Raw genomic sequence first — 64,790 nt, 5'->3', positions numbered from 1 at the left:
CATCAACTGGGAGTCGTGCTTAACATCAGCTGATCACAGCAGCAACGGCTAATTCCATGGCGAGTCAACAACGGCCTCCTACTTCACAGGTTTTCTTCTCTCCCATATTGACCTTTATTTACTACTTCCTTGGAACCATCTCCAAATTCTGAATAGCCTACAACCCCCAACATTATATACTCTGCTGCTTTTGTCTGGAAAACTCTACAGTGTCTGTGGGATGTCCCCAAAGGAAAGCTGTGTTCTAATTTTATCATTTCCATCTGTCTGGTTATGTCAAGTTAACTCAGAAAAAGAAGAGACACTGACCAACCCTGAGAGGCCCAACAGGGCAGAGATGGAGGCCTGCCCAGATGGAGAGGCAGAGGGATGGGCAGGGATGGGTGCCAAAGACCCCACATTGGCTTGGAGGAGGACGACTGGGTACGCTGGACTTGGAGAAGTGATGAGAGTTTCATGGAGAGAAAAAGGAAACTTTTGGGGGGTGCCTTCCCCCACCTAATTACCCAGCAGGAGTCATGGGAAGGGTGGAGTCTGACCTGCACAATGACACCACTGAATGTTTGGCTGGGTGAGCATGAGGGGCCCTCCTTGGCCACTTTTCAGTCCTGAGATGAGGCCTGAGCCAGTCTTCTCTGGGGGAGGGAGAGACTACTCACGAGGATCAAGGGACAGAGCCCAGAGAAATGGCAGCCAGAACATTAGTTCTGATTCATCCCTGAGGGAAGAGAGGTGCCCATGGCCTCCGTGAGTGCATGCCAAGGCCAGGATTCCAGCTGGCACCTCTGTAGTCTCCCCACCAACTGCACAGAACCAGCTCCACCCACTCCTAAGAACAGAGGCCAACTCTACATAAAGGTCTCAGGTTACACAGCCCCCCCTCCCCGATTTATGTTTTCAGGGGATGCCCATTTTCCCTAAGCTCATCCTGTAATTCTAGAACCACTTGGTGGCCTGATGCACTTCACACCCGAGGCTGCCTAGCAGCATGTGTTAGCCAAAGTCTTCCTCCTTGTTTTGAGAAGACTCCAGGACAGGAAAGGCAAATTCATAGTGTGTATGCAGTTGCTGTTCCTGCTTCACCTGTGGCAGACATCACTAATCCATCACAGCACTCTATCTCTTGGAGTCTGGATAAGGTTTCAGAATTTCCATGCTTGAAGTTGGGCTGAGACCAACTGTGCTGTTGCTACAGGGACCTGGAGGAGGGTTAGGCATGGGGGACACCCTAGAAGGGAACTTATGTCTTTTCCCTTCCAAAAATTGTCAACTGACTGAGGACAAAGAGAAAGCACCTCCCAGAGTGCTGGGGGTGCGGTTCGGCTCAGAGCTTCAGCACCCGGTGCCGGGCACCAACTCAAGCAAGAGGAACCTGGCCCGGTCCCTGGCTTTGGGGAACCCAGATCTTTCCTTTGATTTTTGCTCCTAATGATCAAACCCCCAATTGCAACCACGTGGCAAGTGGCCAGCTGAGCCCGGTTACTTGGTACCCACTCTGCCTTGAGCCTTCCCCCCAGGGTCTGTTTCTGTGTGGATCACGTGGCAGTAGCATGTTGCAGTTCAGACGTCTCCACTACCCTGTTCAGAACAGCCTGGGAATGTACAGGCCATCGAGGCTATTTATTTAAATACACACACACACACACACACACACACACACACACAAAGGGGGGAACACACACAAATGGAAAAAAATGTAAGCACTTTTTTTTGTAAAACCAATGTCTGTTTTGTTACATACCTTTCATGTTGTGCTTTGTAAATGTCTTATTTGTGTAATAAATAAAGTTAATGCGAGTAGAAGTGCCGGCACTTAAACCCAGAATGCCATGGGACTCTGTTTTTCTCTTGCTAAACCCTTGTCGGTCAAAGGCTTAGGATCCTGGCTTTGGCGTGAGCGGTTGACTGGTAATCCCAGAGAACTGGTACCACAGGCAGTGGACTAAGACACAGTGATGGGGTTCTACCTGATACTGTGCTATCCCTGGGTGTTGACTACTTTGTGGAAGCCAGGCCCCCATGCTGACCTCTGTTCTGCTTTCTGAACACCAACCATCTGCTGTGTCCTGTGCTGCTCTGCAAACTCAGAGTCCAGTCCTGCCCTGCCTCAGAGGATCTGCCTGCCTGGCCAGGGCTGGAAACAGACATTCCTCTAGTATGTTGGGGGCCTGAGGAGCTGGATCCAATCCAGTAAGATTTGCAGACTAGGCATGAAGGCGAGGGTGTGGGGGAGGGCAGGAAAGAAGGCACACAGGGATCTGCTGGGGAAAACCCAACACGATGGCTTCAGCTTTAGCTCCAGACTGGCTCTCACGGTGGCTTTGTCAGGTTCCAGGGAAACACGAATGCTGGACAGTGGTCTGGTGGCTGTCTGATTGGTTCCTCTGTAAAATCCCTTGTTCAACTCAAAGCCTTGGGTATGGAGGGAGAGCTGCCCGAGGGCCGTGGAGGCACTCACCTACTGCAGTCCCAGGCACATGGCTTAGAAGTCTTGCATGAAAGCTCACGGTGTGTGTGTGTCTTGTGCCAGTGCACCACATAGAGGCCCTAGGTATATTCGTTATTTTCCTCAGTAGCTCTCTACCTTAGTTTTTGAGACAGAGTCTCTCTTTCTCTCTCTCTCTCTCTCTCTCTCTCTCTCTCTCTCTCAACATGGAGCTTGCCTGTGTTGCAGGAACCCGGCCTGCAGTACTTGGATTTTTTAGCCTGGGCGCTAGGGAACGGAGAGTACGATCCTCAGGCTTGCGCAGCGAGGGCTGTAGCAACGGAGCCATCTTTACAGCTCCTGCTTTCTTTTTTGTATCCTCCACCTCTAATGTTTTTCTGCCTCTCCCTCTAGTCTATATTTCAGATATGTATATGATAGCGAAATATTTGTATATGATAGAGGATGTACACTTAGTTGTATGTGCACACAAGTGTGTATGTGGCTTTTTGCTAATGTGCCTTCTGTTTCTGAAAGCCCAGTTTGAGAACCAGCAGTGGCGCTCTTTCCTATCAGTCTCCTAGGGTAAGTAAAGCCTTGCCCTAGGAAAGAGGAGATGACCTCCTCAGGTCTACTCCATGGTGCGGCAGCTGAGGGACCTAAACCTCCCTCCCTTGGCTGATGTCTCTCTGCACATCCGATCTGAATTCCTAGCTTGAGGTTGGTTGGTTGGTTGGTTGGTTGGTTGGTTGGTTTTTTTCCCCTGTAGATTTCAGTTGATCTCTCCTTAGCCTGACCCCTCTTCTCTCTCCACAGGGCAGCTCCAGTGACCTGGTGTCTAAAGTGGGGTAGCCTCCACCGACAAATAGTCATGCAAAGATACAGGATGCTTAGGGCCCAAGAGTAGCCCCGGGACATTTTACCATCCTTTCTCTCCAGGGTGGTTATATGCATAACAAACAGATTTTTTTTTTTTCTATTTCTGATGTGTAGCCTTGGCTGTCTCTGGAGCTTGGGATCTGCCTGCCTTACTCTTCCAAGTGCTAACGGAATAGTGACACACACTGATCTTTAAGGTTGATGTTGATCACCTGCCAGGTGCCGTCTTCTCCAACTATGTCATTTGACCCACTGAGCTGCTCTACTGTTTGAGAGGTCGACCGCTACAGCAACACCTCCTCACGATTTTACAGACAAGGAAGCTGAGGGTTAGGGAAGTGACTTGCCCAAGGTCGCATGGTGGGTGACCGAGATAGAGCTGAGAAATGAACCCCAGGTAGAGACCAAAGCACCTTGCAGATCCAGAGGGAAAGTCGGTTGTGGGGGGAAGGTGCCAGTGGGGAGCCACTGAGACCTAGTGAGTCAGCCATGGTCACACTGTTGTGAGCCACAGATTTCCCCAAATGCAGAAGACTCTCATCACTTAGTTGCTCATTCAGTAAGAGATATACGTTATGAGATGGGGGTTCTTGGGCTTTCCATGTGTAAGGAGGAATTGAAGGTGCACTTGCCAAGGCCCATTTCCAGACATTCTGACTGACAGGTCTGGCCTTGGGCCCAGGTCAACCAAGGTGGCACTGAAGCAGGAACTCTTCTAAAGCACTCACCCTCGGGGCTATTCAGTGCAGAAAACCTTTATTCTGAAACCCAAGTCGAAGCTAGGACTACAGCCAGTTTCCCAGGCCAGCTGTGGGCAGCAGGGAGTGCCTGGTGAGACGCTGAGGCTGAGGTGCTCACGGCTATAACTTCTTTGTGGGGGTTGCCAGCCAGCCCTTGCGGCAGGTCCTGACGATCCACTCGTGCTCGTCGTCATCTGTAGGGAGAGAAGCCCGTTACTCCTGGTACTCAGTAGGACCTGCCCAGCCTGGTCAAGTCCCTCAGTTGGGATCTTGGGGCTGGCAGTGCCTTCCAGCACAGACTGCTGGGCCAGGGGTTTGTTTAGGTCTGAATGGCCATGGCCGGAGCAGACCTTTCAATTGTTATAGCATCCCTCAGCAGAGTGGCTAGGCACGGGAAAACTGACCTCGGAGTTAGAGAAGAGTTCATGGTGTCAAGGTGGGGCTGAGGAAGATGGCCAGAACGTTTGGCCACTTTGGGTTGGCTTGATCCTGGCAGCCTTACACTCAAGTATCCATCTGCTGACATGCCACGAGTAGCCGTCCCACTGCACTGGGCTAGACCTTAGCACAAAGTGCCAGGATACACAGCCTCAGGTACGAAGTGGGGGATGCAAAGGAAGAAGACAGTTGTGCTGGCGTTATACTCAGAGGCTCGAACGGTCATGGGCTCTACACAAGTGAGTCTTTCCCCATGCTAGGAAGGTGAACAGAGGCTCACTAGGGGTCTGACCACTTGTGCCCAACCTCTGGGTTAGCATGTGGGAGAGCCCAGGGGGGTCCAAGCCCAGGGCTGCTGCTTTTCCAAGCCTCACAGTTGACTGAGCCCCAATCTCCAGTTGTAGAGCAGCATCTCCACTTCTCTGTCAGGGACCCTCTATGGAATTTTGTTTTGTTTTCCTGTCTTCTCTCTTTCTCCTTTACACACATATCCAGATCCAGCCCCTCCCCCACCACAAGAGGAACCCACTCCAATGGCAGGGCAGGCACCCCTAAAAATGCATGCAGTCTATAAAATATGCCCTCTTGTTTTGTGTGCAAATGTGTTTTTAATTTACGAGAACGGCATTGTGCTGTGAGCCACATTGTGTGGGGCTTCTTTTGCTCCGCTGTTCGATTGTTCACGTTTCCTGTTCTTCGCTTGTTACCCAAGCCCCATGTTTCATAGCTGACTGTACCTAGGCTGACTCTGTCCTTGTTGCTTCCAACTTCCCCAAAGCAGGAACACCAGGAACAGCACTGGGCAGAGTTCTGGGGCTCCTGCCTTTGTGGGCACATGGGAGCACTTGCCTGAGGTGTGTTCTGAGAGGAGCACCATGGGGAAGCACAGATTTTACTCACTGTGCTCCCACCAACCACCTTATTGCCCGCTCATCCTGTCCCCCTGTCCTTCTGTGCCATCCCTGTCCTCTGGCTGGCTACTTCTAGACCCCAGAAATGGAGAAATGGGGGTGCTTTCTCCTCACCTCTCTTTAACCCACTGCCTTAGGTAGGAGGAAGGGACTCCCCGTTCTCTTTAGGCAATAAATGTTGGGACACTAGGGACCAAGGGGAGTCCTTGAAAGCTGCAAAGCAGGCGGCTCCCTGGCCTAGGGGTCTGCCTAGGGGCACCCTGCTATGAAAAGTACCAGGCCCCCAGTGGGAAGAGGCTTATGAATAGTTGGATGTGCCACACCAACCCTGAATCTCATTGGGTCTGTAGCAATCCCGCAGGGGTCGGGAAGATCACACTTATTCGCTTATTTGCAGAACTTGCCTCTGGCCTGTGAACTCCCAGCAAGGTCATCAGGAGCAGCAGCCTGGCGTCTCACCGCGGGGGCAAGATTGATGATGCGGGAGCCAAGGTTGCTTCCAGAATGGCTGTCGTCATCTACCCTCATTATTTCTTTGCACGTGACTCAAGACAGAAAGCTTGCTGTTGAGCGTGCCCTGGCCTTGGGAGACTGACCTAAGCAGCCAGTGGCCTCAGTTTCCCTTAGCAGGCCGCCTGATTGTCCTAGCTGAGGCTGGCAACCCAAGGGTGTGTGGTGGGGGTGCTCCGCTGATGCGTCAGCACACAAGGAGTTAATCGCTGGTGGAGCCCACTTTCGCCACACTGTGAGCAGCCTGGTTGATAATTACAGTTCTGAAGTCTCCAGGCTATTGGAATCAGTGCAGCTGCAGCCTCTTCAGCGGTAACCCCTGAAACCAGACAAACTGGGTGTATTGTGCTCAACCAGTCCTCGGGCCCCTCCCTGATCGTTACAAATTGACAGCAATGGACTTAACAGCCCTCTTTACTACTGTTCACTCTCTACCTGGCTGCAGAGCCACCAATTTGAATCACAGATGCCTTCTCCCGGGCAGCTGCTCCTCCACCCTCCCTCCACCTCCTGGCGCCTCCTCCCTGGCCCTGCCACGCCAGGGTGAGGCTGCCGGAGCACATTTCATCAATATTTAAAATGGAATTAAACCTGTAGCTTTGATTAATGCCTCCTGGAGCCCTAGAGTAGTGATTACTATTTTGCAAATTGCGATTGTTGGAATATGTTAATATGATTGTCTGAGAACATCTTCACCTTCTCGGGTAATTTTCCTCCCTTTTTTGGCAGGAGGGGAGGAGGAGGGGAGGAAAGCAAAAAAAAAAAGAAAGAAAGAAAGAAAGAAAGAAAGAAAAAAGAAAAAAAATAAAGAAAGAAAAAGAAAAAAGAAAAAAGAAAGATGGGGAGAATACCCCCACGGAGTCTTTAATCAATTGTAAACGATCAGCCTTGGCAGAGGAAGTGGGGGAGGGAGGTGTGCAGGGAAGACTTGGTATCTTAGGATGCATTTAGCAGCCTCCTGAGGTTCCGGATCTTGTTGGTCTGGCAATGGCACTCTGGGACACTATCCTAGGAAGTCATCTAGTGTCTCCATGCCTGCCGTCAAGAATCCAGAGAACAGAAAATGATATCCGTTTCTAAACTTGGGAATGGTTACTTTGCTGTCCATTCACTCACTCATCCATCCATCCATCCATTCATTCAACAAATGATTTCTAAGTACTGTACATGCTGGTGACCTACTGGCCTGGGGCAGAGGGCCACAGGCTCTCGCTGTAAGGCACTGGGAGGGGGTGTTTAGCAGCCGGCAGAAATGACAGTTGTGAAATGTGTCTGACAACAGAGAGGAAATGCTTTTGATGAGATAATAAGCCAGAATAAACGAGATGATGCGAAACAACAAAACATCCCCCGCCCCCCAACACCAACGGCGACCATCCGTGGACTTTTATAGATAGGATGCCCGGATGCCCGTGGGCAACCGAGGCGCGGATGAAAAGTGAAGGTGGTGAAGTGAACAGTGGGCGGCAAGTCAGCAGTGGCTGAGAGAGCTTTCCCTCCCTGTTCCTGCTCTCCCTAGCATCTTCTTTCTTTTATGGGTATTGGTCACTGAAGAATTTTAAAATGAGCCTTGGCTTTTTCTTTTCTTTTCTTTTTTTTTTTTTTTTTTTTTGTCCTGCCCTGCAGTGCAATACAAGATTCTAGGTTCCTAAAAATACTAATATTCCTAAAAAGTAAAACAAACCAAAAAGACAGTAGTATAAAAATATTGGCAAAAATACACAAAAATCTGAATAAATGTCTTTCCCTCATGCAGAGTGACTGTCTCCCAAAGGAAGGGAGATGAAAACTTTGCAGTGGTGAAATCTGTCCTCAGTCAGGTGTTCGAGGCTCACCCCAGTACCAAGGAAACCCCAGGGAGCCCATTCCCTCCCCTTGCTATGTTTGGATGAAAAGAACCCTTCACCTCTGTGGTCTTCTCCCCCCACCCCCACTCCCACCCCCACCCCTACCCCCCCACCCCCAAACCCTACAATCCCACTCTAATCATAAGAGGAACATCTTTTTTGTTTTGTTTTGCTTTTTGTTTTTTGGATTTGGCTTTTTTGGGGGACAGGGTTTCTCTGTATAGCCCTGGCTGTCCTGGAACTCACTGTGTAGACCAGGCTGGCCTTGAACTCAGAAATCTGCCTGCCTCTGCTTCCCAGAGTGCTGGGATTACAGGCGTGTGCCACCACCACCCGGCATAAGAGGAACATCTAAACATCCTGAATCAAGGAACATCCTACTAAATAGCTGGCTAGTGCTCCTTAAAACTGTCACCCCAAACAAGGAAATGTGTGCGCACGCGAGGGGGGGGGGGGTTGGGGGTGTAGCCTCGTGGTAGGAGCTCAGTTCCTAGCATTGATAGTTGCTGGGTGTGGTGGCCCATGGCTTGAATCCCAGCATGTAGGTAGCAGAGGTAAGTGGATCTCTGTGAGACTGAATCTAGCCTGGGCTTATGGTGAGTTCTGGACCAGCCAGGGCTACACAATGAGGCCCTGTCTCAAACCAACCAAATAAAAAAGAAAAGCTGGAGCAACTGTCACACCTAAAACGACATAACGACATGTCATGTGATGTCCTGGAAGGAATCTTGGAACAGAAAGTGGGCACTGGGGAAACAAAGGGGATTCAGATACACAGTGGGCTCTTAGTTACACTGGTTCACCCAACATTAAGACCAATATGAATGCACTAATTTGCCAAGGGAACAGCACAGCAGTAGCTAGCAATAAGAGAGGAGGTGGGGCATATGGAGAAATACAGTAGGTCCTCAGTGATTTTGTGACTGTAACTGCTCTAAAATAAATGATTTTTTTTAATGCATGAAAATCTAGTATGCTCTTTACAGACCAGATATCATGCTCTCCTAGAGAAACCAAAGCCCTTCACACAGACAGTTGCCCAAGCAGAAGCATTCACTGCTTTTCTCTCCCTTGTCCCCCCATACCATAGCTCCTCAGTCTTTTCTTAGATAATGCCCCTCTTTCCCATTAGAGCATTGCTTTTCAACTTGTGGGTCACAATCCCTTTCGGGGTCATATATCAGATATCCTGCATATCAGATTATCTTCATTATGATTCGTTAACAGTAGCAAAGTTATAAAGTAGCAATGAAAATGATTTTATGGCTGGAGTCAACACAGCATAAGGAACCGTATTAAAGGGCCGCAGCACTGGGAAGGTTGAAAACCACTGGCTTAGAGCTAAGTTCTAGTGAGAGACCCTGCACCCAGCATACATAGGTATATGTAAATGCAAAGCCAGTAAATGCTTTGCCAGGTGAATCTGAATAAACTCTTTTCATTCTAATTTGCCCCAGGAGTGTGAAGCAAGAGAATAAGAAAATTCCTGGCTAGCTTGGGCTAGCCTGGGCTACATGACCTTCTAAAAGAACAGGCCAGGATACAGCTGAGTGGTAGAAAAATTCCCTGATAGGCACAAGAACTTATCTTCTGTTTTCAACACAAAGTATCAAGAAAGGCCTAAACAAGAGAATAGCAAAGTGTGGATACGTTAAACATGGACATCTAATTACTCCTTTTAATACAAAGGACTGTTGATACAAATGTGATACTCTGAGAAGTTTTTCAGGAAAAATTAAGTTCCTATGGTGGAAGGGTTGGTAAAGGGCCTATGGATTTACTTGCCCAGGGACAAGGGGCCTCATGATCTCTGTGAGCTGGGCCCTCCTGCCTCTCAGGCCGTCTGCATGACAGGCTTCCCTGGCAAGGAAGCCAAGGTCATGGTTGCTTCAAACAGATTGGCGCAGCCGTGTCATCAGGGCCCAGCAGTGACCCAGCACATTTAAAGCCCTTAATGAGTACGTGGTGAACTAACGAATAAAGAAATGCAAACTTGGGGACATAAAAGTAACAGGTTTACTCTCTGGGACTGAGATCAAAAGAGAAGAATATCCTCCCCTCCTTGAGCAAAGTGAGCTCCTCAGAGGGTAGGGAGGCACGCCAAGTGCAGGCCCAAGCTATGGCTGCCTTTGTGTCCCCAGGCCCGAGGTTGGGTACCTCACCACCTGGCCTTGGATCATACCCGAGGACTAACCACTCGCAGGAAGCTCTCAGCCTGGCTGGCCTACGGCTTGCCTCCCAGCAAAGATGGAGAAGGGCCAGGCCTGCCAGGCTGTGCCTAGGTAACAGAAGGCAGCAGTAGTTCAGTCTGTAGGTCACATGACATTGAGGGACGGCCGGGGTCTCAGGAGGGCCGCAGGAAAACAGTTGCTTCCCTGGCGGCGGCCGGCGGCTACCAGAGAGGAAGCAGTATGGTGGAATGCTGGCTGAGAGTGCGGCTTTTGAGGGCTGGAGAGATGGCTCAGTAGGCAAAGTGTTTGCTCCCCACGTACGAAGACTTGAGGTCAGACATCTAGCAGCTGTGTAAGAATAGGGTGGACAGGTGGATCTCTGAGGCTTGACAGCTATGCTCTTTAGATGAGATTAGCTTGCCAGCCAGCTCCAGGTTCGATGAGAGATGCTTTTTCAAAAATAATAAGGCTAAGAACAATAGTGTAAGGTAACTGAAATTGATCTCTGGCCTCCATGTCTGCAACAGACAAGAAAGTGCACCCAAGCACACGCATGCAATACACACCTACAACACACACGGTTACCTTACACAGGGCCTTGGGGCTCTGTGCCACTACTTTGGGCCTATTTCATCCCTGCCAGGAATCTTTGGCATGCTGTCACTTCTCAAACATGCTTAGGAGAGCTCTTGATGCACAGGAGATGCCAAATACCCAGAGAGAAGCCAGAAGTTAGTTGATTTACAAGGTGAGACTTCTGGAACCAGACACACTTGGGTCAGATGAGGAACCACCCACTTGTTAGGTGACCAGCTCTTATCCATCCCAGAGCCAGGATCCCATCTGTACAATGGGTGACTGAGACCTCCTATTGAAAGCATTGGTGAGTGGTTTTGGCGGCGGGGACATGGGTAGCCAACAACTCTTAACCATGATTCTCCATCTGTGAGGAAGACACACTATAGTGGTTGGAAACACAAAGAGAATGTGAAAGACTATTACCAGAAATGGATGGAAGAGCAGGCCCAGAGTTAGACTGACAAGACAACGGCTGCGTTTCAACACAGAAAGACCCCTCTGACTCCATCCTCTGCTCCTCCACCTGCAGGGGCCATGATCCCACCTCCCTCCACTTCCCAGGTCCTCCTCAGCCTGGCATGATGCCTGCACCCCCGCACGGGAGGCCCTTCCATGATGCCAACAATGATGGGCCCTCCTCCTCCTGGGACGATGCCTGTGGGACCAGCTCCTGGGATGAGACTGCCCATGGGAGGCCACATGCTCATGACAAGAGCCTCCGCCCTCCCAATGATGGTGCCCACACTGCCTAGCATGACCTGGCCAGACACATAAGAGGAGAAGTGTACTGGCTAGTTTTGTGTGTCAACTTGACACAGGCTGGAGTTATCACAGAGAAAGGAGCTTTAGTTGGAGAAGTGCCTCCATGAGATCCAGCTGTGGGGCATTTTCTCAATTAGTGATCAGGTGGGGAGGGCCCCTTGTGGGTGGTACCACCTTTGGGCTGGTGCTCTTGGGTTCTATAAGAGAGCAGACTGAGCAAGCCAGGGGAAGCAAGCCAGTAAGGAACATCCCTCCATGGCTTCTGCATCAGCTCCTGCTTCCTGACCTGCTTGAGTTCCAGACCTGACTTCCTTTAGTGATGAACTGCAATGTGGAAGTGTAAGCTGAATAAACCCTTTCCTCCCCAACTTGCTTCTTGGTCATGATGTTTGTGCAGGAATAGAAACCCTGATTAAGACAAATTGGTACCAGGAGTAGGGTATTCCTGTGACAACCTGACCATGTTTTGGGGAGGATTGTGGAAGGACTTTGGAACTTTGAGCTAGAAAAGCTGTGGAAAGTTCTGTAGGAGCTTGGAAGACAATGTAACGAACAGCGCAGAAGATGGAGGCCTGGCTTGTGAAATTTCAGAGGGAATATTAAAGACTCTTAAAGTGGCCATGTTTTGATTGTGAAGATTCTGTGGTTTTGGTTAGCTGGGGCTGAAGAATCAGCTGTGAGTAACAAGATACCAGAACCACTAAAGCAAATCTTTGTGTTACTGGGACTATTGATGCTGGTTAGCTGGAGCTAAGAAATTAGTGGTGATTAAGAAGAGACCAGCATCACTGAGATGAAATCTTCTTGGAAGTGTTTTCTGAGAGCACAGAGAGTGTGTTCCAGAGATAGCCACAGCTGTATTTTGTGCCGTGGCTGGACTTGGCACTGTGTAAGAGTCATCCAGATGGTACTGGTTTTGAAGGCATGAAGGGGTCATGAAGAACAGCTGAGGCTCTTGGCACAGTGAGAGGCCACGGAAGGCCATTGGTGAGGGTGCAGCCTTAGTTGCAATTGATGGCCCAGGACTTGAAGGGGTCATGCATAGGAGCAGAGGCTTGTCACCATGAAGAGAGCCTATGAGAGGCTATTGGTGAAGCCTAATTACAGTAGAAGTCAGCAGTGTTTTGGAGATGCCAGTACCATGCGATGACCACCAAGAACAGCAGCAGCAGTGGAGTACAGGCAGCTGGAGCCTAGAAGACAAGCTGTGTGCTACAAAGGGCAGAGCTGGAGAAGTGACCTACGCCCTTGGAGGAGCCCGGAAGACTGTGAATTGGATCCCAGACATTGAATCATTGGAGTTTGAGTTTTGCTTTTGGTTGTGACTGTGCCCTGATATGTTTCCCTCTTGAAGGAAGAAAATATTTTAGTGGAGCCCACAGTTAAAAGACTTTGAATTAGCTGGGCGTGGTGGCGCACGCCTTTAATCCCAGCACTTGGGAGGCAGAGGCAGGTGGATTTCTGAGTTCGAGGCCAGCCTGGTCTACAGAGTGAGTTCCAGGACAGCCAGGGCTACTCAGAGAAACCCTGTCTCGAAAAACCAAAAAAAAAAAAAAAAAAAAAAAAAAGACTTTGAATTTTTAAAAGACTTTGAATTTTAAAGATATTGGACATTTTAAGGTGATTGAACTTTTAATATGTAAAGACTGTGGGACTTTTAAAGTAATTTAGATCTTGGGGATGAGTAAGAAAGTAAGGGTTGAGGCTTAATAGTGATGTGCTTGTGTGTCAAGTTGACAAGGGGTCAATTGTACTGGCTAGTTTTGTGTGTCAACTTGACACAGGCTGGAGTTATCACAGAGAAAGGAGCTTTAGTTGGGGAAGTGCCTCCATGAGATCCAGCTGTGGGGCATTTTCTCAATTACTGATCAAGTGGGGAGGGCCCCTTGTAGGTGGTTCCACCTTTGGGCTGGTAGTCTTGGGTTCTATAAGAGAGCAGGCTGAGCAAGCCAGGGGAAGCAAGCCAGTAAGAAACACCCCTCCATGGCCTCTGTATCAGCTCCTGCTTCCTGACCTGCTTGAGTTCCAGTCCTGACTTCCTTTAGTGATGATCAGCAATGTGGAAGTGTAAGCTGAATAAACCCTTTCCTCCCCAACTTGCTTCTTGGTCATGATGTTTGTGCAGGAATAGAAACCCTGACTAAGACAAGAAGCGTCCTTTATCGTTTCGTATTTCTTGTCCTGTTCCACCAGGCAATCTTGGTGCTGGGCCTGAGTGTTTACTAGAGGCATGACAAGGAACTTCCCCTCCTCACAGAGAGAATGCTTTTGGAAGAAGTGATACAAAAAAGTGTGATTTTCACTTATATTGTGAAATGTGAAAATAAAATGGTTAGCTGCTTTATTTATTTATTTAGAAAGGAAGGAAGAAAGGAAGGAAGGAAGAAAGAGAGAGAGAGAGAGAGAGAGAGAGAGAAAGAAAGAAAGAAAGAAAGAAAGAAAGAAAGAAAGAAAGAAAGAAAGAAAGAGAGAAAGAAAGAAAGCAGCATCGAGGTCTGGGCAGGAAGAAGGGTGCTTCCTATACTGGGGAGGTGAAAGCAAGGCCATCACTCTGATGGTCTTTAATTCCTGAACTGGATGGTTTGGGGTGGGGCCACAGGGAGGAGGTCCTTATTTAGGATGAGCACCAAAAAGATCAAAGGCACAGCTCAGCTAATGGGTTCTGTTCAAAGCCAGGGGGACAGGCTGGGGCAGGTTAGCCATGGTGGGCAAACAGGCAGATTGAAGTCACTGGGTACCCACAAGCTGGGCTCTTGGCACACCTTTGGGCTAGGCAACCCTGTGGTCACCACTCCTATGCAGATCCTATTAGTGAGAGGAGAGGGGTGCGGACTGGGAAAGGGAAGAGACCCAGTATGAACACAACAGCAGGCCCCTGGGAGGGGAAAGGGGCTCTCCAGTCCAGAGCCTAGGAGGGCTATGCTTTGTGTGTTCAGGTGTGTGTGCGCGCGCGCGCGCATCTTCTCTCAATGAGATAACTATCACTTACTCTAAGGGAAGCTTAGGAGATGACTTGAATTCCTTCTTTACTCTATTGAAGCAGAGGGGGAAGGCTCAGGGAAGGTGGTAGTGTTTATATGGGCACAAATGCCCAGTTCTACCCAGTTGCTCTCAGTACATAGCTGTGTGCCTGAGAGTGTGTTGGTGGTTATGTCTGAGGGTGCCGTGTGCACACTGTAAGGCACGGAGTTCTGGTATGTTACGCTGTGTGGGGCTGGCTGAGTGTGGCAGGGGCCGCGTATCTGAAGATTGGGTGTGATCACAAGCACATAGACAGGCACTGCCAGCCTCAGAAGCCAACCATATCATCCTAAAGGCCAGACTGGCAGCAGGCCAGGCCAGGCCAGGCTGTAGGAAGGGGTACTTCTGCCTTGGAATGCCATCCCTTACCCCCGGAGTCAATTCCAGCAGGAATTCAGGCAGGGATGGAGGGTCATACTAAGTCAGACTTTCAGCCCATGGCAGGTGTCCACACCACAGCTCTGCCCCACCTTCACTTCAAACGTGCACATGCGTGAGATGGTTGGGATGGACCAGTGCCACCAGCCTGGTGTTCCTGTCATAGCTCCTAACAAAAAGGAGGCTTTGAACTTTTCTGGCAGTGGTGGCCAGAGGCAAAGACCTCAGTACTGTCAATATTGGCTGAGAAGTCACTGCCCAAGTGGCCTTAGGCTGCCCAGCTCTGCCTATCAGGGAGGATCCTCTTGGGAGTGGATTAGGACAAGCCGTGTCACCCCTGGGAACCAGAGCTTCAGAGCCCAATACCCGCAAGCTGGCCAAGGCCCACTCAGATAGATGTAAGAGGCTAGGAAATAAAGGAAATGACAAGACCTAAACAAACAAACAAATAATAAGATTAATGCATTCAAACTTGATTAGTTATTAATTCTAGAAGTCAAATAATGTTATTATCCTTGACATCCATCTGCTGGCACTGTTTCTTCATTTTCCCAGAATTCTCTGCTTTACACACTCCTCCCAAGAAATCATAGCCAGGGTAAGAGAATTGCAGTCTGAGGGTGCACTGCGAGCTATCAGTGAGTTAGGAGTTTTACCTGACCACTTCCGGGGTCAGGTACAGGACACAGCAGGCGTGCCGCATGCCCTACCTCCATGGATTTCGTGAATACTGAAAGTATTGCTGTTGTGGTCTGGGGTTGGAGTTGCTAGGAAAAGGGGAAAGCGCTCAGAGGCAGAATGATTGGAAGTCCTTTAGAAAGGTCCCCGGCCTGCCTCAGGGCACCTCACTGAGGGCCACGTAGCTAGTTTTTGACATTGTTGAAACAAGGCACAGAACCTGTTGCTGAGGTGGAGATACACGTGTGACTTGTACTTGTACTTGTGGGTACAAGCTAAGAGCCACCTTCTGTGCCTATTGTGGACAGGAGGCATTCAGGGGCGGAGGCTGCGGACGGCCTCCCTCCCACGCCAGAGAAAGTGCATGCTGATGGAGGGGTGCATAGGACCAACGCTGTGGAGACCCCTTACTATTCTTCCTGCGTCCCCACCCTTACTGCCTGAGTGCTGATGATTGGACTTGTGCTTGTTAACCACATTTGGGATGCCTGCCCTGAGCGCCTTAGCCAAGGCCACTGTCAGCTTGGCTTTATAGCGTCTGCTCCTTTTGCCCCCGATCTCTGGCTACATGTGGATGGTGGAAGCTAGAGGCTGTCTTAGGCTGGGGTGGTGGGGACGCCAGGAGGGAAGGGAAGTGTTCTCCGACACTGGTGTTGCAGGTCAGTGTTCCATCTCTGGGTCACAGGGTAGGGGAGTGACTGATGGTCAGAGAGACAAAGCCTTTCTCCAGGTTCACAGTGGCGTCAGGATAGAGCCATGCCTGTCTTCAAAGCTGCAGCCCGTGGCCGTGCCCCGCTCCCCGAGAAGCCCCTTCTGCAGCTCCTGTCCTGGCTGCTCACTGGGGATTGAAACCAAACCCCCTCGCCCGCATCAGTCTCTCCCTGTGTTCCCTGCTTGAATGCACAGCCCAGACCTACTCAGACACCCCTGTCAAAGCAGGGTAGGTTCCAGAAGTCCCCTTGGATTCCTCCCCGCCCCCCTAGCCTCTGACACACAAACAGGTCCGAGTGCCACATCTTAGGGACCTGACTGGCATCCTGTACTCTCACTATTAGCATTCCGTTCCACCTGCCCTGCTGTTCCTCCTCTTCCATTTAACAAAGCCCATCTCGTGCTCTTTAAGGCCAGCCTTAGCACCTCGCTCTCTGCGCCGTTATCCCAGCCACATTCATAGATCCAGCACAGCACACTGCAATCCCAGCAGTGGGTACCACAGAAATGAGGGCATTCCTGGTTTGGGAGGAATTCCTATTTTAAATTAAATGTGAACATGGGCATCACAGGCCACATGGAAGTGCTGGGCTGCTTTCCACGTGTCGTCTGTGGTTCATCTAAGCACTTGGGCTCCCCTGAAGGCCCAGGCTTCAGGTGCCTGCTGTATGGTCAGGGCTCTTCTCCACCCTACACTGATTTGGGGTGTTGGGAACAGAATGCACACAGGGCCTCAGTGAAGGGCTGAGTCTGGAGTACTGGGGGGTGCGGGTGGGCTCTGAAGCTCTAAGTAGATAAGAAGGGATGAGGATGAGGGGACCATGCCCCAAAGCCAACTGCTAAGGAGAGATCTGCTAGCAGCAGGCTACTGGTTGGCATCAAAAGTGGAGTGGAGGCCAGAGAACAGCCTGAGGGGGCATCCTGCCTCACTGGGTGTGAGGTGTGAAGAACACAGCTGCTTTTGACCTTTTATCCCTGGCATAAAATACCCACCATGGTGGTGATCTCTGGGATGCACTGTGTCACGGTGGAGTCAGCACATTCTCGCTGGACTGCCTGCATCAGCCTCACACTCACTACCGTTCCGCCCGCGAGGCAGGCCCTTTACTAGCCCCAGTTTTCACATAAGGAATCTGGATTTAAGGCAGGTAAGCTCCCTGCTCAAAGCTGCCCAGCTTATAAGTGGCAGGTCTGAGAGCTAACCGCGGCTCCGGCTGCCCCTCAAGCCTGGGTCATTAGCCTGCCCCTCTTAGGCCTGAGATAAGGCGCGGGCTCCCCCCAAGTACCCCGACTTCCAGAGCAGAACTGAGGAAAAGGGGTGAGGCTATGGCTTCGCATTTACTTCTATTAAAGGAGACAAAGAAACCCCGGAGCTGGCAGGCTCGTCCAGCTGCGGAAGGGGAAGCCTGGCCTCTGGAAGCCTCTAGGAGGCCCGGGGGGGGGGGGGGGGGGGGGGGATGGGTAGGGAAGCATTGTTACCAGAGCTGGAGGGGATTTCCAAGGCCTTCGGAGGAGTGAGGTGGGAGAGTCCGGGAGGGACAACACGGGGAGGGCAGGCTGTCACTGCCAAGCATGGATCCTACCAGGGACCAAGCTTACCCTGTCAGATGGCCAATCTTAGCCGTTCTTGGTCAGTTTCTCTTGCTGGGTTCAACAGTATCTTTCTGGGGAGAGGGTCTGTAGCTTTACCTAAATTATCAAACAGGTCTGGGTTCAAATGCTGGCTCTTCACTTTAATGGGGACAATTTTTAGCAAATAACATACCCCTGAGCCTCAGTTTCTCCATCTGTCAAGTAGGGAAAATAGCATTTCCTCAAAGGCTGGGGACGGGGCGTGTTGCTGGCCCAGTGGAGGTTTCAGTGTCCCTAACACCTCTTCCTATGCCTTCTGCTGAGGCAGATACCCATGTCTGCCGGGAGGGATGTGTGATCTGTGGGGGCATTTCATCCGGCAGTTACAAGTGTGATAATATCCCTCCACAAAGCCCTCATTATAGCACTGCTGACAATACCACAGATAAAGCAGGGATGCCCCTGCGTGCCAGCCTCCAGGTGATTATAACATTTGGGTAAATTGCCTTTTGTCTTGCTAGAGAGCTAGCGGTGGGAGGGGCTGTGCGGGAGTCTTACTGGCCATCTTACAGAAAACCCCAGGGAGGCTCCATGGAGAGGTAGCAGGGGTTTAGGGCAGGAGCTGCGCTCAGCAGTGGGAAATCAGGCTTCTGCCCATGGCTGGACCACCGGTGATGGTGTGAGGGTCAGGCATGGGATGGGCCCGCTTGGGGGAAGCGGCTGCTTTGAGATTAGAGGAGTCTTGACTTTTTGAGCATAAAGTACTCAGAGGACCTAAGAGTAAGTAGCCGATGTGATTCAGCCCATTTCGTCTCTCTGGGTCTGGGCAAGCCCTTGGTTCTGTCACTAGTGAGAACCCCGTGTTCTCATTCAGAGCCAGCCCACATGCCACCATTGTTTATCTGGAACTGCTTGGATGTGGGTTTTACCTCCAGCTCTGCTGACCTGGAGCCAGGAATTTCACCTCACCTCAGTCTCACCATCTGCAAAATGGGAATGATCAGGAGAGCCACAGAGCCACCAGTCAATGCTGCTGGTGTCACATGAGGTGGGGGCCTGAGCCTGAGACACAGCAGGGGTGCTCAGTAAAAATTGTCATAAGACCTTCCCACAGGCTCCTTTGTCCCCTCCTGATGGGCATTTAGGACGGTTACAGATTTCAGCCATGTAAACTTCACATCACTAAAGCGGCCTCTTCTGGTTTCAGGTCTGTCATCTGCTGTCAGCATATTCTAAAGTCGGCTGGGGTGATGTGCCCAGCCACGCCCCTGTGAACAGGCCCAGCAGAGTGGAAAGAGAAGGCAGCTGAGTCGAGTGTGACTCCCACCTATGCTGGATTTCCGGGGCGGGGGCGGGGGGGGGGGGCAGTGGAGATTCCTTAACCTCAGCGAGCCTCTCTCTGTGTGTCAAATATAGCTGCCAGGAGGACTCTCCGACAAGATGGTAGATGTTCAGTCAGTGATAGCTCTCATCACCACCTTCCTCTTCACCTTCCTCCCAAAGCCTCCAGGCCCGCACAAGCCAGGTAACAATCTTTCTTCCCACTGCCCACTGAACTAAGCGCATATTCAAATGAGGTTCGTGGTCTTAATTGTGAATTCTGTCTGGGACCTGCAGGTTCAAGCGTAAAAATGGGCCTCTCTGCAAATAATCACTGGCGTGTGATATTTTTAAGAAAGCAAAGCTATTGTTTCTGATTGAAGGAAAGTCGGCTATGTTTTGAAGAGAAGCGCGATTAGGCAGTGGCGCTCTCTTTCACCATTGGGAATTAGACTCAGTTTGAGAGATTTGTGAGCTCCAGGACATTTGCCAGATGTGCTTGATTCTACATTTCAGACAACAAAGGGGATAATGTTGGCGGGAATCTTGACGGCACTGCTGATGATCGGGATATTCTTTGAGGATGGTACTGAGACCTTTCAGGGGAGGATTTCAGCTTTTACATAAACTAATTTGGGATGCTCACTCTCTGTCTTGCACAAAGCAAATTTACTTCATTGTTAGCTGTATCTGTTAAAATGGTTACAAGGGTTTTTTCCTTGAATATTAATAATGTGCCTTTCACTGGAGATGCTTGCATGGGGTGTCATTAATTGGGGGGAGGGAGTAAGGATTAGTGGTACAGTTCTCTCCAAAGTGATTACTACTAGTACCATGAGTCAAGCAACAGCCACAGGAAAGAGATGCATGATCAAACCGCTGAGCCAACGTGACTTTGGCTTACTCTTCCTGAGAAGGGGGAAGGAGGGGTATGTGCAGGGGCAGCATTAATTAATCCCTTGGGTTTTTGTTGTATTAAAGGTAATTATCCTGAATATCTTCAAATGCTCCCATATTGGGTCACAGTTTATAAAGGGCCTCTTTTCAAATAAGGTTACATTTAATTTGGGATGCCATGGTGGCTTTGTCTTAAGACTCTAGAGTGGACCGTTTCATCCATTTAAGAACCTCGCTGAGCTCTAGGTGGGTGCCAGTAACTAGTTTTGGCACTAGAGAAACAACTAAGAACCAGGCAGGACCCTGTCTACAGAGGACATACATGAGCAGAAAATGAATTTGTGTACAAGCTGGCAAGAAAAGAATAGTATAATTTTAACCAGCTTCCTGTGACTGTAACAAAATAACTGAGGCAATTAACTTATAAAGAGAGAAAGTATATTTAGCTCATGTCGTAAGAGGTTCCAGTCCAAGATCAGTAGCCTGCTTGCCTTGGGACATGTAAAGGGCAGACTGTGAAACTTCAAGCCAGAAAGCCAAGCAATGGCATGCTTCCAGTGACCTAGGACCTCCTCCCCTAGGGTTCCATCTCCTGCTGACACCACCCGGGGCCTTCTACCTGTGGGCCTGTGAGGGATAGTGTCTACATTTGAACCATAGCAAACAGACTTTGGGTTTTGGCCTAGCTTTGTTAACAGCTGTGTGACCAATCAAACATGATTTCTGTTTTTAAAAGATTTGTTATTTTATTTTTTGTGTATGAGTGAGTGTTTTGCCTCCCTGATGTCTGTGCTCGTGCCATGTGTGTCTGGTACTCACACACGCCAGACGTGGGTATCAGATGCCCTGGAACTAGAGTTACAAACAAGGCTGTAAGTCACCATGTGGTGCTGGGACTGGAACACAGGTCCTCTGCAGGAACAGCAAATGACCTCCCTCCAGTCCCCCATAGGGAGTTGTTAGCCTGTCACACCAGCTATCACATTGCAAACTAACAGCTCATGCAGGTTTTCCACTAAGCACGGGCCTGGCCAGACTCCTCCCCAGTGAGCACACCTCTCCTCCCAGCCTTGCCACTCCTGAGTGGTGAGTGTGCAGGCAAAGCCACTCCGCAGCAAAGACAGACAGACAGACAGACAGACAGACAGACATCCTGGCCTTGGGCTCTTTGCTAAGCCCCGAGAGATGAGGAGGAGGCCTGTGGCAGGCAGAGGACAGAAGGAAAGGTCTTCTGTGTACGCTCATTAAGGAAGATGGCTGGTGGCCTGGGTGGACCTGACCGTAGTGTACAACACACAGGAAGGTGGACAGTAGACCTTCAGACAAATTGAGCCTGGAGCTCTGAATGCTGTGAGGGGCTGTGGACCCTAAACTCCAGCGGCATCTCATTTCCCAAGCAGAACCCTGAGGAGTCAGCAAGATTAGCACAGCCAATCACACTCACCTCCCAAGAGACTTCTTCGCTCCTCAGCACCCAGAGAAAACATAATAAGCCCCAGGGCCCAACTCACTCCTCCCTGCAGCCTGAGTCACTAATCAGCACCGTTATAGCAGCCTCAACCCACTAATCACGGAACACCTGTCTGGGCCAGGTGCTGGGCTGTGTATTCATATACTTAATCTCCGTTTTCCCCGCAGCTCCTTCAGAGAGGTGCTATCAGCATACCCATTTTATAGATGAGGAAACTGATGCTCTTAGAGGAAAAGTGAGCTTTCCATGATCACATCAGTGGGGGCCTACCAGTGATAGGGGTTTCAAGCCCTGAGGTTTTTGTTTTTCGGTGGTTTTTTTTTTTTTTTTTTTAGATTTTTTTTTTTAATGTATATGATTACACTGTAGCTGCCTTCAGACACACCAGAAGAAGGCATCAGATATCATTACAGATGGTTGTGAGCCACCATGTGGTTGCTGGGAATTGAACTCAGGACCCTAGAAGAGCAGTTGGTACTCTTAACCAGCCCCCTGAGCTTTTTAATCACTACATCACTAAGTCCTCATGTCCCCCTTTGGATAAAAGGTCCTAGACAAGCCTGTTTGGTTGTATTTGCAGTGCTTAGGGGTGTATACAGTAACCGTGCTCAGTGGCTATAACTTACAGCTTACTTTCTCAAAACAGAATGCTCTGGAGAAGAATGAAAAGATCACTGCTGGGGGAGATGGAGCAATTGGACTGTCACCAGTAGGCCACGGCCACTCTGATTCTAATCACAGGACATCCCCATTCTAGCTGCCAACATGCATGGGAGGTTTTCACGAGGCCAGGGAGCATGAGCAGAGGCTTTAAGGCGGACAGAAATGACCAATGCCACTGGGGTTACATGGCAGGGACACAAGTAGTGTGTGCCCTGCCTAGTAACTCAGGCCCAAGCCAGCTGCAGTATTGGGCCAACCAATCCTAAACTCTGCAGATCAGATATGGCCCAAGAGTCCCTGGATTGTGACCTGTGGTGGCCAGTAAGATGGTTTGAAACCTTGTGGCTACACAGAAATCTAATGGATTTCTTTTATTCAAAATAGCAAGCTGTCTGTCTACTGTGTACAGGGAATTGAAGTTTCAATTTTAGTGGGAGGATATGTGAGACGTATGAGGAATAGTTCTGCTTGCGTGCATTTTCCTTTACAAAGACTTGGTCAGCTCATGAGTGATGCTTAGAACGGTGGTTAAGTTAGGCATAGTCACAGAGCCCCTGGTCTTGTAAGCACCTACGTAAGAATACTTCACCGTCACTGTGTGAGAAGCCTATGAGGCCACAGAGGAGAGGGAGGCAGGTGGGCAGTGGAGGGAGGTGAGCCAGGAAAGACTGCCTCCAACAGTCCTTGGAGGGAGGTGTGGAATTAGCCTAGTGACTATCAGCCAGCACGTTTAACAGTAAGCAGAGTAGAAAATACTGAACATTGTATGTGTAAAGTATACACATGCACACAGGCTTGTGTTAAGTCTGCAGTCACAAGAGAAACCACTCCTGATGTGCTGTCAGGAGCCCCTCACAAGGGCCTGTACCTTTCCTGGTGCTGAGACGCACATAATACCCTGACAGAAGCAACTTAAGGGAGAAAGGATTTACTCGGCCCACAGTTCTGGTTTATAGTCCTGAGGAAGCCGAGATGGCAGGAGCTTGAGAGAACTGGTGAGTTACACCAAGCCAAGAACAGAGAGCAGTGAATTCATGTAACACAATACTGTCAGCTTGCTTTCTCCACCCTGATACAGCCCTGCCCAGGGAATGGTGCTGTTCACACTAGGAAAGTCTTCTTATCTCAGCTAACACAATCAAGATAACCCCCTACCCACATGTCACACTGTCTTCCTAGGTGATTCTCAGTTGTGTCAAGTTGATATTTAAAACTAACTGGCCTGGACTAAGAGCCGAACTCAAGAGGGCCCAGGTTGCCTGCCTGATCTCTTGGAATTCTGCAGGTCTTCAAAACCAGTTTAATGAGTACTGGGGTGGATTTAAATGATTTAAGAGCCTAGCTCAGCTTGCATGGTGGTAATGCTAGCCATTCAGAAGGCTTTAACAGGAGGTTTGCATGAGCCCAGGAGTTCAAGGCTAGCCTGAGCAACATAGCAAGATGTTGTCTGAAAAGAAGAGTTAATTTTCACAGTAATGCAGGTACCACAGTCCCCTCAGTTAAGAAAAGCATCTCTTGGGGCTGTTGAGATGGTCTAATGGTTAAAAGCACGGGGTGCTCTTCCAGAGGACCTGGGTTCTATTCCCAGCAACCTCAGTGGCTCACAAACATCTGTAACTATAGTTCCAGGGGATCTATTGCCCTCTTCTGGCCTCCATGTGCACCAGGCATTCAGGTGGTATACAGACATAATGTGCAGGCAACACACTGGCCACAGTAAAAAAGAAAACAAAGCCATCGTTAAAGTTCATGTCCAGACAATTTGGATCTTCATCTACGTGTGTGGTTTAGCAACAGCTGTGACTGCCAAGGGAGACCTGCAGCTTGCTTTGGAGATGGGAAAAGTCAGGGCAGTGTAGTAAGGCAGATGGAAAAAGAAAAACCAACCCCAAGTGAATCACCCGCACGCCCTCTTCACCGGTGCCCCAGTCCATCATGTCCTTCAGAGTAAGTGTCCATAGAGAAACAGCTTCAGATTGACTAAGAAACTCTTCCTGGTGGATAGTTTAGATAGTGCCAGAAGGTGCCTACTTGTTGCTGGGGGAGAAAGTACAGGCTGGATCCCCTGAATCTTACAACGGAGATGGAGGGCAGGGGGATGCAATAGTGGTATGAAGGTTGTGGGGATAACCAACTGCTATCTGACTGGACGTAAAGCCTGCGGAATGCACACCTCAATCTGTAAACCAGATCTGAAATCATGACTGAGAGCATCATGGGCCTGGGCAGTGGGCTGCCTGGTGTGTGTGCGTGGGGTGGGGTGAGGACAGAAGACACACAACATGACATGGGGGACAGGACAAGAGGGGACCATGACCTACGGCTGTCACTTTACTAAATGGTCACCCTTTCAAACTGCGTTCTAAATACTTATATATGGAGTCACATCTGTGCGCTGACCTCAGCTTCGGTCAGAGGCGCTTCCCTAAGCACAGGGTAGTGGTAAAAAGCAGAGGCTCATAAGCAGCCCACATGCTGGGCATGTGTAACTCCGAACACCCAGCTGCGGGCAGGTCAGTTATACCAGCCTCCAGCATCCTAGACTCAGCAAACTGAGAGACAGGAATGACCACATCGGCCCACAGCCCAGCATTCAGGCCCCAGGTTGCAGAGGGGGAGCACTGTTAATGGCACATGGGTTGTAGGGGGAGGGGCCCTGGAGACAAGGTGGACAGCAGTGCAGGAGGCAAGTCAGGATGTGACTAGTTGGTCAGAGACGTCCCTTTAGTGGTGTTCTGGACACTCCAAATTGTACCTGTCTTACATCGGGACCAAAATACTCCTTGGCTCTGTTTCTCTCTTACTATAGACTCTTAAAGTCAGAAGGACACTTGGGATTATCCAGTCCAACCACTTCGTTTATAGGGGAAAAAAACTGCCCAGAGAGGGCGGGCTCCAGCATTCAGAGAGCCAGAACTTTAACCCAGGTTTTAATAGGTCCCCAGCTTGGGCCTACAGGGGCCTTCCAGTTGCCTTCCCCCACCTAACCAGAAGGATCTCCTATCTAATCTTAATTCCCTTACCTTTTCCTCTCTGTGTAAATGAGTCTTTCTAAAGGATAAACCAGGCTGCTATGCCTGCTGCCAACCTGAAACATTCCCTTGCTTCAGTCGCCCCTCATCCCCCACAGTTTTTCTTAGTTCATGGTCTTGAGCCACTGCAGTTCCCGGGTCTCAGACGTCCTCTCCCAACTCTAAGCCTTTTAACCCTCTGCCCAGCCCTGCTGTGTCTGTGAGGGCACCCGGGACTGCTCGCTCCGCCTCCAGGGTTGGGTGTCCCTCCCACATATGGTGGTGGTGATTGTGTGTCAGGATCACGCTCTCTCCAGCCTTTCCTGCTCCCTGGGGCAGTCTGGGACACTGCTGCATCCACATACTTGTCAGATCCAGACCCTCAGCAAGTGTTAGTAAATTCCTGCTGAGCAAACCATTAGTGTCCATCCTCCAGGGCCCCAAAGTTTAAGTTCATCACCAAGAACAGTTTCTGGAACTTTCTGGTTCCCCATCAGGACATGTATATTCAAGGTTCTGGGCCTTTACGAATGCTCTCTGCCTGACACGCCCTTCCCTGACTTTCCGGTCCATGTAAGCACTGCATATCCATCGTCTGTTTGTTCTGACCAGGCTGGTCTCAAACTCTCTATACTCATGAGGATCACACCAGTCCTCCTGGTCCTCCTGCTGCCACCTCACAAGAGCTGGGATTCAGGCGAGCACCACAATGCCTGGGTTGGGTATACTGCCGCCTCACGCATATGAGACAAGTGCTCTACTGCCTAAACTGCACCCCTGGCCATTCACCCTTTAAGACCCATGACTCTGGGGGCCCCTTTTTCTATTTCAACCTATATTACCCTCTCCTTCATCTCCCACTTATTCACAAAGTCTGCCCAGTGGGGTCCATATCCCATTATATTGCTCTTGAGTACTTCAGTGTCTGCCTTGAATATTAGGCTGCGACTCCTCTTCAGCCCAGGATGCCACTCTGAGGAGATAGCACTGGAATACGATTCAAATCTTAAAGGCTTCAAACGAATCCCTTACATTCTACAATAACTGTAGAAAGATGGAACTAGCACTCGGTGCTCTGGGGTGCTCCAGAATATACGTCATATAGTCTTACTTCTGCAAAAACGTTCTCACTGCCCCACTTCCCAGTGAACTTCACAGTCAAGCACACTTGAGACATGGAACAGACATACCATCCCTCCCTATGTACAGACTCATAGCTCACATCCATTCCTGGGTTTATCTGGTTTACAGATCCTTACTTTTTTTCGTTGCCCTCAGGATTGAAATGAAGGCCTTGTGTACTCTAGACAAGTACTCAGCACCCCTGAGATATGTTAGCCCTGCCTCAGACCTATTTAGGAAGCATCTGTGGTGTGCTAGCTTCGTGTTACTAGGTCAACCCCAAGTCTCCCCGAATCTGGTGTGAGGCATGCCTGTGTACTATGTCAGGCTTTAGGAATATGTTTTTGTTCTGCAGCTTTGAACTTTACTAGTTCATAGGTCTCAGTTCTCGAGGTCCTGTAGGGAGACTCATGGTGGCTCTAATGAGCTTAGCACGTAAGAAAGTGCTATACTGGCTCCTAGTTGCTGGGCTGACTGGTTTGCTGTTATACAGTCTGGCAAAGGAAACTCTATGTAGAACACACACTCCTTAACACTTCTGCTGCTGGTAGAAACTTAACCCAAGTAGAGTTAACCAAGTAAACAGCCAGACTGTTTTTGTTTAGACATCTTGGCAGGACTCTCAGGATTCAGACCCTTTGTGAATGACACTTTAGGTCACCTTGGCAGACTTCAAACAAACAAAAAAACTAGATCAGAGGAAATGTAAAGCTAGAGGCTAGGAGGGTGTGATGTGAAAGTGGAAGAAAGAGTTTATAAATGTTATCTTCAGCCTTGTCCCCATCAAAGACACAGTGATGATTGTCCCTCCCTGGGCTTCTTGGCGTCTGCGTCCACAGCCTTGATCTTTCTGTGTATCCCCCAAGGTGGGCAGGCTCGCCCCCCTAAGTATTTCATAGAATTATAATTGACAATGACTGACTGGTTATAGATTCTTCAGGCAGGGATGGTTAGAAATTAATATTAATTGAACATGGTGCAGGGTCTTTGGGCTTCTATCTCTCCTGTTAGGAGGAGGTGCCAGTATCTTTGTATTTGTAGAAAGCTTGTTGACAGCCTGTGCTGACCTTGTGTTTGAGGTCGAGGCTCATGACTAGAACACAGAGGACACCTTTCGGGGGAAGTTTGGACATCTGGAGAAGAACTACCCTGCTCCAGAGCAGTGAGAAGGGGGACTGGGCCAGGCAGGGGCTTCTGCTGCTCAGCTCTGCTCTGCGTGGGGTGGGGGTGGGGAGGCACACAACCCCTGGCACAGACTGGCGAAGCAGTCTTTCTGTTTTGCTTGCTCTTCACACTAGTGTTGCTTTGTGGTGGCATTTTACACCCAGTGTCACTTTGCTCTACACTTCCAGGTACAGCATCATTACACTCCTCGGAGACCCCACTGGGCAGCCCGGCAGTGACCCCTGCTCTGAGCCCTGGGCTGCAGCTCCTTGTGCGTCCACTCACTTCCTGTGAGCCCACTGTTGCCCTCGGCCCTAGGCCCTGAGGTGGAACTGCTTCAGGTGTGGCTGCCTCTGCTGTCCCTCTTGGTGCTTTCTCAGTGCTAGCCATTTAGCACCTAGCTCCTGACAGGCGCTTCTTATGTTTTCTTGATCAGTCCTGACTGATACAAGTGGAAAAGACAGAGTTCCTTCTCGCATGGACCTGATGGCCATGAAGCAATGGTACCATAAATGGGTATTTATCTAGGGTTGAAATAAGTGTGGGAGGGACATTAGCATATGATAGGCCCTTTGGGAAACTGCTCTGCTTAGCACTGGCTGAGGTGGCTGTCTGAAGCTCGCCCGGTCCTGAGGCACCATGTCCACAGCTTCCTGAGGGAAATGCAGGCCTGAGTCCCTGGACCTAAATATTCAGCATGTTCCTTTCGGAGAAGATCTGGATCCAAGCCTTGGGATCACTACACAGTTCCTCAGCTCTTGTGCTGGCCCTACAGGCAACACTCTGATGACATCCTCACTCTGAGGGAAGGAGATGCTATCCACTGTATGGAGCCATTGCTCCCCTCAGTACTTCCTGGCCACAGAAACAGCAAATTCCTTAACAGTATATGCAGGTCTCACTCTCGCTCTGTCTGTCTGTCTGTCTGTCTGTCGTCTGTCTCCTTGTCACTCTCTCTTTGTGTGTGTTCTTTCTGTCTCTCTGTCACTCTGTGTTCTGTCTGTCTCTCTGACACCTTCTCTCTTTGTATGTGTGTATGTTTGTGTATGATTGTACATGCATGTGACTGTACATGTGTGGACATGTCTCTGAGAAGGTCTCTAGCTCTTATTACCTTGATGGACCAATGACTCTAGAAGAACAACTGTGACCCCATGCATTATAGGAACACCCACGCTCTTACCCATCATCTCCTGGGAGTCCGGCCACTGTGAAGTCGGATTGGCCTTGGAATCTCTCACTGAAATGAGCGTCTGCATCTGCCAGCCAGCTGGGGCAGCCAGCCTTCCTGGACTACAAGGAACCGCCCCTCTCTGGGCAGGCCTGGGCTTCCCCCTCTGTCTGACAAGTTTCTCCCCATGTCCAAGGTCAATTGCGAGGTGCCACCCGAAATGCCATGTCCTTCTCAAAACCTCTGATCCCTTGGTTCTGGACTTGTGACTCTTAGCCACCCCTTCATGGTGTCCCGGCCCTTCACTTCCAGGACTGTGACTTTCTTTGATGGCCTGCTTCAGGATGCTCTCAACTGTTTGTAGTCCTCACTGCTGCCCATCAGAACATCAGCTGCAGCAGGAAGGGGCCAAGGTCTAGCTTCCTGTTGCTGTACCCAGCACCAAGCATGGTGTTTGGAACACAATAGAAGTCAACTAATGCTAGATGAAGGGATGGCTACCAGAGAACACTCTTTAGCCTCTCAGCAGCACACTCTGGTGCTATCACAGTGAAGCTACGAATGCCTTTGCTCTTACTCTGTGGCCGTACACAGGCTTAGCAGCCTAGAATGCTAGGAAACATCAGATGACCCACCCACACTTGCCTCTTTCTTGGTAGATGTACATGCATGTGCACCCACTTGCGCAGCCATTCCGGCAGGTAAAGATAAAGAGTGTCTGAGCTGTCAGCACACACTTACCCGCATTCCTCAGAAAGCGGTTCCGGTAATCCTTGATGACTCTGGTCACGGGGTTATAGAAGCCATCTCCACAGTCATAGTAGCCCAGGGGAATTTTTCTGGGTGGGTCCATGTTGGTGAGCTGAGAGATGCCTTAAGGAGGCACAGAAGACAATTAGTACAGCAGCAAGGCCACGTGCAAACCCAGTGCTCAGATATCCCCGCTAGCTGGTGTGCATGTGGCTGGCGCCACTGTGGGACCAAATGTTCCTTTTGCAGGGCCAGGAGCAAAGTCTGCAGGCAGGAATGGGTCCCAGGGAGCTCTTTGAAAGGGGCTGTGCACGGGGCCTTGGGAACTGGACCTCTGCCTTCTCTGACCTCACCCTCATCCATTTCTTGGGCCACCACGATGAAGTTCTGAAGTCAGAGAAACCCTGAGGGAGAGAGTAGACTGAAGAGAGGGGTGCCCAACATGTGGGCAATAGGCCACAAGTGTGAACCCCTGGCCACACTCAGGAAACCCAGGAGCGGAACCTAGATGAGGGAGTGCTCTGGGAAAGGGTGGGTAGAGCCCTACATCTGGACTGTCTCCCAAATGCCACAGTGGTACCATTCATGTTTTTTCTTGTGTGCTAGACATCTGGCTCCTCCTGTCTCAGTTAATCCCCAGAGCAGCTCATCTCACAGAGACGAGAGCTCACATCAGAGGCCGAGTAACCGGCCCAATGCCAGCCAGCTAGGAAGCAGCCTGGCTCTGGAACCTGGGTGCTAAGTGACACAGCAGGGAAGGACTGGGTCTGAGTCTGATTCCTAAGCTAGGGGTGCGGGACCCGGGAGGGCAAGACAATCTTGCAGACATTTCAAGTCTCGTAATGGCTGGAGTAAAGTGGGGGATGCTAGAATTTCTCATATTCTTTTTCATTTTAAGTCCTGAATTTCCCTTTCTCTGAACAGCAAGCAGAATGCCATGGCCCCCTACACGCACACACGCGCGCGCGCACACACACACACACACTGTGCTTACAGGTCTGCATCCTGCAAGAGCAAATGCTCCAATGTTTTCTAATTATACACTTGACCCTGACTCTAGCCAAACCGCATGCGTACTGGCAATGATTATTAAATGTCTTTTCTATGCCAGTGGCTTTGAAGCCATTCTGTGGCTCAAACCCCAGCCCAGTTGCCATCTTAGATGCATTGAGAAGTTGAGGTCATCCTTTAAGCATCTCAGTTTTCTACTCTGTGATGCACAGCAGGGGAGAGTGACCAGAAAGGGCACCCCAAACAATCAAAGAGACAAGACGGGGACTAGAGGGAGCCTCTGCCAGCACCCAGCCCACAGAGGGAAGGTTCTACCAATCTCCCTCCTCCTTTCCCACTCTCTCTTGGTATAATGCTTACATTTATAGCATGACATTTGTCATGTGCCATGCACCTGACATCCACGCAAAGCAGTGTTGGAGGTGTAAACTCTCATTGCTGATGGGCTCCTGAGGCAGAAGACACCACTCTCATGAATTAGTAGGGGAAGGCACAGAGAGACGGAGTCCCTTGGTCTCACTATCCTGACCAGCTAGTGGGCCTGAGGTGAGGATTGGCTTCTGTGGCTCTCCTGGGTCTACTGCATCCATCTGCTCCTTGAGAAGGTTCAGTGGGGCCCAGGCCCTCATCTCTGGCACCCTTGCTCTCCGTCTCTGTGTGGGCATGCTACCTGAGGGCTTCAGGCCGTAGCAGATCTCGGTGTAGAACCTCCGGTCGTAGCTGTCACAGTAGTGCCAGTGTTTGTCCTCATACTGCAGCCCGTCATTGAAGGTATACTTGCCCTGGGAAGAAAGAAGCACAAAGGTACCAGAGGAAGCCAGAGCCACAGCCTTATTGCTTGTTACCAAGGGAATAGCTGGCTTCTCGCTGCCATCAGCAAAGAAGTGACAGTTGTCACCATGGTCTTGGTTGTGTGGATTAGGGGAGTTGGAGACACAGAACCGAACCCTGTGCTTAAAGTCAAAAGCATGGCGACTCTGCATGGGACTGGGCAGGCCAGGCAACCTACTCTCTTGGCTCTCAGGTTTTCCCATTTACAGAATTAGGATTGTGGCAGTGTCCCTTTAAAAGGGATGGCTGGGAATTTGGTGAGATAGGTACATGCTAAGCTTAGCTGGGAAACGTGTGTGTGTGCGTGAGTGTGTGCGTGTGCGTGTATGTGTGTGTGTGTGTTTCGGGGAGGAAGGACCACTGTGCTCTCAGCTGTGCTGAGATACCCATTTCCTCTGGCCTTGGACACCAGTACACCTGGCCTCTGCCCGGGGCTCACCCCACCTCTTCTCTAGGGTCTTTCAGTCTGGACAAGAACTATAGTGCTGGCTTCCTCTGGGCCTCCACCTCACAGAGCAGGTTGAGCTTTCATTATCTCAAGAGCCAAAGTCTCCTCATCTCGTTCCATACATCTGTTGGTGCCCTTCGCTGGGTACTCTAACACACAGAACGAGCCCTTACACAGGTTGTTGTTTTTCTCTTATTATAGTAGCTACAAAGGTCAGAGCCACGGCCCGTCGTTCAGACGTGTGCATTCTGGTCTTGTTGCTTCAATGCTAAAGGAGCCTCAGGATGTGAGGCTGTACCAGCCGAGGCATCAGGAAACATGGGTGGAAATTCCCACAGTTCTATTTGTTCACTATGTGACCTTGGGCAAGTCACATCCCTTTCCTGAGGCTTCAATTCCCTAAGCTATAAAAGAAGCATCTCTTGCCCTTTTTTTAGGTCATGAGTCAGGCCCAGCACACTCTCAGGGAGACTCACGAGAGTACAAATCATTTTCCACAGAAAAACCATCGTTTCATATCCAGAAGCTATTCCGTGAGGAAGTCAGGGGGTTCCGCCGACCCCAAGTTCTACAGATGGCCCATAAGCCTCATTATCAGAACCTTTGGGTTGGATGACCTAATAGAGGTGGTGATAGTAACAGCTGATACTTTTGAGTAGCTACCGTGTGCTAGGAAATGGCTGCGAACACACCACGTTTCCCTCATTTTTACCCTCAGCACCGTTGTGGTAGGCTGAGTCATACCATCTCACCCTACCCTCAAAGGTGACCACATCTGCTGGAACTTGTAAATGCATAACTTTTCTAGAATCATCCAGTATGAGGGTCCTTACAGGAGAAAGGTGGACAGGAGAGAGGACAGGATAGCAGAAGCAGGGAGGAGGAGAAGCAACTTGGTGTTGTAAGCAGAGATTGGAGTGATCCCTAGTCACGAGCCAAGGCATACAGGCAGCTTCTAGGAGTTAGAAAAAAATGTGAGGAGACAGATTCTCTGCCTGGAGTCTGCTTGCTGGCCCTGTGTAGACTTCCAGTCCCCAGAACCATAAGATGGTGAATGGAGGCTGATTTAAGATGCTAACTTTTTTTTTGGGGGGGGGGGTGTAACCCATCATGGCGGCACTAGGTAGCCAAGATGGCTGTCCCTAGTTTAAGAATGAGGAGCATGAATTTCAGAGATGTAGAGTCATTGGCCAAAGATAAGGCAGAATGAGAAGAGGGACAAGGTAAGCACCAGGCAGGGAGGGGGGGAAGGGCAGGGAGGGGAGGGGGAGAGGAGGGGAGGGGCTACAGCAGGGGCTACAACAGGGGCTCTTCCTGCCTGGGGAACTCCCTCAAGCCCCATCTTGTCACCTTCACCACCAATCCCTTCTTCCAGATAGCGTCGAATCGGCTCCCACTGGGGAAGAACAGGGTTCCTTCTCCGTGGAACATGCCGTCCTTCATCTCCCCGACGTATCTCGTGTCAGTAGGGAGGATGTACTCAGCACTGCCCTCCATCCTGTAAGGACACGGGAAGTCACCGGGGCTCTACATGGCACTGGGGGGACACAGAGAGACGCTCACTCTCTCCGTCCTCAGATGCGAGGCCCCTCGATATTCTGTCAGAGCGTTTGTGGTGCTTTCTCTTCATCAAAAATCTCAAAAAGATGTTTAAGATGGGGCAACCTGGGGCAGGAGAGATGGCTCAGCAGTTAAGAGCTCTGATTGCTCTTCCCAAGGTCCTGAGTTCAATTCCCAGCAACCATCTGTAATGGGATCTGATGTCTTGAGACACCTGTAATGAGACACCTCTCTCTTCTGGTGTCTGAAGACAACTACAGTGTACTTATCTACATAAAATAAATAAATCTTTTTTTTTTTTTTAAAGGATGGGGCATTGGAGAGATGGCTCAGTGGCTATGAGCACTGACTGCTCTTCCAGAGGTCCTGAGTTCAATTCCTACCTGAGTTACACCACATGGTGGCTCACAACCATCTATAATGGGATCTAATACCCTCTTCTGGTGTGTCTGAAGACAGCTATAATGCTACAGTGTACTCATCATATACATCAAATAAATAAATAAAATCTTTAAAAAACAAAACAAAACAAAAACAAGGACACAGCTTTTGGTCTGTCATCCTCCCCTCCCAGAAGACTGTCCCAGAGTTTATACTATCCGCTGAAATTCCTCCTCGCTAGCATCAAAGCTACAAAGTTAATATTGTGAAAAGACCAGCAACCCAGGCAGCTGATTCTGTGTTTCCCAAGTCCATTATGACCAGCCCAGCCTTGCCTTGCCAATTAACTCACAGTGGCCAGTTTTTTTTTTTTTTTTTTTTTTTTTTTTTAAAAAAAAAAAAACAAACCTGTTCTGTCAAATGTTAGTTTGGCCACTCTACATAAATCCCTCTGTGCTTTACCTTTTCTCATTTGGCACATGGGAATCACTGTGTGTGTGTGTGTGTGTGTGTGTGTGTATGTGTGTGTGTGTGTGTGGTGTGTGTGTGGTGTGTGTGTGTATGTGTGTGTGTGTATGTGTGTGTGATGTGGGAGGTCTTTCTTCATTTCCTGTGTTCTCACTGAACTCAACTGTGCAGCACTTCAAAATATATAGAGAGACAGGGACTCATTCTCTAGCCCATGCTAACCTGGAACTCATGTAGCTCAGACTGGCCTTGAGCCTGTGGCAGTTTCCCCCCTCCCCCTCCCCATGCTCTTCCCTCCCCCCTCAGCCTCTCAAATGCTGGGATTGTAGACATAAGCTAGTATACTGTGTTTTCCATTTTTATATTTAGATATGGTATAAGCAAATCATGGAGTTTAATGTTAGGCTCAGAAAACAGAAAACTTTATTTTTGAAGCATAGTTAACATGCAAAATGATACACATACTTAGTGAACAGTTTGTACATTTTGACAATATCCTGAAAACCATCATCATTGTCAATATATTAATATATCCACTGCCACAGTTTATGCTTACTCTCTCTTTAATCTTTCTTGTTTGTTCCTCCCATTTCTCATCCCTAAGCAAAAACTGATCGATTTCCATGAATTGATTTATATTTCCTATAATTTAATATAAAAAGTATCATACAATATATACTCCTTTTTTTGCTGGACATTTCTGATTCCTTTCATTCAAATAATTCTTTTAAGTTCTACTCATGTTACTGTTATGTGAACCAATATTTTCCTTGCTGTGTACTATTCCAGTGAATGGATATACCACATTTGTTTGTTCACTCACATGTTGGTGAACATCTTTTTTTTTTTTTTTTTTTTTTGCGGTATTGGCATTTTATTTTATTTTATTAAACTTTCTTTTTTATTGGATATTTTATTCATTTACATTCCTTTTTTTTCTTATTTTTTTTTTAGTATTTTTTTTATTCGATATAATTTATTTACATTTCAAATGATTTCCCCTTTTCTAGCCCCCCCCCACTGTTGGTGAACATCTTGATTGATTCCAGTTTCCAATTATTACAGTTTCCATTATATAAGGCCAATAGGAGTACTGACAAACACTCCTCTGTGTGAGCATAGATTTTCATTTATCAGGTTAATAACTAGGAATAAAATAGCTGTCTTATTTTTTAAGAAACTGCCAAGCTTTTCCAAAATATTTGTCCAATTTTATATTCCCACCAGCAATGGGGAGTCTATATAAACCAAAGATTAAGTTTTAATTTATTCTATATATGAAGGACAGCCAGTGGGCAGTGGTGGCGTGCACCTTTTTTTGTTGTTGTTAGTTTTTGTTTTTGTTTTTTCGAGACAGGGTTTCTCTGTATAGCCCTGGCTGTCCTGGAACTCACTCTGTAGACCAGGCTGGCCTCAAACTCAGAAATCTGCCTGTCTCTGCCTCCTAGAGTGCTGGGATTATAGGCATGCACCACCACCACCGCCCGGGTAGTGGCGCACACCTTTAATCCCAGCACCTGGGAGGCAGAGGCAGATGGATATCTGAGTTCAAGGCCAACCTGGTCTAGGGAGCAAGTTCCAGGATAGCCAGGGCTCTTACATAGAAAAACCCTATCTCTAAAATCAAACAAAAATTAAGCACAGCCCACTATAAAGATGTGTGTGGGCTCTTCAATTTCTGTGCCCAAGCCCAATCCTTCACCTCCACCTGACAAAACTTTGCAGTAGGAACTTTTGCCTTGTGGGCAGAAATGGTATGGTTTAGACACAAAGCTGGGTAGAAACATAGACTCCCTCACTTCTTAGCTGTGTGTTCTTAACAGTGAGCATGCCATTTTCTTAAGTCACCATTTATTTGTGAGATAAGCCTGAACTGTCTCACTGTCATGAAAGACTTTGCACACCCAAGCATCATTGCCACTTCCCAAGGGGTTAGACAAGGGTCTTGAGTCCTCCAAGGCTCCCTTTCATCCTTTACCCTTGGAGTTGAGATAATACCATCTCCCTTGCAAAGCTGACTGAAGACTTGGACAGCATCCCATATATATATATATATATTGCTACCACTTTCTCTAGGAATCTGTCCCTGTGCTTGACTAGACCACTACTCCTGCTTCCTCAAAACACCCTGCAATTCGTCTAGCCTATGCATACAGATCCGCCTTCATCTCTTCATCTCTACAGCCCCATGAAGTGCTTTATATCCCAAACTTATCTGTTCATTACTGCCCCCCCCTCCCCAGCATCAGCCTCTCCAGTATTCTGCTTTCTTCATCCAGAGCTACTGGCAAGGCAAAGTGACCACCGCGCATGTGCTCTGCCCATCTTGACCACAGGGCTGACCTTGATTACTTGTCATAACTGTGTCACGCTTACCGGTCCCACTATGTTTGCAGGGATTCTGACTAGGGTCAAATACAAGATCTGGACATGGGGAACAATCAGCATTCCCTGAATAGCATTTTCTAGTTTTCTTTGCATAATTTTTAAAATATTTATTTCTTAATGTCTATGTTTTGCTCTCATGTATGTAATGTGTACCATGTACATGCCTGGTGCCCACAGAAGCCAGAAGGGGAACTTTGGTTAAAGATGGTGGTGAACTGTCATATGGGTGCAGGAGATACCTGCGTGCGTGTGTACACACACACACTAGAATGAATGAATCCTACCTCTGTGGCTTACTAGGTATCTGTGCTTGCTCATGTTAGTTGAACAAGTTTTTGAAGCGCTTGCCTGAGGGTCCTTGGCAGAGACTAAAGACTGTTGTCTTTCACTAGCCTGAGTGGAGACATGGACGAATGGGGGCTTACCTCCCATTTATGTATTCCCCAATATATTGGCTCCCGGTGTACTGCATGTTTGCAGCTAGTGTCTAACAGACACCAACTTCAGCAGTCTCGGCGTCACTATGACAACCAGGAGATGTGGGCGGAGATCAGATGAAGCCCCGCCCCGCGGAGCAGCTCGACTTCCTGGAATGGCTTGTGTTTCGTCTCTCCCAGCGGTCCTAGAGCAGTGCGCTTGCGCGTCGCTGGAGACGCATGCGCAGATGGTACTGGGCAGTCTTGGAACCCCAAAGGGGAATTGAAGGAGACGGGCGACGCAGCCGAGGGCACCTGGTCAGGGTCGCGGCTGCCGCCGTCATGCCGGGGATAGTGGAGCTGCCAACTCTCGACGAGCTGAAAGTAGAGGAGGTGAGGCTGTGCCTGAGGGCAGGCGGGAAGCCTGGGACTGCAGCTTTCAGGCGGGCCCAGGCTCGGTTCCGGCCTCTGCGACCTGCACGGTCACATCCCGCCTGGGCTCCCGCCTGGGCTCCAGACGTTCCTGTGCGCCCCGCGACCGGCCTCTCCTGTTGTGAATCGGGTGATACTTTGCATTAATATCACCCAGCCCCTTGCTCTCCCTCCCCGTGAGGCGACTCTGCCTCCCAGGCGCTCACCTTCCAAGTCTGTCAAAATCTCGGTGCAGAGCAGGCCTGGGAGCCGTAGCAGCACACAGTGCGTGTTGGACAGTGAGTCTGGCGTGGGCCAAGGTGTTTGGTAATGGGACACAATTAAAGCATTTACTTCTTCGCGAGACATTTAAGTATTTATTATGTGCACATGCAATGGAAAGTAAGAGACAGTAGCCAGCTTTTATAGTTTATAGTTTTGTAAGGAGACAGATAAAGAGGCTGCACAGCACAGTGCCCAGCGCTGTGAAAACTGAATTAAAAGGGTGTGCTATTGTAACTATGGCAAACATGATCACTCCATTTCTAAAGGCCAGGCTGCTAATTAATTACTTGGAACACACAGTAAGGTAGGGTATAACTGGCCTTCGCTTGTTGACCAGAAATAGGCCCCAAGAGGAGAAGTGATTAGCCCAAGGTCACATAGACAGTGTATGGTAGACATGTAACAGGACTCGAGATCTGTTTTGAAACCTAGGCTGCTAAAGCTTTGAGCCCAAGTGCAAAAGAGAGAGGAAGGACGTGTAGAACCATGTTGTTGAGGACGCTGAGAGCTATCTGGTGTCAGCCTACTGTTAGATTAGTGGTGCTGTGCCTCTAAGTCACTGACGAGGCTGGAGCAGATTGGACTTTATCCTGTGTGTCGGAGGGAAAAGATGGATGTGTTGCCATGGCAGGACTGGTAGAAAAATACCAACTGGCAAGACTAAAATATGCCAGGAATCACACACAGGCACTGTGTTAAATGTTCCCCCATGCTACTGCAAGCCTGTGAGCATGGCAGCTTGGTATTATTCCTCAGATGAAGAAATCGTTAGCTATACTCATGAGCCTTATCGGAAAGTGACTTAGAGGTGGGAGGAGGCATTTTCCCACCAGCCAGTCTTTTATTCTTATCCCACCATGAAACTGGTCAAACGTGAGTTGACGTATACGTTTCACGCGAGAGCATTCTAATAAATTTGTCTTTAAAGTTTGCACAATTGGTATATGTAATTATGTAAATAACAAGAGTGTAAGAAAAGTTAAAACACATGATTAATACTATGGAAGACAGGCAAGTAGATTTGATGTTGGATCTGATGTCTAGGCCTTTCTTTGTCTTGGTCACTTTGAGTGGCTTTTAGCGCTTGTAGACAAGGGGTTTTGCTAAAGGTGAGATGCCTCTGGCTGGGCAGTTCTCTATGACAATATAAGAGGGGTAGAGAAACCACGTTAGGCTTAATGTAAAACATGGCATTAGAAGGCTGGGGCTTGGAGATGGAGGGAAAAGCTAAGTGGAAGTAGAAAGTGAACGGAGATAAAGCTGTGGGGGAGTCAGGGGCCTGAGAGTGGATCCCAGAAGTAGCGAGTTGAGTTGCATCTAGAGAGCAGTGCAGGCCCCTCTGAAGTCTGGTAAGAAGGGTGGGAAGATAGATCAGGCCCAGAAAACCTTGAACAGCAAATAGGAAGCTCAGGTTTTACTCTGCAGCTAAGCATGACTCCTTCTGGGGCTGGTTTCTGGCTCATCGTAACAGCAGCATGCGATAAGTTGTCGTTTAGGAGGGTCAGCAGCATTGCAGAGACCAGATGACAGCAAATAAAGCAGGAAGACTAGCTTCAGTGGCCATTACAAAATAACCCTGGCGACTTGCAGCTGGGCTTCACAGAGTCAAAAATAAATTCCTCTATCTGGAGTGAGTCCTACTTGCAGTGGAGTACTAACAGAGGCGGAAAAAGCTGAAAAATCTGGGTCAGGTTTGCAACGTGACACAGACCCAGGGAGGCCAAGAACAGCAGCCGCTTTGGGAAGCAGGTAAAATCCACCTTGGACTTCATTGACCAAGGAGTCCTGTCGCATCCCCGTGGGAAAAAACATCCAGAAGCTTTGGGTTAAAAACTCCTTGGGTGTGTTGGTAATTTAGAGTAAAAACTAATCAACGGGTAGTATTGATGTACATTTTATGTGTCAGGCACATCCGAGATGAGTTCACTGGCCCCTCACAAGGTCCTATGAAATAAGTGCTTCACGCTCTACTTTACTTAAGTAAACAGGCCTGCCAGAAGTTAAATACTGTGAGAAGTGGTGTGGACGTGCTTTTGGGAGCAAGGCAGTACTGGATTTGTCTGGCTCAGTCCACATACTTGCTGACTATGGAAGGCAGCACTGCAGAGCCTTTGTGTAGGGGCTGATGAGGAAGGACGCTGAAGTCTGTTCTGGAGACAGAGGGTGCTGGATGAATGTGAGAGGGGACTGTTGGACTTAATCCGTTATGAAGAAGCAGGTGAGAGGACTCGGTGATGGTGATGTTACGCCGACGGATGGCTGGCAGGTGTGTTTAGGAATTGGCCCAGTGATAGTGTCTCATCTTTGTTTCCCTATGACCGCATGAATATACCTTCACTTTTATAATACTGCCATTTATGTAGAGAAATAAAGCAACTAATGCTGCAAGCCTTGGAGGGCTGCCGTCTTCAGGGTTTGAGAAATGAGATCAGGCATGTAAGGATATTTTTGAGGCATTTGGCAAACAAGTAAAATGGTGCTCAGTTCTCTTATTTTTAATTTTTTTTTATTTATTTGTGAGTATAAGTTATGTGTGTGCCCACATTTATGCCTGGTTCCCATGTGAGCCAGAAGAATGTATGGGACTGGAGCCCATGGAACCCGAGTGCCATGGCTATGAGCCACCATGTAGGTGCTGAGAATTGCACCCAGGTCCTCTGGAAGAGCAGCCAGTGCTCTAAAACACTGAAAACTCAGTTAAAAATAAACAAAACTGTGAAGCAAAATTTGTACTACATGCTTGTAACTCCAGCTTAGGAGGTTTGAAAATAGAGACCAGCTTAACCTACAGAGTTCAGAGCCAGCCTGGGCTACTTGAGAGTGTCTCCCAAAACCAGAAACAAAACAAAAAGGTTGACTACCTTCTATTTTCCCAACTGACTCTACATAATAAAATATAAACAAATATGTATCAAACTTAAATACAAAATTTTACAGGTTTGGGGTATACATTTGTTAGTTTTCTTGGCAGATTTCTTTTGTATGTAAGTGTTACTTACCATTGATAGCTGGAACAGTACAGGGTTGGTGGGCAGTCCTGGACCTAGTTGCCTTCCTGTAGGGCAGGAGTTGTCAATCTGTGGTCTCAACCGTTTTTGGGGGTGAACTGACCTTTTCCCAGGGGTCTCCTAAGACCATCAGAAAACACAGAATTTATGTTACAATTCACAATGGTAGTTACAAGGTATCCATGAAGATAGTAGCAGTGTAGACACAGCTCAGGATGAAGATGATACATGAGGAACTATATCAAAGGGTTGCAGTGCTGCTGGAGGGTGGATCTCTCCTTTCCCCAACATTTGTTTTCTCAGCAACTTAACAGGTATGAAGTGAATAAAAATAAGGCTGCAGACTTTTGTCATGTTAAAGTTCTCCATTTTTAAAAAGTCCAGTTCAGTCGTGTGTTAAAGTGTGGTAGCCTTCCAGGCTGGGTTTTAACAAACCTGCTGATATTCTCTGTTACATTTCTCAGTTGGTCAGGAATCTGAAAAGTCCCTGGTGGAGAAAACAGCAACTGTAAAGCAAAAGTGTGCTAGATCAGAAAGATGCACCCTGGGCAGGACTACCAAACAGCCACGCCCAGATGCCATCAGTAGACCCCCATCCTGCCTGTAGGCTGTGGTAGAGCAGAAAGACAGAAACAGTAGAAGAGAAACAGAGTAGCCAGAATGACTTTGAGAAGTGAAAATAAAGATGAGGTCTCCCAGATACCAGAATGCTCTGTCCCTTTCGGGCAATTGCAGCATTGTGGCTTTGGCATAGGCTAAGACGGCAGAGCAAGGAGCTGGGCCCTGGCCTCTGCAGTTCCTTGTGGTCCAGCTGCCTACAGCGGCTCTGTGATGCTTCTCAGACTGCTGGAAGACGAGCAGGGAGTCTGGCATGGTCACAGTGCTCGGGTTAGCATCGGTACGGGCACATTCTAGGACCTTATCTTAGTAATCATTTGCCAGGTTATGAGCGTCTCCTTCTCTCCCTCCCTTCCTTACTCTATGACTCCCTAGCCCTCAGGAGTTTCAGGTGTCCCTGGATGATTCATTTCCTCCCTGGACAGGAGCTTAAGTAGCATTGACAGTTGGTTTAAGCAAATTTCTGTGGGGTCTCCATCTTCATCTCTAAGAGGAAAGGAGGATGTTTGTCTAAGAAGACACACGGGAGAGCTCTGATACGCGCACAGTCGGTTGTAAAGGATCCCGACAACCCTTGTCTCGCTGTCTGAGGACAGCCTCTGTATGGGCTTCCTGTGTGACTGCCTCTCACCTTCTTCCCCAGGTGAAAGTCAGCTCAGCCGTGCTCAAAGCTGCCGCCCACCACTATGGGGCTCAGTGCGATAAAACCAATAAGGAGTTCATGCTGTGCCGCTGGGAAGAGAAGGACCCACGGCGCTGCCTGACGGAGGGCAAGCTGGTCAACAGCTGTGCGCTGAACTTCTTCAGGTAAGAGGCTCCTGAAGGCAGCGCTTAGGATCCTGAAATGGGCCAAATAGGAAGTGACTTCTGGCCGACTAAGTAGAATGGTAAGTGTGCAGGTTTTGAGATCAGATAGACAAGCTCAGTAACCTCCATGAAGGTCAGTTTCCAGCTGTGAAATGGTGTCTGTCCTCTGCAGTATTGCAGTAGATGTTTTGAAAAGGTGTGTACATCTGTCTCAGCCCAGAGCTTGTTGACAGACCGTGGACAGTCGTGATGATTAAAAGAGCATTGGGTCTGGTTTTCACTGTGCTCACTGCTTAAGCATACCTAGGTGTGTAATTAGCTGAGCAGTGTTGATTGGACACGGTGATATGGTCTTGTAATCCTGCCATTCAGGTGGTGGAGGCAGCCATGGCTAGCTATGCAGGGAGTTTGAAGCTAGTTCTGGCTACAGGAGATACTGTCTCAAAAACTGTTGGGTTTGATGCAGCCAGCCTCGAACTCACTGTGTCAGCCTGGGGCACGCAGCTCCGCTTCAGCTCACACGTCCTGGAAATGCAGCTGCACCAGCTCACTCAGCCTCCAAAAAGTGTTTGTAGACCTCTGTTATAATAAAAAGGGCAGAACTCCACTCTGAGTCAGCTGAAGTCCAGAAACAGTGACGGTGTCAGGCAGGGCTGGATTCAAGGACTAAATGATGGCAGAGCTATGTGAGTCCTTCCTCTTCCCTGCAGCCTCTTGGCTCAGCATTTCCCTGTTGACCTCATTTTAAACAGTCTTTCCCTGTGCGAGAGCCTAAATGGCCAGGAGCCACTGTGTGCCTCACTACTAACCCCCAGAGAGTGTCACTGCCCCACACAGCCACTTACACTGCAGCTGATTCTACTGTCCGTGGACTTTAAAAATAAGTTTTTCAGCCTTGGGAGATAAGTCCTCTGATTGGTCAGGCCTGAAGTGAGATGTGTCTTCACTGCATCCTAGTAGCATCACTGCCAGACAGGGAGGGGCTGCTTCTCAGAGGAAAAGCAGCGGCATGTCACTAAAGAATGGGGCTGACTGTTGGCTGCTACAGCCCACAGATTAGAGGGGAGAAACCAATACCAGTCAGTAGCCATCTTTCTTCTTTATTGCCTGGGCTGTCTGTCTACATGCAAAGAAACTTTCGTGATTATAATTATAGTGTGCATACTTTTGAAACTGATTTTCACTTGAAATTATTGAACAAATTCTTTTGAACTGTATTTTTTATTAAATATGTAGTAATCCACTAGTAGAGGGAACTGTAGTGTTCACTCTTGTGAACATACATCTCTACTGTTCAGTCTTTGTTTTCTTATTTCTTTCTATTTATTTATTTATGAATGAGGCAGGGTTTCCAAGGTAGCCTGACTGGCCTAGAATTTGCTATGTACTTCAGGGTGGCCTTGAACTCAAAGAGATCTGCCCACCTCTGCCTCCCAAGCGTGGGATTAAAGTTGAATGCCACTACATCTAGCTTTTTACCCTGTAATTAATTCCTTGGTATACATTTTTGTGTATGTGTGTGTGTGTCCGTGTGTGTCTGTTTATGGCCTTGATCACTAGTTTTGGCTTCTGAACTTTTATTACTATGTATTTTTTTAAAAAAAATTAATGAGCCGGGTGTTGGTGGCCCACGCCTTTAATCCCAGCACTTGGGAGGCAGAGGAAGGTGGATTTCTGAGTTTGAGGCTAGCCTGGTCTACAGAATGAGTTCCAGGACAGCCAGGGCTACACAGAGAAACCCTGTCTTGAAAACAACAAATTTTAATGATTAAAAATGTTTTTTAAATGTGTGTGGGTGTTTTGACTAATTATATGTCTATGCATCGTGTTTGTGCCTGCCTAGTGCTGGGGGCGGGGTCAGAAGAGGGCATCGGATCCCCTAGAGCTGGAGTAACAAACAGTTGTGAGCTGCCATGTGGGTGCTGGGAAGCAAATTTATTCCTTGGCAAGAGAAGCAAAGGTTCTTAACTACCGAGCCATCCATGCCTCGATGCAGGTGTGGAGGGTCAGACATGGTTGTTTTTGTAGTTTGGACCAACTTATCCAGCCCTCAGCACTGATGGTATGCATGGCATTTAAATATTTAATAGATGGGAGACGGTGTTTCATGGTGTTTTGTGCTGCTTGAATTTATGCCGATTTGATTGCTAGCAAGGTTGAATATGTCTTTATTTGAGGGGATTAAAAATGATTTTCTAAAAGAATACTGGCAAGCATTTTCCTGAGATGCAGAGATACAGTGTTTTAGGTGGCAAATGAAAACTCCCTTGGTCCTAAGCCCCCACTCCCCAGGGGAGGAAGCCCTTGGGGCCAAGCATTAGATCAGGGTCTGCAGGCATGGCGAGCAGAGGCCAGGCGGGACTTCCCACTCCACAGTAGAGGGGTGTGCAGGTGACACAAGGTGCTGGGTCACATTGGTGAGTCCTAGGACGGAAACTCCTATGTCAGTGGGACAGGCATGGAAAGTAGGCTTTTGCTATGAGCTTAGACTCTCTGAAAGTCAGCCTGAGAGAGACCTTTGAAAGGAGGGCCATGTGTAGACGGTCCCCAGGTTCTAGAATAAGGCAGGAAGCACGTTCAGTCTTTAGTTCATTGGCAGAAAGATATTCTGAGTTTTTTTTTTTCCACTGCCTCCAATATGGCTTTTACATAAAACTGTGCTATTTTGTGCTTGTCTAGCAAGCATAAGGCCCTGGGTTCAGTCCTCAGCTAGGGGCTGGGGGTGGGGTACATAAAACAGTGATTCTCTTCTTTGAATTTCTATCTATTTAATTCTTAACAGGTTTGAATGAGAAAGGAAGAGGAAATTTGCTTCATCCATTTTTCCTTCTCTTCTCTCTCCCCTTCCTCTCTCAGGGTTGGGGGAGTAGGGTCTCATGTAGCCCAGGCTGGCCTCAAATTCGTTCTGTAGCCAAGGCTTGACCTCCTTGTCTTCCACCTTCCACATGCTGAGATTATAGTCCTGCACCCCACACCTAGTCTCCTGAGCTGTGTGTTTTCTTTGTGTGCCTGTGTGAACATGTGTGTGTGTCTGTGTGTGTGTCTGTGTGTGTACTTGTGTCCACATTCATACAGAAGCTTGAGGTTGACATCAGGAGTCTTGATTCTTTGAGGCAGAGTCTTTGACTTAGCATCATGGTTAGTGTCACTGGCCCACTTGCTTTGAGATCTCCTGTCCCCTCTTTCAGAGGATGGGATCACAGTGGGCTGCCCCGTGACTTGTGTAGCTAGTGCTTCAGCCACTAGCCATCTCCCCAGCTTCCTCCAGCTGCTTTGATGGTCCAGAGTGAGGTCTCTGCTGCCCAACTTCCTAGCAGCACCCAGCTCTTCTGCACAGAGAGGCTGCTGCTGGCCACACAGTCGTGAACTCAGCAGCGCTCTGCAGTGTGGCCCGGAGCGTCTTCCAGCTAGTTAGTGTGTCCACTTCTGGGGTCTGTCACTCTGGCCTCTGTCAGCATGCCAGGCTCTGACAACTTCCTTTGCTGGGTTTGCTAAGCTGAGATGTCAGGAAGACGCAGGCTCCAGGTGAGTTCCCTTGAGTAGAATGCCAATGTCTGAGGTCATAATCTTTTATTTTTGCTGGGTAAAAAAGAGGCTTGTTCCTCAGAAATCTTCATATTTCTTAACTATAAACCTAATGTAGAAAGTTAGGTTCCATTATGACATTTTTAAAAAGAAATTTATTTTTGTTGTTTTTTTTTTTTTTTTTTTTTTTTGGTCTTTATGATCCTGCCTCCCGTGTGTTCACCCCAGTGTTAGCCTTTACATGCCGCATGTGATGTTTATGATCCTGCCTCGCTTGTGTGTCCACCATAGTGTCAGCCTTTACATGTCACATGTGACGTTTATGATCCTGCCTCCCTTGTGTGTCCCCACTCCAGTGTTAGCCTTTACATGTAACATATGACATTTATGATTCTGCCTCTCCTGTGTGTCCACCCCAGTGTCAGCCCTTACATGTCCAAGTCGCATGTGACCTCTTGAACCCCAACACCCCTTGACCCCTTCCTGTGGTCTCTTGTCCTGGTCTATGTCACTCTTACAGCCCTTTACTTTCTGTGTGTACATTATGACCTGCTAGCCTGCTGTGCTAACGAGACAGCGTACAAACGTACATGCATTAAAAATCTGAATTCACACGAGATATGACAGAGGACCAGCAGTTCCTGTCAGACAGTGCTACCTTGTTTAATACGACACTTCCCAGTTCTGTTTTCCTGCAGATTTCTTATTTCTTAACTGCTAAGTAAGCCAAGATGGTGGCACATGCCTTTAATCCCAGCTCCAGGAGGGAGAGGCAGGCAAATCTCTTGAGTTCAAGGCTACCCTGGTCTACAGAGGGAGTTCCAAGATAGGCAGGACTATACGGACTCTCTTGACAAACCAAAAATAAATAAAGTCCGAGTGAAAAGTCCATTGTGTGCCTGTGCCAGTCTCATTATTCAGTATTGCATTGATGGCGATCTAGGGCCATTCTGTTTCCTTGCTGTTGTGAACAGAACAGCAGTAGACACAAAGGATCTGGTCTCTGCAGTATGCCGTAGAGTCCTTTGGGTGCAGCTGTGAGTGGTGCAGATGGGTGTACACTGACTTCCACAGGGATTGCACTGGTTTCCATCCCAGCAGGGGAAAGGCTTCTTTCCACAGCCACTGCATTTGTTGTCCTTTTTTACTGGAAGGTGGGGCATGGCCTGAGTGTTCGTTGGACATCTGTGCCTATGGCCATCTCCGGTTTGTGAAGAGCTATCCCTAACCTCAGCCCTCCTTTGCAGGCAGATAAAGAGTCACTGCGCAGAGCCTTTCACAGAGTATTGGACTTGCCTTGATTATTCCGGCATGCAGCAGTTTCGTCACTGCCGCAAACAGCAAGCAAAGTTTGACAACTGTGTGTTGGACAAACTGGGCTGGGTGAGGCCTGATCTCGGGGAGTTGTCTAAGGTAAGGTTTCTGCTGGGACTTGCTCTGGTCTGGGGCTGGAGGTTGGACAGAGGGCACAGGCCATGACAAAGGCAGAAAGTGGGCTAAAGGGAGTCCCTCTGAGGACAGAGAGGGTGTGAGTTATCCTCATTCACCAGACAGAGGAAGACTTGGGGCGTCCTAACAGAGGTGTTCATCTGCTTTGTGTTAGCTATAGGGGGTAGAGTTGCGTAACATATCAGTGAGGTCCCATGAGGTGACTGGCGCAGTAGGGTCAGGCTGCGCCAGCCTCCTGAAACACCAAGAATTTAAAAGTCCCTGCTCAGAGTGAGAAGCCTGCTCTCCCTTTCCTGTGTTGGTTATTTTGGTGATGCCTCTGCTGTGGGTTGAAGTGGCAGTGGAGGCCAGTCCTGGTGTCTGTATGCTGTGCTCTTTGTGACTGTGCCCTTAGCACAGTGGAATCTAAGTGTTGATTCTCCTAGGTCTGCCCCACCCCACCCTTGCCCACTGTTCCCTTCCTGGAGAGTTCTTGCTGAACTGCATGTTTCTGGGAGGGGTGGGTCTACTTGGCCCTTTAAAGATAGTTCATCCTGTAACATTGAAGAATTTAGGGCCAAAGCTCTATCTTCAATGTAGGCATGAACTGTGTGAGAAACGAAAATGCTTCATTTAAAGTCCTGTAGGGACTCCCACCCCCCTGAGCTGAGTGCCTCCCTATGTAGCTTTGTCACAGCCTGCAGCCAAAGAAGCTCTACCCACACTGGCCTGACAGCTCCTGCTGCTGTAGCTCAGGTTCCCACTCCTTAGAGCCAAGGAGTCAAGCTGGGGGAGCACCAGCTGGGCAGACGCAGTAGTAGTCCTCAACTTGCTTCCACGGCCCCCTGTGGAATCTCCAACTCTCCTGCTTTCGTCCAGCCCTGTGTGCAGAGGAGGCTGCGGATCCTTGCTGTCCTGTAAGAGCAGTGCCCGAGAGAGAGCCTGCACAGCACAGGCGCACAGGCGCCATCTCTGTTCCCTTCCCTTTGGGGCTACCAGCCACAAACAGTTGTCACAAATAGAGTGGTAGCCTAGCTTTGGTTTTGCAATCTGAAACACTTGGTTTTACTTTAGACACATTCTTTTGCTAAACTGAAAAAATTATTTTAAATAATGGCCAATTCAAAGTTGAAAGTGATAGGACTTACACACTTAACCAGGGAAACTGCCTTTTCTTGTTTCTTCCTTACCATAGGGGAAGCGTCAAATTAGGCTTGACTATCAAAGCAGTATGTATTCTTGAGTCTTTTTACATGGTCCTTTTTTTACCCCCACCCCCAGGTTTCCATATTAGTTGCCTCAAGTGTGTATTTCTTTATGTGTTGTATCAATTTTAATTGTACTCCACCCCTTGTTCAGTCTCCTAGAAAGACAGCAGAGAGAGGCCTAACCTGCTGCTTCATTCTCTTTGGTTCTCTTTGGTTCTGTGTGGCCCACTCGCCTCTCCCTCTGAAGAGCAATCTGGGCCCAGCCCAGACACCTCGCCCTTCCCTGGGCAGAGTTAACTCCTGCTCCCACTCAGCAACCTGACCACAGAGAAAGGGAGCCAGGGGCCTCCTTCACACCCTAGTTCCTCCTGGGAACCCCGTGTTACACCTGCTGCTTCTTCCAGTAGGCTGCCTCAGGCCTCCCTGAGGAGTGGCTCCGGGTGCTCCTGCCCTTCTTCTTTCGGTGTGCACTAGAGGAGAGCATGTCGCTCTCTTCTCCCCTCAGTCAGTTGTTCGGGGTCCCTGGTTACTTTATGTTCAGGAACATTTCCTTTTTTGTTTTTGTTTTTTTTGTTTGTTTTTTGTTTTGTTTTTGTTTGTTTGTTTGTATGTTTTTGTTTTTTTTTGAGACAGGGTTTTTTTGTATATCCCTGACTGTCCTGGAGCTCACTCTGTAGGCCAGGCTGGACTTGAACTCAGAAATCCGCCTGCCTCTGCCTCCCAAGTGCTGGGATTAAAGGTGTGTGCCACCACTGCCTGGCTAGGAACATTTCTTAAAAACAAAGAATGACAGTCTTCTAGATTGATTTCATAAATACCTTGAGTGATGTGTTTGGAATTACTCTGTCAAGCAACAGGAACCCTGAGTGACTTCCAGTTACAGCAGGGGACAGAGACCTGCACTTGAGGCCTTGGGCTCCGGCCAGTCAGTCAGCCTCCTGTGAGCTGGAGGTAACATGTACCTGAGAGATCTGGCTACAGAAACAGTCTCTTGTATATACAGAAGGCTAGAATTGGTACCATTAGAGTAAAAGCCAGAAAATGCTTAGTGACTGTGGCCCACTTACAAGGACCTGCTGCTTTCTTAACTTCCAAAGGGATAGTTTCTGAGCTAGTGGTAATGTAAAGTGGTTACCGCATTTGCCTAGCATGTACAAGGCCCCGAGTCTGGTCCCCAAAATACAGAAAATTCAAAAATTAAAAAACAACTTCTCATGGTGGCCGTTGGGTGGCAGTTGTAGACTCTCCGCATCTTTCTCTCGGCTGCAGTTTGGAACTGACCACCTAAGTTGGTCTGTTGACTCAGCTCTGAATTCTTCTGTTCCCAGCCATCAGGCCTAGCTTCCCTGCCTCCTAACCTGCATGTAGTAATTGATTGTTTCCTCGCAACAGTGGCACCTGTTGCCATCAGGTTAAATCTAAGCACCTTGGCACAGCATTGCACAGTGTATCACCCAGCCCTGTGCCCTAGCTGTGCGTGGCATTTATGAGCACAGACCTGGCATTGTGTCCTAGCACGGTGACCTTAGTGAACACCTGTGGAATCATCTGGTGGCCGCTGAGAAGAGTGAATGCACAGCAGGCTCGCATCTCAGCATCAGTGCTGATGACAGCAGGCCTTGTTCAGGCATACAGTCTGCTGTGTGGACTTCTCTAGACCTTCCCTCTGTCTTACCCCTAATCATCCTGGCTGACTCCCAACTCTCCTCAGAAATAGCCTAGGCCCTGGCCTTCACTGTGAGTCATCTGTGCAGATCCACCCTTCCCCATTGTCACTGGGCAGAGGCAGCAGGGTCTTTGCTGATAGTTCATCCTGCTCACTAGCCAGTGAGTGAGCCCTAAAGGAGAGTGTGTAGCTTGTCCTGCTGCTCCCTCAGCTCCTACCATATAGAATGTCAAAGGTCAGCCTTTACACAGTCACTTGGGGATTAGATATAGCTAGATACATCTGCCTGAGGTTTGAAGCTGAGGAATGGTTGGGGCAGCAGGAGCAGAAAGGGGACCCCAGCAGTCACAGGGTTACTACTGTTAGAGTCCCTTTGAACCTGACTCTTTTCTTCGCCCTTCCCAGGTCACCAAAGTGAAAACAGATCGCCCTTTGCCCGAGAATCCTTATCACTCAAGAGCAAGGCCAGAGCCCAACCCTGTGATTGAAGGGGATCTGAAACCTGCCAAGCACGGCACCCGCTTTTTCTTCTGGACCATGTGAAGATGGGTTCACGGTCCCCACTTGGTCACCTTGGCCATGCTCACAGACGACGAAAACACCCATGCGGATCTCGTGTTCTTTCCTGGACCACAGACGCTAACAAAAAAGTTAATTTATGTGACTTGGCAGTTATTCTATACATTTCCTGCCCATTAAAATTTTTAAAGGAAACAGTTGTGTTTTATTATGCTCTATGTAACCTTTTAGCCTTTAAAGATGACTTCCCCTTGTTCTTTCTTGTGCCCCTGACTGTCCCACTCGCTTTGTCCTGAGGAGGATCAGCCACTGTGGCAGGACACCCACATTCCCGTACAGAAAAGTGATTGAAGGAGGCTTTTCTACCTGAAGCAGCATTTCAGGGGTATTTGGCATAGAGCACAAAGCCTCAGGGCTCTCTTCTCCAGCATTCCAAGCTTACAGATTTCACTAAAAGTCATTCCAGAGAAGCGTTCCAGACAGAGTAACGAGAGGTCTGAGCTGTGACTCAGGCCCAGGAGGGGCTGCTGGCTGGCCCCTAGGCAGTGTTTCTTGAAGCTCCTTAAAGAACCTCACTTCCACCGTTTCCCCTCCATAGCCCATCGCCCGGGTGTTATAACCCAGATGTTTTTCCTGATAGACAGGGGGGAGGGGGAGGCTGAACTCCAGCTCCAAAGCCAGGAAGTTGGAGGTCTGAATGTCAGTTCCAACCTTGGGTGTGTTCCTTAACCTCTTGGAGAGGTTGAGTTTGAGGACAAACCAAAGGGTGCAGGCTTATCTACCTCCTGGGCAGGTTAGAGCCCCGGTGTTTATAAAGCTCCTTGGTTCAAAGCACCATTCCCCCCAAGTCCCTTCACCCCGTCTAGTTCCTCTCATCCACTTGGCCATTTCCTTTACAGCTGGCTGGGTCACTGCACACGTTCTGATTGTGGCATTACATTACCACATAAGACTGTAAGTCATCTGAGCGTACTGGGCTTTGAGCTTCTCTCTGCAAAACTGTGAGAAAAGATTTGGACGAGTGTCTCCTTCAGTTCGTGTGGAGAGAGCGAGGCATTATGGGGCAGGGGCTTCTGTCTAAAGGATCTGAGGCCAGTTCAAGGGGAACCCCTGATGGTTGGCCGTACTGCTCACCCCACTGCCAGGGGCATTTGCAGTGAAGCTCATTCTTGGTCCACACAAGTTTCTAGCTAGCACCTCTGCCTTTCCAACTCTTGAATAAGCCCTTGAGGTTTTGAAAAGAGCTGAGGCAAAGTCTGTTAACGTCTTGGTGGCCAAGTAATTGGAAGCCAGCTGCAATACCTGAAGTTGGTCATGGTCATAGGTTGGCAGGTGTATGGTATACTGCCTGCCTGCCACATTTTTACCTCCTCAGTTCCCTCCCAGGGGAAGCTGGGTCTGTCAAATAACAACGCTAACCTAGAACTTGCTCTGTGCCAAGTGTTTCACACTTGTCCATTCCTTTGTGTTCAGAGCTGTTTGTAAGGAATATTGTTGGATGGAGAGAAGATGTATTGCTCTACCAAAAGACTCAAGTTTCCAGCATCCACTTCAGGCACTTCACAACCATCTGTAACACCTAGGGGACCCAATACCTCTCAACTCTGGGCACTCACACGAATGTGGCATTAGCATGATTTAAAATAAAGATTTTAAGGAAAAAAAAATGTCAACTAGCCCATCTCAGAGAGGAAAGAACAAATGCTTAGGGAGAGGTAGAGAGGGTCCCTCCCTGCTTGAGAAGTACATAAGGGTATAGAGGAAAGGCTTTCTGGTTCTGATGACCATACTTAGCTGTTAAAACTATTAGTAATTCATATCTTATATCTGGGATCCCACCCCCAGAGTCAATTCATTGGTATGTGGTGTTGACTGACAGGGTTTGAAGGCTCTCCTGATAAGAAAGTAAGGTGGAAGGCTCTGGCTGATTTTGTATATGAGGAAGCCAGTGAGCAGGTCGCGTTCTAACTGAGTGAGAAGTGGTTAAGCTGAGATTTGAACCCCGATACAGCAGGTAGAAAAGCCTGTCCCATAACGTAAGTCAGTGCAGGTGCACCATAGGGAACATTCTGGTTCAGTGGGTCTGTAGTGAGACTTCGTGAGATTTGTAACAAACTTTCAAGCAGACCACCGACTCCTTATTGAGTGACAAAGGGATGAACCACTTGTGGGATGCAAGAATCTGGCTGATGTAGCTCGCTTCAGGTGGTCTGTGGCATGCCAGCGACTCCCTGAATGCTAATCCGCCTCTGTAGAATCAGAGCAGTGCAGCCTGACTGTTAATGTCTTCAAATTCAATTGTAGGATGTTTTAACTTTTACCCAAGTTGGACGGCCGCTGTGTCTTCCACCCTCCCCACCTTGCTTTGAATTCCTTGAACAAAGGAACCAGCCTTGGCTTTCCTGTGTTCTTCTTGATAGGATCACGCGACACCACCGTAGCCCTCTAGGACAGAAGGGTCTAGGTAGTTAAAGATAATAATTTCTTACAACAAATGCGTGTCTCAGTGGCAGTAGGTAAAAGGTCACGGAACAATTTGAAAGCCATTAGTGTGAATGTCCCTGAGCAGGGCTTCAAATAACAGAAACTGGCTTGGCCTGAGGGTAGTAAGACTAATTCTTTGCATTCCCAAAGGAAACATATCTGCCCTTTCCCTGCCAAGCCCGTTCCTGTCTTCCCTATCGGAGTCCACACTTGTCTCCATCCTCCTAGTGTCAAAACACAAGGCGCATCTTTGGCTCCTTCCGCTCAGTCCTGTCCCGTTCATGGTCCAACACCAAGCCCTGTTGAGTTTCTCCTGTAGCACATCTTACATTGACTGCTTCCTCTCTTTCTCTCTGCCCTCGCCCTAGGCTGCTGTGTTTCCCTTGCCTGGCTTATTAAAAGTTTCCTAATTGTGATCTAGTCCATCTTCCAATTTGCTGTGTGTGCCTCTGCTGCTCAAAATCTTCACTGTTTCCCACATGCCTGCTAGGGAAAGCCCAAGCCCTGCTGGCATCCTGACACTCTGTCATCTGGCCCTAGCCTAGCTCATTTCCCCACATCTTAATCTTACAATGAACCCTGCACTCTATAGAAGGCCAATCCCAGACTGATTTCCACTTTTTTCCTCTCTTGTGCTGGGGGTTAAACCCAGGACTTCCTGCACGCTAGTTCAGCCCTCCTGCTAAGTTACAGTCCCAGTCCCAGTTTGACTTTTCATGTTTGAGGCATTATCTCAACTAACTTGTTCAGGCTGGCGTTGAACTTGGTGATCTTCCTGTCTCAGCTTCTTGGGTAACTGGGATCACAGGCCTGTGCTGATGCCTAGATGTGTTCTGACGTTTAAGTCTATCTGGCTGCTATCTTGCCAGGAAACCATCCTTCCTCCTCCTCTGCCTCTTGAACCTCTAGCCATCTCTCAAGGCAGACACTAGTGCTGTCTTCCCCAGGAAGCCTGTCTTCCCACATCCTGCCCCATTGTTCCTGTGACACACTGGATAGCATGATAGCTGAGGGCAGGGGCTCTGGAATTCCGTTGTTTGGGTTGGAACTGAGAGCTGTGTGACCCTAGGCAAGGCTCTTAGCATTACTGTACCTTAGTTTCTTCACGTGTAAATAAGGAGGGAGGGGCACAGAGATAGTATCTGGAGAGACCTTAAGTATTTGGTGAATTGCACACCAAAAGTAGCCTGCAGTGAACATGTGACACTAGTGTTACCTCACTGGGTACACATCAGGGATCTCCCCTTGTCCCAAACTACAAGGGCTAAATGTCTGCCCTGATCGACCGACATCTAGGAAACGACTAACTGACCACCACATTTATCTTTCCAAAGCCCAGCTCCCTCTAAATGACAAATTCCTTTCATGTAGAAATGCGCTTAACTTTTTCACATTAAATTGTTTAGTTATAGATAGCAAATCCTGGGTGAAAAGCTTTGAGTGTAATGAAGGTTGTGTTCTTAGGCTATGAAACAGGTTATGAAGAACTTTAAACTCATTCTTTTTTTTTTTTTTTTTTTTTTTAATCTTCCTGCCTCTGCCTCCCAAGTACTGGGATCAAAGGTGTGTGCCATCACTGCCTAGCGAGAATTTAATCTTCCTGCCTCTGCCTCCCAAGTACTGGGATCAAAGGTGTGTGCCATCACTGCCTAGCGAGAATTTAAACTCTTAAAACCAGATCCCAATGACGTACTTCTCCCAACAGGGCTCCGCCTCCTCATAACCTCTCCGAAATAGCACCACCAACTAGGCTTCAAATGCCCGAGCCTGTGGGAAATGAACATTTCTCATTCAAACCATCATACATCTGTAGTCCCAGTGTTAGGGGTTGGTGTGATGGTTTGTATATGCTTGGTCCAGGGAGTGGCAGGATAAAAGGTGTGGCCTGTGGGTGTGGGCTTTAAGACCCTCATTCTAGCTGCCTGGAAGTCATTATTCTGCTAGCATCCTTTGGATGAAGATGCGGAACTCTCAGCAACTCCTGCACCATGCCTGCCTGGATGCTGCCATGTTCCTGCCTTGATGATAATGGACTGAACCTCTGAGCCTGTAAGCCAGCCCCAATTAAATGTTGTCCTTCTAAGAGTTGCCTTGGTCATGGTGTCTCTTCACGGCAGTAAAACCCTAACTAACTAAGACAGTTGGAAACAGGAAATGTAATCACAGATGATCAAGGCCATCTTCAGATGCATAACAATCTCCAGGCCAGGCTAGGCTAGATGAGACATTCTCAGAAAAGTTATTGAGATTTGCAAACATGTGAAATTTGCTTCAAACACATGAAGTGAGAAATTTGGGAAGCAATGCTGGATTCCTGGTTCCTTCCAAGGGCCATGCTCTTGGTCTTTGGGCTCATCAGGTTTCAAGTCTGAGGTGCACATTAAAAGCACCTTTTACCCATCCATTCACCCCACCCCCACCCCACCCCAGCTGTAGTCTCTGCTGTTCCAAAACTTTCAGGGGTTCCTGAAAGCATCCCACATACCACGAGAGTCTGACCCCTTTCTAACCTCTCCTGGCTGTGTCTCTATCTTCTACAAAATACCCCCTTTTGGAATATTGATATTTTTATCTGCTGCATGAGATTCAGCTTTCCGCAGTCTAACTTATGACTTAGACATACATATTGTGATTAAATGATACCATGCTTGCTCATTTATATTCATAAACATGTGAATAGATTTTCCTCTCCGTTCAGTGGGAGGAAGGCAGTAGAGTCTCAGTAGAACTCTGGGAATACATTAATAATTTCACCAAACCACTGTTTTGCAGTTTGCTGGTTGCTGTGTAGTCATAGGCAACGAACAAGACAGACAGGGACCCTGCTTCTGTACTGGAGGTAACACAGAGGTAAACATGGAAACAGGGTGTTCTGAGGTTACGAGAACTGCTGAGAAGGATCTACCCAGGGACAGTGTGAGGATCTAGTGGGTAGCTTGGTGGTAGGGAGGGGTTGCTTGGGGAAATGCTATTTGAGAAAGAACTGGTGGAAAACCACCCGTCTGAGGGAAGCACAGTACCACAGTCCCGAGGCAGAAACAAAGTCCCTCTGACAGAAGCAAATGCCTAGGCAGCCTGTTGGCCTGTGCTTTTTATTCTGACAGAGACATGTCCTGCCGTGGATGTCTTCAGAGCCTGCTGGACAGACTCCAGATGCAGGGTGAGGCTGCTAGAGTGTCCCTGGAGTCAGAACTAGAAGTCGTCTGCCTCAGCCTCACCCCTGTACCTCAACATCCATCTGTGAATCCCAGCTCCTTCTGGGGAACCCTCTCTTCAAGAGTCTGCTCAAGCCATGGCCCCATGGCCAAGAAACTGGAGAAGGGTACTGGGGTTTAAAAGATTTAAGCAAGGTTGGGAGCCGGGATATGGGTAAGAGGAGGGGGAATGGAGAAGTTAACCAAAACTAAGGCTATATGAAGGAGTCGTCTGGCTAACTAAACTATCTACCTTCCTTCTTTCTGTTCAGGGACACTTTGCACATAGTGCCCTCCTGCTGAGGAGCCAGAAAGATATCTTGTTTCCTGCTGTCCTCTTGGCACTGCAGGGCTTAAGAAATATCTGTTGAATATATGTTCTACAATCCAACTTCCTCCATGAAGGGCAGCCTCCTGGATCATCAAGAAACGTGTGCCATTCTGTAGACTCCACACAGGGAAGGCCAGTGTTAGCTTAGTGACTGGCATCACTGAAGAAAAGAGGAAACTCACTTTTTTTTTTTTTTTTTTTTTTTGTCAAAGCCCAGAAATCCCCATGGCAGTCTCAGGAGAATGCCATCTGTGAACTGAAGGGAGGATATGTAAAAGGTCAAAGTAGGCTATGGTAATAAGAAATATAATTGCATGCCAGTGTTCCTTTAATTTGAGGACCGAATGCAAATGAAGCAGGCATGCCCTTTCTTCCAGCCTTATTTTAATCAGTTCTGTTGCTCTTGTGGGAAGAGTTGATGTTTAAAAGAAAATGATAATAGCATTCCTTTCTCTCACCATCCGGAATGGGGGCATTATAGGATATGACAGCTTGATTTAAAGACATTGTTTATCCAGTCGTCTGTTGGATGTGCAGCTTATGTTACTGTGGTGGCGTCCAAGGATCTGAGGTCCCAGGTGTGAACTCAAGTAGAAGAACTCACAGGAAAATTCTTCAGTGTCTGAGCTACTATATCAGAGTAACAGGCAAGGGGGCAAAGAGGATGCTCAGGCAGGGGAATTTTGCCCACTCCGTCTCTAATTCTGAACATGGTCCTAATAAGCTACTTTTCTGACTGAGTCTGCTCCGTTGCCTATAGAAGGAAGGATTGGTGGAAGGGAACATCTGGGCTCTTCTTCCACACCAAGAGTTACATGTCACAAGTGGTTCAAAACTGGAGAAGGGTACTGGGGTTTAAAAGGATTAAACAAGGTTGGGAGCCAGGGTATGGGTAAGAGGAGGGGAAAGGAGAAGTTAACCAAAACTAAGGATATATGAAGAAGTCGTACGGCTAATTAAAATATCTACCTTTTTAACAAATGAAGTCTGGGCAGAAGTGCTCACCATGGATACACAGTGCTTCCTCCAGAAGACATGGGTTATCAAATGAAAATCTCAGTGCCAAATGTAGGATTCCCCGTAAAAGTATTGGTTAGGAAGGACCCATCCCCCATATACGTCATCATCATCATCTTGATTGCCCACAAGAACTAGATGGTAATTAGACTGTTGAAGACACAACACACTCTGGTTGCAGCATGTTGAGAAATCAAGGAATTGACCTAGAAAGTGTCTTTCTGATGGTTAACTTTCATAATGCCAAAAGGTATGTTATGCAGGCTGCTGGTGGCAAAAAGTTGACTTACACAGTGATGGTATGCTTGCTTCCATACCGTCTTAGTTAGGGTTTTACTGCTGTGAACAGATACCATGACTAAGGCAACTCTTATAAACACAACATTTAGTTGGGTCTGGCTTATGGGTTCAGAGGTTCAGTCCATTATCATCAAGGTGGGAGCATGGCAGCGTCTAGGCAGGCATGGAGTTGAGAGTTCTACATCTTCATCTGAAGGCTGTTAGCAGAATACTGGCTTCCAGACAGCTAGGATGAAGGTCTTAAAGCCCATCCCCACAGTGGCACACCTACTCCAACAAGGCCACACCACTAAATAGTGCCACTCCCTGGGCCAAGCATATACAAATCATCGCACATACCAGCCATCCAGGCAAGATGTGCCTATGGGAGCAATAGTGGCACGACTGTTGCAGAGGTAACCAAGTGTTTTCTGCTTGTATTTGAACCGGCTCTACAGGAGAGAATTCAGGTCTCATGCTGTTAGCTTAGTCCAAGGGGGTCATAGGCTCTGGGGAGGGGAACCTATTGTCTTGCTAATCAGGCATGTTTGTCTGACTGACTTATTAGTGATGCTCTCAATCTTGGTTAGATTCTTGGGCCATTTATGCAATCACCGCAGAGATTGCATAAATGGCCCAAGTGCAGAGAATACGTGACCGTTGAGTGCTCGGTCCCACACGAGGTATGCCTTCCAACTTCTACAAGGTTCATGGAATACTGTGGAGAAGGAGGAAAGCCATGTAAGAGCTGCAGCACAGGGAGGGTGCTGTGAAATGCTGTCCTCTAGGCTGGCCACTGTACTCGTGGACCCACAGCAGCTACGGTTTCCTGCACAAGATCAAGACAATGGTTCTGGTTTAGAGGGGCAGGGGCTCCTGAGGATCTGCCCCTAGCTGGGGGAGGGGGTGACAGGGACATGAAGGTAGAAGGTGGAGGAACAGATATGTGTGGAAGTTTGCAGGTGTCCAAGAGGAGGGGAGGACATGGTACCGGTTTGGTTTGGTTTGGTTTTCTTTTTTGAGGTGGGGTTTCCCTGTGTAGCCACAGCTGTCCTGGAACTCACTCTGTAGACTAGACTGGCCTCGAACTCAGAAATTCACCTGCCTCTGCTTCCCAAGTGCTGGGATTAAAGGCATGCACCACCACCACCACCAGACTGGTGCCATTTTTAATTTGTTCAGCAAAAGCGTAAAGAACCTGATGGTCTTAGTTTGTATTTTATTGCTGCGTAGAGACACCGTGACAATAGAGAACTCTTATAAAGAACACATATAATTGGGGCTGGCTTGCAGTTTTAAAGGTTTAGTCCATTGTCATCATAGCAGGAAGCATGGTGACATATAGGCAGACATGGTACTGGAAAAGGAGCTGAGACTTCTACAGGCAGCAAAGAGACTGTATATCACACTGGGTGTAGCTTGAGCATATATATAAAACCTTAAAGCCCCACTTTATAGGGACACCTTCTTCCAACAAGGCAACACCTACTCCAACAAGGCCACTCCTCCTAACAGTGCCACCCGTTATGGCCAAGCATTCAAATGCATGAGTCTATAAGAGCCATACCTATTCAAACCACCACGCTGATAATATCACATATTGACCCAGATATGACAGTTATAAATAGATAGATTGATGCACGGTGTCCAGAATGTGAATCTATCAAAATAACAAAGCAGGCATATAATTGTGCACCTGTAAAGCGACACTATAGAAATGCTGATTGAGGTGTGTGGAGATGTGCTATAAGGATTGCAGTGAAATGGTGTTTACAGGAAATAGGGAGGGGAAGCAACTGAGGCCCCCCAGTGGCAAAACAACTGCCCTGTGGTGGTTCTGCCCAACGCACGCCTGTGCATCCAGAAAAGCTCTGGAGAGACTCTATTGATTTTGACACGGGAGATGTCTCTGGCATGTAGCTCTTGTCTGCATTAATTACATGGTGACGATCTGGACTGTTTGGCTCCCTGTCTTCGCTTGAGTTTCATCTGTCAGGGGCTGTGTATATTTTATCTCTGACTTCATGGGAGGCGGGGTGGGCAGGGGGCAAACAGAGAGGGATATGACTCACCCAAGGCCGTGCGACTCTTAAGTCTATTTAAAAAACACTGTCCAAATGGCAGTTCTTCTGGTGACTAATGAGATGGTTTTGTGTCTGCTGTGAGCCTTGAGGAAGATTTTTCGGAGGTTTTGCTGCCTCCTCTGCAGAACGGCATGACAATGGCGCTTTCCTTCTGGGTGGTTCTGTAAATTCAATACCATGAACATGGAACACCACCCGGTATCAAGCACACGTGTAACAAAAAATGCACCCTCGAGGAGGTGACAGGTGCACTCCACGACAGGGTGAAGAAACCACCTAGAAGAGCAGCAGAGGGGAGACTCTCCAGGGTACAAGACACAGGGCTCACAGAACACAGTGCTGCAGCCACAGGCTGCCTGAACCACGGGCCCCAGTGTTGTGCTCCCTGTGAGTCAGTGCTGGGCTAATTGGCGGACAATGGCCTTAATGAAAAGGCCATGTTTCTTGACAAAAGCACCCACCCAGCTCCCAAGCCTGGAGACAGCTTGAACCACTTGTGTAGCTCCCCTTCTTCTGGGGAGGATTCCAATCTGTTGTGGAACTGGGGGTGCAGACGCTGTCAAATGCTGGGTGTAGGCTCTGACTGCCTGGCAAGCTCCACATCAGGAGGCCTGGACTGGCCCTTGAGCAGCAGCGAGGGCCCAGAGAGGCCAATAGATTCCCATTGTTTAACAGGCAGGGTGACAGACAGGGACGACTTGGAGAGGGGGATTGTGGAGGTACTGTGGAAAACATAACAACAATGTTTTGGTGATGACTGTGATCGCTGCTATTTGCTGGGTATCTACCTTTTGGCCAGGCACTGAGCTGTGTGGTTTACACACATCGAGCCATGAGACTTACATGCATTGAGTCGTGTGGCTTACACACACCGAGCCCTGTCGCTTACCCACATTGTCTATTTATTTCTCTCAGGGACACCTACCATAGTGTTATTGCTACCGCCGTACTACCTGTATTTTATAGGTAGAAAAACTGAAGCTCAAACAAACTGCATCATTGTCCCGGGTTACATGCGATATCCTAAGTGCTGGATCTCACCTGTTCTGTTTTCATCTCTGTTGAGGCAATGGAACCAACACCCTGACAAAAACAATTTGGGGGAGAAAGGATCTATTTCAGCTTACGATTCCACACTACAGTGTAGCATTGCTGGGGTGGCATGGTGGCAGGGGCTTGCATGCCACCCACAGTCAAGGGCAGAGAGAAATGTACGCATGCGTGCTTGATCACTGTTCTCATCTCAGTTTCTCCACTCTCACATGGTTTAGGGGATGACACCATCCACAGTAGCCCACGTTGCCCATAGGCTAACCCAGTGTAGACAATCCTTATTAAGACTTTTCCCCCCAGGAGATTCTGGGTTGCTAACCATGAATTTTGTTTGGTCCTTACGCTACAAGTCTGATTCACTCTTAAAATACAGCACACATGGGTGAGCACATAGACATGATCAGCAGCCTTGGACAATGAGTTGACAATCTTATTATTTAGCGCTAACTGGAATTTTCTGGATGACTACACAAAGACAAACTTCCAGAACATCTGTTACCTGTGTCTAGGATGTGAGCTGCTCTTGCTATTCCTGTGTCTGTTCTCTGAAGGCCACACTAGTTCTGCTGGCTGAGAATGTGTCCCCTGATCTTCAGAGGGGAAGAAGAGGCCCAGAGCAGTAAGGCACCCCATTCACAGGAATGCAGCCTGGCCGGTGGCAGAGTGGGACATCAGACTGGGAGAGATAAGCGCAAAGGATGGCCCGGCCGGGTCTCAGGAGGTGGGGAGGGGTGGGGCAGAACCCAGGGCAGAGCTGCAGCCCCTTCCTGGCTTCCTGACAGCACTATTGTTTGAAGCCGGGTTCTTGGACATCCAGGAAATGGGCGACATCACTCCCAACAAAGGAAAGGAAACTGCCTGAATGTTTCAGCTCCACCTCACAAGCTGGCCCCGAGGCTGGAGATGGGACCCGGGCCAAGGCAGCTTGACCCTCCACTTGGCCAGGTCGTGCAGCCCCCACCCTGTGTCTGCACTGCACTCGAGTCTCCCTGCCAGCCAGTTCCAAACTCTTCCAGTCTTGACAACCAGACCTTCCTGCCCTAGAAGCATCCACAGAGCCCCATCATCTCCTTTTCCCTGAGAGCCGTGGCCCGGGGGGGTTCAAATCCAGCCTCTGTCTCTTACTAGCTATGTGACCTTGAGTAAAATCACTTTACCCCTTTGAATTTTTGTTTCCTTTCCCATGAAATACAGGCTGTAAAAGCTACTTGGCAGAGTTGTGGGGATTCAATGAGGCACGAGGAGCACAACAGCATGTCGTTTCTTTTTCCAGACCCGGGCAAGAACTGGCAGGAAAGTGGAGAACCAGATACCGAGGGGTCCTGATTCAGAAACCCAAGGGTCTGGGTGGAGAATGAAGATAGTGTTGTGTATAGAACAGATGTGAGGCAGGATTCATCACACCTTTGCAGAGGTCTGGGCCTGGCACTCGTCACACTTGCAGGTCCCCATTGCCCAGATCTACAGTCACTGAGGGCTTGGCTGGGCCAGGCTCCTCTAGACTAGAGCACCAGATATGGCCCAGTGATGGCGGGTGACGTCTTCCCTCAGGACAAGGCAGGCTTGGAGGTCTTCCCACTGACAGTTCTGGGATACAAGAGGGTCCCCCTCTCCACTCCCTTGATCTAACCTAAGACCAGAGATCCAGGAAATAGAAGGGAGGCTGGATCACTTGCTGGCTGGCAACACTTGTCTCTCATAGGCATGTTTTCATGATGGTAGCCGTGGTTTTTTCCTCTACCTCTCTGACTCTAAATTCTTATTCTAACAGTCCAATACTATAAACAAGGCAGGAAAACCGTGAAGCCCTATGAAGGCAAGAGTTTGTCCTATGTACCTTTCTTTCATTCCACAGAATATTAACTGAGAATGTGACACACAGAATGTCATTGTCTGAGACTCTACAAAGAACCAGTAAAGAAGCATCTCAGGGGTGAGAAGATGGCGGTGCAGAGAGAGGAAGGGATCATCTCTATGCAAGACCTCACAAGATGTGGGTGACTTATAGGGAACTAGAACTTCTGTCGCTACTTAAAAGTCCAGAGCAGTTCTCTCTCAAGTCCCAGCCCTGCCATGAGAAGTGAGGGAGGGGGGTTGTCAGGCAGGGAGGGAGGGGGAGAGCTAAGAGGCTTCCCATATCCCCGCACCCCACCCCCCAGCCTCCCCACCGTGGGGAATGAAATCTCCAGGAAGCCCAGCGGGTGTCCGGGTCCCAGCGCTGATTGCAGGAGATGGCACGAGGGCCCGACGGTTGCCATGGCGACTTCCTGAATCACAGAGCGGGTTCCCGCTGAGGCGCTCTGGAAAGTCAAACATACCTGGACAGCCCCTGAGGCCCACTAGGACTCTCCAAACGGGAAAGACTCGTGGAAACGTGGCTTGCCTGCTCGCAGAGTAGGCCCACGGGTTTATGAGCCACCGTGGCTGCAGCTGTACAGCTGGGGCGCAGTTTGGGGGACACACGAATCTGGGGGCAAAGCTCCCAGAACCACACAAGGAAGCCTTTAGGATGAGAACAGGCGAACGCAGGGGGGCGCTAGAGAACGGGCCAGGGACGTGACGAAGGGAGGGGTGCAAGCTGGGCAGAGCCTGGTTTTGCACGCTCTGCTAAAGAACTTGGCCCTGAACCGAGAGGTACTGGGGATCCAAGGAGGGCTTTGAACCAGGGAGGTAGCCTGGCTATACATGAGATCCCACCATCTGCCCACAAAGGATGAGTCAAAGGGAGGAGCCTGAGGCAGAGGGCCCAGTGTAAATGGCGTCTTCCAGCCTGGTTCAGCCTTGCTCCTTTCGTGTTTTCCCGTCTAACACAGGTCATTTGTTGCAGCGATTGTTCATGTCTGGCTATCTTCCCTTTTAGGATGTGAGCTCAAGAGATCAGAGTTGATGTCTTCTTTCACTGAGATACTTACTAAGCTCCGAGAAGACACCTGCTAGACGTTTCCTGGGGGAAGGAAGGGAATAGTAGAGGGAAGAGAAGAGATGCAGCGAAGTGTAACGCACAGAAAATGACTGGCTGGACTAAGGCGGAGGCCTCAGTCAGATGGGAGATGGGTTCCCGTGGCCTCCAAGGATTACTGAGCTGATGGTCTTGGACCCACTCAGAGGAGAGGTCAAGCATCCCCTGCAAGACAGAAGTAAAGGGCTGGAGAGAGCAACTGAGGCAGAGACCATGGTTATTTTATTCCTGGACCTGAGTGCACTGGGAGGGCCACAGACGATGACTTTCTGTGACCGTCTGGGAGCTTCCTTCTGCAGCAGAGATCTGTAGCATCTTCCAACCGAATACAGAACAGGCCTCCAGGGCAAGCGGTGTGTTCTAGGAAGAAATAGGAAGGGCTAAGGAAATAGTTTGTTGGTGGGGCATTAACGTGGTTTTCCCTGTAACCAGCCCTATTAAAAAAAGGAAGAGAATAAGGAATCAGATAATGCAAGGTTAGTAACATATTTCACATCATCCCACATGGCCACATGATCACAGGATCAGCAGGCTATCAGTGGAATCATCCTAGAGGTATTTCACCTCCCTCCTTTGTGGGCGGCACAAAATCGTATGTGTGCTGTGAAGCACATCTTAGTTTACCACTAGTCACAGGCCGGGCGCTGGTAGCCACATGATCAGCAGCTCTGAATCAGACAGTGCAGGCTAGACTCTGGAGCCCACCCACCAGCGATGAGGCTCTGGGTCAGGATGAGCCTTCTGAGGGGCCCTGGGAACACCAGCCTGTCTGGGGATAGGGAGATGGAGAGGACACAGGTCCTAGGCTCTCAGCTGTGCTCTGTGCCTTTTTTTGGTTCAGTCCTCATCTGTCTGCTTGTGTGATAGATTTCTATCGAACCTTGCTATCTATGTATGAGGTGCTGAGCTAGCTTCTACAGCTCTAATAATGAACACTGGGTTTGTTTGTTATGTGTGCATGTGTGTGTGTATGTGTGTGTGTGTGTAGTGTTGTACACAGGTCTGCATATGTGGGTGCTATCAGATTCTCTGCTGCTCTCTGCCTCATTATTGTCTCTATTAATTTAGTTTTGACAGCTTCATACATGTGCACGATTGCATTCTGGTTACTCTCTCCCACTCGCTCTCCTGTATCTCTGCTCCTCCACCCCACCTTCCTCCTGTCTGTTTCTAAGGTTCATAACTTTTGGCTTTGATTTGTGACTCGTTTAGATTAAGCA

At 48.8% G+C, this 64,790-nt stretch overlaps 3 protein-coding genes across 4 annotated transcripts in view; 2 read left to right on the top strand and 1 right to left on the bottom strand.

The window, feature by feature from the left end:
• The window catches only part of Lhx6 (LIM homeobox 6), a 23,728-nt gene extending 21,995 nt beyond the window's left edge, over nt 1-1,733 (top strand). For both annotated transcript variants that reach the window (XM_052181095.1, XM_052181094.1), the window contains one exon: nt 1-1,733. This exon is cut by the window's left edge and continues 301 nt beyond it. The gene's annotated coding sequence lies outside the window, so the exon portion shown is untranslated.
• A 2,338-nt stretch (nt 1,734-4,071) lies between these two features.
• Nucleotides 4,072-36,788, bottom strand: Morn5 (MORN repeat containing 5). Its single transcript, XM_052181093.1, has 5 exons — nt 36,704-36,788; nt 32,832-32,979; nt 30,873-30,984; nt 29,183-29,314; nt 4,072-4,238 (listed from the first exon to the last, which is right to left on the bottom strand). Exons 1-5 carry the CDS (start codon nt 36,748-36,750, stop codon nt 4,165-4,167), a joined length of 513 nt encoding a protein of 170 aa, XP_052037053.1. The 5' UTR covers nt 36,751-36,788; the 3' UTR covers nt 4,072-4,164.
• Nucleotides 36,789-36,924: 136 nt separating this feature from the next.
• On the top strand, nt 36,925-50,364 carry Ndufa8 (NADH:ubiquinone oxidoreductase subunit A8). Its single transcript, XM_052182352.1, has 4 exons — nt 36,925-37,087; nt 41,660-41,823; nt 46,596-46,761; nt 50,056-50,364. The coding sequence occupies exons 1-4, from the start codon at nt 36,935-36,937 to the stop codon at nt 50,191-50,193; spliced, it is 621 nt and encodes a 206-aa protein (XP_052038312.1). The 5' UTR covers nt 36,925-36,934; the 3' UTR covers nt 50,194-50,364.
• The last annotated feature ends 14,426 nt before the right edge of the window (nt 50,365-64,790 follow it).

This window comes from Apodemus sylvaticus, chromosome 5, assembly GCF_947179515.1.
Source record: "Apodemus sylvaticus chromosome 5, mApoSyl1.1, whole genome shotgun sequence".
Classification (NCBI taxonomy): Eukaryota; Metazoa; Chordata; class Mammalia; order Rodentia; family Muridae; genus Apodemus; species Apodemus sylvaticus.
The sequence above is the reverse complement of the archived record's forward strand: the minus strand, read 5'-3'. Positions and strand labels throughout refer to the sequence as shown.

Bases quoted from the DNA above. Each gene is read 5' to 3' on its own strand.
- Morn5 (XM_052181093.1), bottom strand. From the start codon at position 36,750: ATGCAGTACACCGGGAGCCAATATATTGGGGAATACATAAATGGGAG. The intron at 32,980-36,703 runs GTAAGCCCCCAT...GTGTCCTTACAG, and splicing joins GGGGAATACATAAATGGGAG to GATGGAGGGCAGTGCTGAGT. The intron at 4,239-29,182 runs GTAAGTGTGTGC...CTCTCCCTACAG, and splicing joins CCGCTTTCTGAGGAATGCGG to ATGACGACGAGCACGAGTGG.
- Ndufa8 (XM_052182352.1), top strand. From the start codon at position 36,935: ATGCGCAGATGGTACTGGGCAGTCTTGGAACCCCAAAGGGGAATTGAA. The intron at 41,824-46,595 runs GTAAGAGGCTCC...CCTCCTTTGCAG, and splicing joins TGTGCGCTGAACTTCTTCAG to GCAGATAAAGAGTCACTGCG. The intron at 46,762-50,055 runs GTAAGGTTTCTG...CGCCCTTCCCAG, and splicing joins ATCTCGGGGAGTTGTCTAAG to GTCACCAAAGTGAAAACAGA.